This window comes from Anser cygnoides, chromosome 1 (genome assembly GCF_040182565.1).
Source record: "Anser cygnoides isolate HZ-2024a breed goose chromosome 1, Taihu_goose_T2T_genome, whole genome shotgun sequence".
Taxonomy (NCBI): Eukaryota; Metazoa; Chordata; class Aves; order Anseriformes; family Anatidae; genus Anser; species Anser cygnoides.
This window is the reverse complement of record NC_089873.1, coordinates 38,568,170-38,633,300: the sequence shown is the minus strand read 5'-3', so window position 1 is coordinate 38,633,300 and position 65,131 is coordinate 38,568,170. Positions and strand designations below refer to the sequence as shown.

Below are 65,131 nucleotides of genomic sequence, written 5' to 3'. Positions count from 1 at the left end.
GCATTGCTAAGCTGCAAACATGACATCTGCGTAAACAAAACTGTAGTCTTAATTTAGAACCATCAATACAATAGTATGAGAAAGTTCTTGTATGAAGTATGACAGCAGCATAACTGCATTAGCTAAGATTTCAGTGCAAAGAAAACCATGGAACCTACACCATACCTTTCCTCTTTTTATGAGAGGGAAGGTAGTCATAGAATTGTTGAGTGGTTTGGGTTGGAAGGGCCCTTAAAGCCCACCCAGCTCCAACCCCCTGCCATGGGCAGGGACACCTCCCACCATACCAGGTTGCCCAAAGCCCCATCCAGCCTGGCCTTGAGCACCTCCAGGGATGGGGCACCCACAGCTGCTGTGGGCAGCCTGTGCCAGGGCCTCACCACCTTCTGAGTAAAGATTTTCTTCCTTATATCTAATCTAAATCTCCCTTCTTCTACTTTAAAGACAAAAGAGTGTCATGCTTTGGTTCAGTTTTCTTCTTAGTCAGAATGCATCCTTGGAAGTGTATAATTTTTAATCTTTTTAAAATTTGAGTGTAAGCAGTCTTTTTTCTTTAAATTAATCTCAAGAATGACGAAGTATTCATGCGTTTGCTTAGTATTAAAATACATATGATGAGACAAGTTTTTTTTGGGGTGTGCGGTCTCACCTCAAACTGATGTTGATTCCTGGGCCTACTCTTATAAGGAAGGTGAACTAAACTTTTTTATTAAAAAGGAAATGTTAGCAATTTCATAACTGTCATTTTGTGTGTGAAAATCATGACAATAGTGCCGAAGGCCTGTGCTGTATTGGCCCTGTTACATGCAGCAAGCCCAGTTTACGAAAGCTGGGATTTCACATTTAGATTTGTGTCCTGCGTGACAGTGAAGTTACTGAATCCTCCCTGGTAAATTTAGAAGGTAAAGATGCCACATAGGTGGCACGAAAAGGTAACGTATACTGACCAAAGAAATAACTATAACTTCTACTATAATTTCAATCTAATTCCAAGATTGCTGAAGCATTTCCCCCCGCCACCCTCCAAGATACAGTAGCCAAAAAAATTGTATGAATTAATTCAAAATTACACTTTTTCAAATGGAAGTGTTCATACCAAACACAGTCTCGAAGAAAACAAATCCTGGTGGCCACAAATTTTCTTAAAACAATGAAACTTGGGTTTGTTACACAGAACTAAGTATTTCTTGAGGCTGAAGTGAGTGCACTGAAACGATGAAGACATTCTTTTCTCTCCCTAAAGAATATCTCATTGAAAACAGGAAGCCACCCTCTGCCTGATGATTCAAAATTCTGAAAATAAATGGTTCTGGAGGGTATTGAAAGAGACAAAAACTCTGCACTTATCTGATGTTTGAAGCTCAAATACTATAACGCTGAGAACAGAAGACAACAGCTTTGCTTATACTTCAAAACAGAATGTAAGGTTTGCTACAAGCATCATTCCAGACTTTTGCTTTATAGAACAGAGAAATTAAATTAGATTTTAAGAATCTTCAAGTTGTTCATAAACCTTTCAAAGTGGAAGGTGCCTGAGACTCAGAAATGAGAACCTAAGAGCTCTGCTTTTCTAATGCTACCTTTGAGAACTACGTACAACTGCATTTTGTTACATGTTTGAGCAACTTCTTTGCTTTCATTATCCTCCCCATACGCAGACAAGAAACAATGGCTATAAATTGAAGTATAGGTTAATGCTGCTGGGATAGCAGTTTAACTTTGGATTAAAAGCTCTCTTTCTACACTGATGTTTCGCTATATCTTCAAATTACATTTCAAAAAGAGCTTCAGAGAGCTCTATACAGACTACTGTCTTTGACAATTCAAGTCTAAAACTAAATTTCTGTTGTTATTAAGTCTACGCTGAAGCCTATCTAGAACTAGTTCATTATTGTGGGAGAGTTTCCCCCCCTCAAGCTATCCCCCAAATTGGCAAAGACTAGAAAATTTTGGAAGAAAAGCTTGATTCATCAATACTTTTTTTTTTTCCTTAAAGAGAAGAAAATCCTCGTCTTCTGTGTTTAACCATGAGGAAACAGCAATTCTAATTACAACAGTACAGGAGAAAAACACACAGCTTTAATCAAAATTCCATCAATATTCTCCTCCCACCTTCCCGTTCTAGCACTGCAGTATCGGTACATGCTATGAAATGAACTTAACATCTAACTCTACAACACTTTTCCAGAAGTTAAGTTTCCTTACGCAGAAGAACAGCAGTAGTTTGAGTTTACAGTGCATTCATTTGGGCATCTGAAAACATCTTGCAGTCTCAAAATATTCCCTTAAGTTAGGCAAGTAGACATTCATTTCACAGAATACTTTGAGAATGAAGAAGGGCATTAGTAACAAGTTATAAGAAATAAATTTATACTGGAAAGTTCTAATAGGAAGAGTGCAATTCCATTAAATACTTTTATATTTCAGAAGATAAACACTGCTTTTTCCACAGAAAGCTCAGACATTTAAATACTGACATAAACCAATTTCAGATTAGGTTGGAAAAAAAAGCAGTCAACCTCTCTGTGCACTGTAAGCATTACCTAACTTTATAGGCCATAATGCACATGTATTAACACTGAATTTGGAAAATTACTGCATTAGTTTTCTGAAAATATGAATTATGCAGGTTTTCATCCAAAGCTTTATGAGAAATGTTCTGTTTCTATACAAGTAGTTCAAGCGTGAACTTCTTAAGCATTGGTAGACAAAACGGTTATCCTGAAGACGTGCAGAAGTTTTCAAAAAAAATTTCAGCAGTCAGGATTCTTTCTTAGAATTAACTGCTTACATAGTTTCAATTCCTGTGAGGAATGTTCCTTCCTCAGTGGGAAGTTTCTTATGCTGCAGTCACTTAGATAAGATTATTTCATGCTTTTTTCCTTACACTTCATGTCCGTCACTTCTCAGCATCATTTTATTAGGCATCTTCCCTTTAACAACTGGGAGTCCCTTCCCTTGAAGCCTGATTAAGTTTTCAAGGAGAAAAATACTGTTCTTTATTTGTTACCTGAGTTATGATTTAATGATTTTGCAAGTCCGGCCTGAGCTCTAAATATTGGAGAATAAGTGTATATGGTCTTTTTTTTTTTTTTTTTTTTTAAAAAAAAAGCAGAATCTTTAGATGATTAAGCCTCGAGTTTCTGAAAAATGTTACTTCCTGGAGCTTGAGGTATTTCTCCAAACTACCTACCTCTAATGCTGAGGAATTGTATATTTACTACTCCACAGAGCAACCAAGAATGCTTCCGTACAGAGCTTTCAGTACAAAGCCTGATGTTCCCTATGATCAGTAGTCTTTGGCTGGACAGTGAGACCAAACCAGGGCCCAGGGCCCCCTCTGATGTTATTAAAGATTTTTCTCTGCCTCCCACCCACTGCCATCTGTACAGCTGCCTGGAACAGAAACATGTTCTAAAACACAGATAAACTGACAACTGGGACATAAAAGTGTAAAAAGACCTGAATAAGCAAATGCTGAAAGTGAAGGGAGGAAAACCCGATTAGCTCATCAAGGAGGTTCATGGAGGAAAAAAAAGAAAAACTATAGCATCCAATGCTCCAGCCTAGTCTACTCTGGGGATCAATCAGGATGCAAAGTGTACCAAATGAATTTTATGGGGGATCATCAACAACATGTTCTGTTTTCCAGTGAGAAATGGAAAGCAATTTCAGTCTTAAGTGTGATTCTGCACAGTGAAAGACTATTATCTCCATGAAGTAATGGTGGTGACTGAAAATTATGAGTAGAAAGGATCACCTGGGCTCCTCAATTCACTCTGGGTAACAAAGTATCTCAAAACTTACTGGTTGATTTTGCAGGAATGGATTAGAACAAGCTTTGATAATTCTGTGTCAGAGAAAGAAGAGGTACCAAGTATTTGGGCATTACAATTTTCAAAAGCACAGCCAAGATCAGGAGATCATCCACAGTCCACGCATTCCACTTCACGGTCCAACAGTGTTAAGAGATATAAGTCTGCACAACTACACTTAATACTCCAAGAAGGCTCTTCTGCAGATTTCCTTGAAACCAAATAAATTTAGTTTAATCATCCAGAAAGATCATGTTTTCTCCCAAGACACATTTTTCTGTTTAAATCTACACTTAGTCATTTTTAACAACTAATTCTTCCTGGAAAGAAGGAAAATAGCGGGCAGCATATCCTCAGGTTCCCAAAACAGCCACTGATGGACTAACTTTTAAAGACATACTTTTCTTAAGACATACCTAAGACTTTCTCCCCTACATTAGAACTACAATATTCCATGTCTAAAACAGTAAATGGAGTTTAATTCGGTCAGAAATTCATCCACCCTAGCACATGATGCTATTGAAAGTATCTATGGGATGTATTTGTCAGAAGACAAAGTTGTAACAGTTCCTTTTGGTCCTATGATGTATGAGTCTGCACTGTGCAAGAGATTTAAATCAATATTTACTGGCACTACTAAAACACAAAACATTCAAGTAGTATATAACTGTAATGCAAGCCCTTGCATGGCAATCCAAATTTATTGAACTACTGATGCTAAGTCATACAAAATTGCACCACTTTAATTAAGGCTTTTAGTTTACATTTGGCCACCTCAAAGCAGTTGTAACATTAGGTTGGTCAATTTAAATACTGTGGCTCCCTGTTGGATATACACACAATCTTTACACCCAAACGTTAATGCATACAAAGCAACAAGGCATTGTTAAATAAATCAGCAAAAGTTAATTACTGCAACTTAGGCCCTGTGACCAATTACACATGATTAAAATTACTTCCCACATTCACATCCACAGTACTCTTCCACCATTTAACATCTCAACCAAAACGTTACACATGTAAAACAATCACTAACAGGCAAAAGTACTAAACCTGTATATTTGGTATTGCAAATACACTTATGCATGAGCAAGCAAGGGAATTCACAGTGAGAATCTACAGCTGCAGAAGCCCGAAAATGATTTACAAAAAATTGTTAAATCATTAAAAAATCGTTTTAAAATATACACTTCTTGTTGTAGACCCCCACTGTACACACAACTATAAACATTGTTCCCTATGTAAACAAGGAAAAGGAAACATACAATAAAAGGTTGAAAAGTCTGGACATTTCCTTCCCAACAGATATTAAAGGCCATGTCTTTAGTCAGACGTTATACTGAAAGGACTCTTAAAGACTAGGTCACTGTCTCCACAGGTTTTTCCTAAAATTAAAAAACTATATAGCTGTTGTGTTAATCAAAGCGCTTTTGTACAATACAATGATGATGATCCTGTATTTCTTTAAAAAAGTTACAATAAGCTACAAATACCTATGAAGCAAAGTTATCTGGAGTAGTCTATATAGGAGCTCTTTGGACTTTCTTTTATTATGCTAAAATAGTGGTGCTTTTAGGATTTACATTATTGTACTCTCCAATAGAAAGTGGGGATTGTTGAAGTATACAGTACACAGTTTTCATACATGTACAACATTGGTGGATGAACAATGTCTCTTATCAGTAATACTGGATGTAGGCTCTGGTTTTACCAGTTGCATACACTTAGAATATTTATAAGTAAAAATCTCTCGTGACACTGGAAAGTGATTAGAATGTGCAAACTGATGTAGTAGCTTTCATCCATTTCTCAAAGGGTACCACCACAGGAAAGTCCATTTAAGATGTTGGTAGGTTTAATAAAGTTGGAATGCTGGCACTGTTGAATTGGGCAACAGTTCTTCAGACCTGTAACAACGCAACAACAAGTTAGTAATAACAACAACTATTCGTCATTGTTCTTTAGTTAATACAAGTAAAGCTGACACTAACAAAGTTCTTAGTAAACAGACTTAGAAAATAACCTAATCGCTTCTCCTCTAGTACTGTTATCTCTAGCGAACAAATACAGTAACAGATTATCTCAGTAAGTAAAACTGAGCTGGGATGCATATGGTAATCCAAGCTGAACTGTGGAAGCAATATTTGATGAGCAGTACTAGTTTTGTTTACAGTAAGACAGTTCCAGTGGCTTTAAGAAACACATTTGGAGGATCAAAGCTCTTATTTTGAAAGCCCTGTTAAGGAAAGGCAGCAATCATTTCTGCCACCCTCAGCTAATGCTTTTGGAACCCTCTCAGCTCTACTTTGAATTGATCCCAGCTGTTCAATTTTTTTTTTTTTTTTTTAAATCAATACCAAGGAGTTAAACATAGTACTACCTGATTTTTAATACAAGCCTGCAAGAACACAAGCAGTGAAATTTCCTACCAGGATTCTCCAGTGCAGGAAATACATCTGTTGGATGATAAAATAATGGATTGTTGCACTGAAGCAACTGAAAAATTCTAAAACTGAAGGGAATTGAGATGAGCAGGTAACTTACATAATGTCAGTCAAGAAAGACATCTGCCTGTACTAAGGCTTGGAGGGGGAAAGGGGGAAACAACCTGTCCAAGAACAAGTTGCAGAAAATAGATTCATGCCTGGTGGCTTAACTTCTGAAAAAACTTGCTGAAGAGGCAGGCCGGAGCTTGCTTGAGCCTTCAGCTGAATTCTTAAAGCATGGTTTTAGTCAGGCAGATCATTAGCCAACTGCTACAGGGCAAGAAATTAATCTAATAACCAACAGCTCCAGGTCAAATATTTGGAGTGTTACAACGATCACTTCATCATTCTCTTCCAAATGTACTAATCATAATACAGTCTATAAAATATCCATATGGTCCAAAGAAAGCAAGATAAATTCCTATGACATCATGCAAATATGAGGATGAGTTTGAAGCAGGAAGTGACGTTTTAGTATGCGAACCACAGTATTTTAGTGTGTACTCCTGCAATTAAGATCTTGCAGTATTTCTATCAGCCTTCAAAAAATTAAAACCCCATGCTTCCAAAAGCTAAGTTTCAGAAGCATCAGGACAAACATGATTAATGAGCTTTACTGACACCTTAAAGCTTCTGCACTAGAGAAGCTACCTTTTTTTTTTTTTTTATAAAACCAAAACACACGTTTAAAAGGTTTACCTGGCTCAGAGCTACAGTACAGCTATGCATTAAAGTAGCTGACATGACGACTTTTTGCGTGCTTTTCCAGGCACTGGAGTTTTTCTGTTAATTTGTCGCACAAGGTCATAAAAGATCTGTGAATATAAAAGTCGATTACTTATTGGAATTCACAAGCTTCTCTCATAACCTTAACCCTTCAGTCTTCACACTGTTTTCAGATACTCAAGAACCTTTTTTCACTCAGAGGGCGGTGAGGCCCTGGCACAGGCTGCCCAGAGCAGCTGTGGATGCCCCATCCCTGGAGGTGTTCAAGGCCAGGCTGGATGGGGCTTTGGGCAACCTGGTCTGGTGGGAGGTGTCCCTGCCCATGGCAGGGGGTTGGAGCTCGGTGGGCTTTAAGGGCCCTTCCAACCTGAGCCATTCTATGACTCTATGAACCTCTACAAATATTTAGTTAACACAAAGATGGAAAGTGAAACTGTATACTTAACACCTGTTTATTTTCTATTTCTTAAGATAATTGTCTGCCAAGGGTTTTCCAGTTTCAATAAAGCAAACTGGAATGACAGCTGTAATCTGAACACATTTAAACTCTGGGCCAAATTTATCTGAAAACGCATGATATATGGCCACCATGATCAACTAGTATATGCTATTTGGATTTTCACACCGAGGTCAAGGAACAGGACGTAACTTTCCTTTAACTCAAATCACTCACTGTAAGGACACTCTTTTGAAGAAAGTTCTGGTAAGTTTTAACTACTACACATTTGCATTGTAACTGAAGTAAAGAGTATATTCAGTAATACTCTCTAGTCTTTGAGTAAGATCGTGCTTTTCCGGATACTTTAGAAAGTACTAAAGTCAGTCAGTAGCCTCTATAGGACTACAGCACGACACAAGCAAAATGTTTCCTAGAAAAATAAAGCATAAAACTCACACTTTGAGTCTCCTAGAATTTTAATTAGACTATAGTTTTGCGGAAAGGCTAATTTAAGACACTTATAAGCAGTACAATTAAACAGCGTCTGTTTTGTTCATAATTGAAATTGTTCCAATTATTTCTGCGTCTCTTAAATTAAGTCCTCATACTAAAGCCATCCGAGCAGATTCCTAGAGCACTGGTTGCAAAGCAGCACGCTTTCCAACAGAGGCTTTTAGTGTTTGATGGAAATAAGCTCCAGTTTATTAACCATATGACTTCTATACAGTTAAGCAAATTGATTTTTAAGAAAAACTGTGTAGTTTCCAGAAAAATCCCAACTAATTAAACAAACATTACCCATTTTTAAAATGAGCTGTGCTTAAAAACACCACACTCATTTGATTACAAGCAAGTCTTGCACAGAGGTCCTTTCAACTTGAATGATACCGCCAACAATGTTTTCCAGAAGATGCAATGAACTGCGGGGTTTATCATAAAATTCAAGCCGTTTCAGGAACGTAAATATTAACACAGCCTCTTTTTTTAAGCATTTTTTGCATCTGTTTCTTTATGCTTGCACTCCCGCTGGATAAGAAGACATGAACTATGGCAAGTCCTAAAAGTGCATGCGTTTTACTGCGACACCTAGATCCTGCTGAATAAGTAAGCAGCTAGACACTAGAGAGGCTTTGCCTTCCTTTTTTCTTGCAGAGCACCTATTTAGGTCTTTTCTCCAACCAGCTGCTAATTTTGACAAAGCCCATGAGTTTTTGTCCCTACCATCTCAAGTAGTTCAATAACAAATAGCTTAAGTCCGATAGTTTTAGGATCTTACAGATCTTTCTGAGAAATGGATAGTCAAGTCAATGGATAGGGCTTGTATCAACTAGGGAAGGTAGCATGAAAAGCCTGAACCAAACAGAAATATTTAAACCAAATTCATATAATTTAAAGACTAGTTATACTAAAATTAAACATAATTTGAAAAAGTCTCAAGACAAAGATAGATACATCCCTAATATAAATATTTCACAGATTCTCATATTAATAGTGTACAGTTGTCCATTATAAAAACAGAATTATGAATAACATTTTTTCTTGACAAATGGTAATGTTTATCAAAACACTGTGTCCTGTTCTCATTTCCTTGCCACCCTCCTGTCCCATAGGTGTTGTGCCTTACCTCATTAACATTTATCTTTGATTTTGCAGAAGACTCTAAGAATGCACAATTATTCCATTGCCTTGCTAAGTTCTGACCTTGTTCCTTTCCCACAACTCTTTCATCTTCCAAGTCACACTTATTGCCAACCAGAATCATAGGCACCTAAAAGCGATTTAATACCGGAAAAAAAAACAACATTAAAATTTTGGAAAGGTGCAACATAAAACACCTGCAACCCAATCTGACTCCTTAGAAGATCCTGACTCCCAGAATAATCAAGTTCTCGTATAACTGAAACTTAAGTTTAGACCTCTGAGAGGCTTCAAATGAAGTGTCTGCATTTTTTTTGACTGCCATTTTGCAGGATACGGGGGGGGGGGGGAGGGAATGGTTGGAGGATTCAGTATACTGCCAATTGATCAGGTTTCTCATGTTCTGAATGACCTGAGATCTGATCTGAGATTTCTGATTCTGAAATCAGAATCTGATTCTGAGATTTCATTTTTACATGCATGGCCACCACCTGTGAGTTTAAGACATGAAGTAGTCTACTCACAAATCTACTACAGGATTCCTACATGTTCAGAAATCCTAGGAAAAGTGCACTGTACTGAACAGCATGATGAAGGAGGTGATGCTAAAGCTCCTTCTACTATTCCTCTACTTCTAGCATATCTGTACTCCTTCCAAGAGCAGTTTGCTCACGTAGTATTTATTACTAAGCTGATGCACACAGAGGAAAGAAACATGGTAGTTTACCAAAATCACCAACTACAGAAAACGTTAAATCGACTTTACAGCAAGAAATTTTTTTTTTTTTTAAATTATAAGGACACATGCAAGTTTTTCCCAAATTCAAGCGTTGCAACAAGGATTACAGTATTTTGATCTTTATTTTTCCCCCACTATGACAGCAAAATTTATGTAAATTTTGGTGAAGAGAACTGAAGTGGCACCTTGAAGCTCTCTATTTTTCTCTTGATACTATTCTCTTGATACTACTGAGGCTTTCAAGACTGAGGGGTGCTTGTTACAAAAAAATACAATTCCAACAGACACAACTAAAGAAAGCTTATGCTAATCAGAATAAAAGAAGCACGTAAATTACGGCTTCAAATATGCTCACAATTATCTTGATTTTAGTTCAAGTCTGTACAACATTAATTTGATACTAAAAAAAGACTAACTTAGTAGCTTCTGGATGGGAAAGGTACATGCAACTTAAATACTATCCTTTCAAGATGCATTTGTGATAACGGGTCATAAATCACTTCTAGAAGAAATACTCTGAATATAGACAAGACCTGCAGACACATATGCTTAATACAGTGCAAGGTGCTTTATAAGAGTCATAGTGAACTTCACTGAAAGATTTAATACACTTTGTGTCTGCTAAGAGCTAAAGCACATAAAGATACTTGAAGTGAGGAAGGGATCAAAGTTTCCATGAGCACATTTATGAATGAGATATGTTATGAGCACAGTTATGGATCACAATATGATGAGCATACTTAAAGTGTTCATTGCTTACTCCCCCACCCCAAGGAAGTTTTTCTGTCTGGTGGCTACAACTTGCAAAGTGTCAGTTAAAAACAGTTTTACTGACGTTTCACATCTGAAATACTTTTTATAATTAATAAAAGTAAGAAAGGTATTCACTTCCGACAACCATTTAAAAAAAAAAATCAGTTATAAACAAGAATGTTTTAGCCTCACTTTATAACCTTAATAATGTTAAGGGTTAAATATTGAAATTGTGTGGAAACAGTATGATCAAACTTACTTCCAAGAACACACAAAATATAAAGACTGCAGAACATGCAAGTTTAAAGATTACAGTACAATCTTCCGTAAGGACTTTGTGCTTTCAAAATACCACAAACAGTAAGCATATTATAACGAAAAATTGACTGTAAGTTTGAGACTTAATTGTATAGTGATGAAGGTAGAAATAGAGTTGCTTTAGAAATATTTTCTGCAGTACTACAGAATAAGGTTATATACAGTTTCAGGCAGAACATTTTAAAGGAAGAAATTAAATACACAGTTCTCTTTATATACCATATGTCAAGTTACAATTTTCCTCCTTTGCCTTAAGAGTTGCATTTCTGTACTATGTATCTGCTGGTTGATTTGTCTCTTAATTTAAGGCTTGGAACCTATCTGATCAAAGTGTATACGTTACAACATCCGCAAGAAGAACTCTAAATACACGTCTTCTGCATTTATAGCAATGCTTACATCATCAGTGTCTTTGACTCGAAGAATCTGTTCTCTTAGATCCTGCAAATCATTAAATGTGGACTGTGCTGTGATGGAATATACTAATGCAAAACCTTGTCCATTTTTCATGTATAGGTCTCTCATTGCTGTAAACTGTTCCTGTAATTAAAAAAGACACAGATCTTGCATTCAATTTGCACTTTCCTTACACAAACTGATGTATACTTCAGGTCACAAATGGATTACAAGTATGATGCATTTGTACTCCCCCCCCCCCCCCCTTTTTTAAACTGACCAATATTTTAACGTTTTATGGTAAGCATTAATGTAAATTAAGATACATTAAAATCAGTCTCAAGCTTAGAATATTTTCTAGGGTAGCTAAATGAACATCTAGATATTGCCAAGGCCTACAACCCTGGAAAGTCATCACAGAAACTGAAGTAATTTCAAAAGAAAGATCAAGAACAGAGCGCAGAAGGTACAGGATAGTCTGTAGATCACAGATGTTACATTCCTCCTGAATCCCTCCTTATATACCAACTCCTTCCTGTCTCCTGTTTATTCTTTAAAACACACTGCAAAGTAATCGCATCCGTTTCAGTCTCCATTTTGTAGTCTAGGCACTTCCTATGTCAAATTCTACTTTCATTTTCAAGGAGATTGAATAGAGGATAGAGATCCTCAACAGACCTGTCGCATTCCCTAGACTTTGGTGACAACTACGATATTGCGTATGAAGATTCACTGGTGCACCACACAGCAGCAGCATTAGGACTTGTTGCTGTTTGCAGGCTCTCACTAGTATGACTGTGCTAGCTTTTTGTCTTTCTGGCATTGGTGGCTTTGCAATCTTGTGACTGATCACTCACTCACCTGGTCTCTCGTCTTACTTTATCATATTCCAGGAACTAGTTCATCAACTAGAAGTGCATGATCTCAAACTAAAATTTCATTCCTCTTTAACTGTTCCAGGTCATGTAGCCCTTTCTAGTGGAGTGAAACTCAAGTATAATACAGGATTTATGAGACTAACAGAATTGTTTAAAAGTTCTATCTGCTTGTATATATGGCCTCAGCTGTAAAACCCAGTTACTTTCTTCTTTTTCTTTGTTTTGTATGTTAATTTTAAACACAATTCCCCTAAAACTTATGGTTTCTTTTGTGAGGCCATCTCCTCTGTGGTTGCATGCATTGAGCATGTTAATTTGACCTCATTATACCTCAGCTTTTGTGATTAGAGGCAAACTAATACAATGCAGTGCGAACATTTTCAGAATGACACCAGACACTTCAGTTCTGCAGCTGCAGTGGAGATTTTAGTTCAAGATTTATACTATATACTAAATATCCACACACAGATTTTGCATCTTTGTACCCAAAAGGTCTCTATTTTCATATATGTTTTCTTCTACAGCTGTACAGCTGTACCAAATACTGTATGTCAGATGAAAAGAAGAATATACTCCAAGAGAGCAGCTACTCGATCTTTCTGTAGTTTAATACAACCTTACTCTAATATGGAGTTTAAATAAATGATTATGGGACCAGACTGCTATTATAGTTCAGAAAACACATGCTATACTCCAAGAGTCTTGATTCACTGGAATCAATGAGTGAAATGACTGGTTTCAGTATATTTTGGAACTAAACAGGAAAAAAAACCTGACCAGTAAAGCATATGGTTTATGCTGACCCTTTGCATGAGTCCACATAAGCTGACTAAAGTGATACTATTTTTATCCCCGTGTTAAGAGTCCATCTCACAGACAATAGAAAAAGGAGAGGAGAAGAAAGCACTTTTTCTTCAGCAACAGAAATCAAAACTGAGTAACCATTGGGTCTAAATTTGCCTCTGGGCAATGTAAACTTAAAACAGCAGCAGAATCACTTTTAAAATGCTCTTAGTCTGATGTTTCCTCTGTTACAGAACATCGGATCACAGGAAACTTGCAATTCATTTTCTGTTGCAATACTCAACTTTTGTTGGAAAACAACTTTTATTCAATGCACTGACCACAGTTACTCTTTAGCAAGTGAGGAAGGAAACTTGCCATCATTCACATCCCTACAGTTTTTGATGGCTTTACCACAGTACATCAGTATTTGGGAAAATTGGTTTTACATACCGTTCCTGCAGTATCTAAGATTTCAAGCATACACTGTTGTGCATCTACTTCAACTTGCTGTTAAGAGAAAGAGACGGAGTTAGACTGTTTCCTCTTGTAACTGCCCTCCAAAAACACCACCAGTTGTGTGATTTTTATAAGCAAATTCATAATGCATAAAGCAACATAATGGCTTAAGAAGTTTATATGGAGATACACTTTGAAAACAGCAGGAGAAAGGTTTTCAAAGAGCCCCTGTGACATTTTCAAAAGCAGCCTCAGCAGCCAAGTACCACTTTGCAAAGTGATTAGGAATTTTTGATTATGAAAAATGAAGGTTGCTAAATTTGTAGTAACAGTTACCAGCAACTAACACAAGTCATTTCTACTTGTTCCAGGGATCATTCACAGAAAAGTCCAGGTGAAACCTACAAAATTGAATTGGCACACTAATGCTCATTTAATAGCCATTTAAATCAATAAGTGGTACACAACATACAATACACCAAGCAAGCCACTGAGACTGATTTCCCAAAATTAAGCCTTTAGTGACACTAATTAGGATACTGATTCAGCTTAAAAATAGAAAGTTTAGGAAACCAGATCAATGTCTGCATCTATTTCAGAGTTCCCCTGTCTAGTTTCTACACCTCCCTGTATCCCCTAAATAAGAAAATGTCTTCCAGGGTAACAAAGGACATGGAAGTGCCCTCAAGCTGTTTCAAGCAAGCTGACCAGATTTTTTTTTTTTTTCCTTTCAACCTATCAGTACACTTCCTTTAGTTGTACTTCATGTAAAATTCCTAGTTGGCAGATGAACACTCAAAAAGAACTGTGTGTCCCCCATTCCTGATACACCCCTTATCACTAGCTTAACTTCAAGTTTTTCTTCTGTAACTAGATTAGAGCTTTGGGGGAAAAAGTTACTTCCACTCCTCTCATACCTCCCTCATGCCCCCCAGGAATGGAAATTCCTTTAATAGTCACGATTTTAACATGTATTGCTGACAAAAGTATTCAAGCTAATTAAGCAGCACCCATTCCCTTGGGTTTGATGAGTAAATCAAGGCTAAGTTTCAAGATGCTCAATTATTTTACTCTGTTTTAAAATTTAGTTGCAAAGTTTTTCAAACCACATTCTCTCAACTTCACATAATGTTAAATCTAATTTTAAAGAACACAGAATTGCAACTGCCAAACAAATAAAAAAGCCACTTGAGTCAAGAAGCAAGTTAGAATATTACCTAGAGTGAAGAAAACAACAGCATAAAGTGTCATGCAGACTTAAGCAAAAAACTGGCTGATTTGAAAATAAGCGTACAAAGAGATATTCCTAGTTGTTTCATGACCAAAACCAAAAGAAACACTGTAAGATCTCTGGTAAAAAAATCACTAGCAAAAGGCAAATTTCTTGAGATGGCTTCACTTTCTCAGACTCCACAGAACCATTCACTGGAAAAAATCATCCAACAAACATCAGAAATCTAATGTGACCTGAAGAATGCAAATATATAACAAGGGAAACATTTTACTTCAGAACAGGTTTTGAGTATTTTTGGAGTCATTTATTGCAGGGCCTTTGCTGTGTCAGACCCACTGAATATCACAGTTTCAAAATCCCTACTCCTCTAATATGACAACAACAAAAAAATAAGTTGCTACATATTTTTTTTTTACTGCCATTATGTCTTTAATAAGAGTTCTGGTCCTGTTTGAAAGCCCACACGCTCAAGTAAGACTTGAGTTTTTTTTCCAGCATACAGATTTCTATGAAGTCAAAGAAAACAAATGTGAAATTGTTTTGCTTTAATTCCTCTTCTGTTCAGAAGAGCTCCCGATAACTATAGCTGCAATGGCTGTTAATGTGCCTCTTTATTCTGACAAAAATACAGCCCCACTGCCGAAAGAGGACGTCCTGCAGTCTCGGCCCCATCCCTAGCTAGGGTTTGTGCACCTTTCCTCCTCTATATAGAAAGTAGTATTTCTATGGTCCCGTGGTGAGTTCCATCAGAGGATCAGTACAACTGGGAAGTAATTCAAGTAACAAAATGAAAGAGTTTAAGAAACGGACACTGATCTGCTTCACCAAACAGTTAACTCTTTTGGTAGCAGTCCAGATGCAAGCCGTCTTAGCCTGGAATATTAATCATGGTCTCAGCTGAAACTGAAAAGTGAGCAATATGGAGATTTCAAGATAATGCAAGTAGAGTCAGGCCTTGCAGCCTGTCATGCTGAAGATGAGAAGAGAGGAACTAACAGGCGAGAGTGTTTGTTCATTTATGATAGGTTTGTGTCAACATATTAATAAAACAGCAGTCCGTCTAATGGAAGTGTATCAAGCTATCAGTGAAATTGTTAGAAGTACAGTATGTTTCCTCTTGTATTCTGAAGGTAAGCCTGAATTTGGTTTTAGTACATTTTCATAGTAGCAAAGACGTTTAGAGCCTTTGGAACACAGGTCCAAATCTGCCTGCAGACACTCAATATACAGCTGTATGTACCTATGTGCATTTGTATACAAAACCATAAATACATTACTATATTTATATGTAAGTATAAAATAATATATATGTATATATATTTATATAATAAAAATATTTGTGTTCATTTCTGACAAGTGATTGTTTTTTTAAACTGACAAGCCAGTAAAGTACTATGCCTAACTATTAAAAAGCTAATCTTGCATTACTCCTTTTAGACAGACTTCTCAAGAACAACTTCACATTTCAAACTTAAGTTACTAGATATTACATGACATTACCAGGCATACCCTTTTTGAAGCAAAAACCTCAAATATTTGACAACATCTACTACAGCTTGAAGCAAGTATTTAAGTTCCTGTAACACAAGAACATCTTTGCACTTACCTTTCTGTAGGAATCTTCTATCGTAGGATCGTATTTTTCAACAAATATTCCTTGAACAAACTGTACAGTCTGCAACACAGAAGTTCATGTAAGATCCTTCTTGTATACTGTACAAAATGTCACAAATTACTGTTCTAGGTGTATATTCACTTATCCATCACAGTTTTGAAGGCAAACTAAGTGACTGATGACTATAAATGAAGTGAAATTACAAGAAGTTAGAGGCATATGCCTATTTGACTACGTATTGTTAGATAAAGTAACACTACACTTTCTTTTAGGCACTCATTTGGAGCATAGGAACTAAAGCATGCATTGATTTAAGGTTTGTCTAACTTTTGGAATCATTATTAGTTTTTAGTTGAACAGGATACCGTACAGCTGCATGGCTTTTACATTTGTATTTAGAACTACTGCATCTTTTACTACTTATCTGCCAGCACAGGAATTAGTCAAAAAATAACTGCCAGCATTTACTACTCCTAACTAAAGTCAATGAGATATTCCTGTATACCTAGCACGTAGGAGGTTTTTAGCCCAAGTGGAACTTTAAGACTCAATGGCCAAGTCAGAGCATGGACAGGTTTAAATCCAGACATGCTGCAGTAAGGTAAGCACGGAGAGGTGAAGGAAAAAGTTCTTTTATAACCTAAGATAATTTGTCACGTGTCTTCCTTTAGGAATTGCTTTGTAAAAGAATAGCTTCTACCTGATAAAATGGGCCTCTAGATCTTACTTTATGATAAGGTGCGCAATTAAACTGAAAGATGTAAAGTTCTCAGTTGAGCTGAAAACTTCATATTCTGTGAACGTTTTTAGTGCTAGCCTATGTCAGTCTGACTGCAACTTTTCTGTACCCATTTAGCTGAAACTCACAAGCTCTTTGGTGTACGGTCATCTACCTGCTACAGTTACTCACCCACTTGCAAGCACAGATATAGAAAACATGACAAACTTCCCATAAATATGCAGATGGATAGAAGTTATTTGCATTTAAAAAAATGAGTGTTTTGGACACTAACTAACATTAGGCAACCAGTACACCAGAGAACTTTCTAGAGACAGAAGTTACCAAGGCCAGGCACATGCCTGGCACAGTTCATCACGTTGGTTTCCCAAAGCAGCTTGATTTCCCACAAACCTATGCATGCCTGGGTTATCCAGTGAAGCCAGAGACCTTCATAATGCTTTGGTTATGCATTTTACTGTGTGGGATGGGCAACGATCTGAGCAAGCACCAGCAACCAACCACATCCAAAAATACCAGCATGCGAGAGTGCACCACTGGATGCGGATACACCCAGAAAGTGCTGACAGACACACAGCAAAGGGTGTAGCCATTCTAGCCAGGAACCCTCGGCAGTCATTACTTATTTTTTTAACGTGAGTTTGCAAAAATAATGGGTTAGTAGAGAGTACTGGAGAAAAAGCAAGACACCAGAAATCTAAGAAAAACTTCAGCTGCTTCATAGTACTTACCAGAGCAGACTTTCCAACACCTCCAGAACCAAGAACCACTAGCTTGTATTCACGCATGATGCAAGAGATAAATCGCCCTCAATACCTAAAACACAATAAATTATTCACCGTTTTTTTTCAACAGGATTGCTATTTTAGCATTACTACAGACACTGTTCGCTTGCATGTATAACAAGATATGAACAGTTAAATATTCATATAAAATTATAAAGGCAGGAGAGACACCATTATAAGCAGGCGTAACCTAAGCAGGATGTCACTTCAATTATTACGCAGTATGGACACTATGGCCACTTATTCAAGACAATAATGGTGATCGATAATACTTTTTCGCCTAGTGCAAGTGAAGTACTGCCAAGTGCTTCTTCTGAACAGGATTTTAAGACTTCAGGAAGAAGTTCTGTTATTCACGTGTTACTGTGTACAGTTTCAGACTCAAAACAGTACAGACTCGGAAATGTTTTTCAAATGGAGATTTTTATATCCTAAGAAACAGTACTTTGGAGAAAAGGCAAGAACAGATTAAGACTCTTTGTAATGAAGAGCTCAATATTGTGATCTTGCCAAAATATCCCAGGTGTTTTGAAGGAAGTGCCCAAGTACCTGGCAGAGCTGCTCATACCTGCATGCACACAGCACTCCCTCAGAGGCCTCTGGATGTATACATATCCTTCATTTATAGCACGGAGGAATTAGGCACAGAAATTAAATTTACTCCTATTCACAGGGAAATTACTTGTATCACAGCACACCACTCATTGATCTGTGTTCATCACAAGAACTTATACAAGCTTTTCTAGACAGGAAAGCAAGTCTTTAGCACCTCGGTGTGACTATTGCAGGGAGCATTAAGGTGATTCACAGGTTTCTCAAGAACTTTTTCCACTCACAAGAAGTTCCTTGCACTATGTATCTTGCAACAGGAGACCAAAGTCATTATCCCCAAGAGTCACTCAGACGCCTGAAGAGCTTGCGGTTTTACAGCTGCATTCCCAGTACTGAGTATGTTTATCAGGTAAACAGCTGCTAATGCTCATTACCTATGGTACTGATGTAGCAATTCTAAAAAGTTTCACAGCTACTACATCCTCTTCTCAGCCATCCCCCAGACTTGTTTCATATCGTATAAGTCTTTGTAATTTCATATACATACACATGTGCAAGTGGTTTTGCTCATACAAACTGACTTGAACGAAACGTCTCCAGTTTCCTCTGAAAAACTGCACCACACCACTAAGAACATCAGTACTGACTAGAAAAACAGATAGGAAGCTTCTTTAGTGAACAGCATCTCTTCATTTGTGGCATCATTTACGTGGAATATCAGCCAGAGCTTGTATCTACTGGCTCCAAGTTTGATCAACATCCAGAAAGCACAACCTTGACGCCACAACCCAATTCACTAAGCAGAGTTTGATAAAAAGGCTTAAGGATTTTATTTTTTTAAATACATAGTGGCCATTTTTCAAACCACCAACTCTTAATGAAGCTACAACAGAAAGCTGCAAACCATCAGATAAATAGTATTTTCTCTCTCACATTACTGTTCTGCCATAAAAGAAATATTGAATAAACCCTACTGTAGTAAAGCTAACAGTTACTATTAATAAGAAACAATTATCCAAGAGGAGATGGCATATATTTTCTCATCCTGAAACACTTAAATGCCAAACGAAGAATCATTCACAGAGATACTCGTGTAAGAAAATTAAACCTACCTCTTCCCACCAAGCAAACGTTTTTCAAAAAGAACAGCAGGATCCCAGAAGTTAGTATTAAAAAAATAATAAAAAAACCCTGCTTAAATCTGAGGACTGATTAATGTTCTGCTAGATACCTAAATGCAGTTATAACGACTGTGGTTTTACGACTAACTTGAAGCAACCAAAATACTATTTTGAGACCCTTCTTCTCCAAGAAGCTGGGAGTTGTGTGCTAGCCGGTGTGCCTACCTACAGCTGCCTGCTGGATCTGCCTGCTCATCTTCACTGGAAGGTGACCTGGCAAAAACAGAAACAGGGCCACAGATGCTGGGGCAGGTCTTTGGGTTATGTGCACAAGAAAATGTACCCCTTACTGTCCTGCAGGCAACCAAGCACTGCTGCAGCTGTCACGCTGCAGGAGGAAGGTCTCAGTTCCTTTCCTGCACTGACTCCAGCATATACCAAACTGAGTTACCTGCTTTTGTATACTTTCCCTGCCTTTAGAAAGACAAAATCCTCCTCACCCAGAACTTTCCTGTAAAGAAAGGAAGCAGAAGCAAGGTAGGACAGTAGGACATAGCCCTCTCATCAGCAGTAACCTCACAGCATCTCTGGGAGTCATGCCATCTGTTTAGCACACACCACAAAGACGATTTACATAGAAATTAGCGCACCTCCATGTTAATGCCCATCTACGCCATCAATGATTAACCCCACATTATCTGAAGACTGAGAAATCAAGAAGCCAGGCTCTTGCAAACACGTCATGAGCAATTTTATTTACCTGAACTATTTCTTGCACCTTAAGCAAGCAATGGGTGTGCAAGGAGAAAGCAGCGAGGAACTAATACCAACCTGGTGCCCAGCTATGTAGGTCTCTCCACAGGCTTCTGTTTACCAACAAACATCGGGACTATCCAATTTCACACCTAATAGAACAACTTTTCATTCCTCCCTTTAAGTAGTTTTCTTCGACCAGAGCCAAGCGTACTGTTTTGTCTGTTTTGCACCATCATAAATGTTCAGTTAGATCCCCAAAACCCTAAGTCGTCCAACCTTTCTACAAAGAAGAAAAAGGATCGTCTAACTGTACTGAAATACACCTTTCAAACTCATGACAAGTTAAGCCTGTAATTACTTCACCTGTCATTTCTTTAAAACAAACACTCAGTTATGTCTTTATTTTTGGAAAGGTGTCACTAGAATGACAAACTTAGTCGGAAGAGGGGAAATCCCAGTGCAGTAATCTGGGTGAACTGCAGCAATTTCAGTGTCTTGTAAAGGATGGTTTCAGCAGAATTGTTCAGTATTCGGTCTGAAGTTAGCAACTAAATATGCAGATGTCAGTAACGAAGGCTGACAGTAATTTAGAAGTAATAGGACTTAGAATAGATATTCAATAGGTGCTGCTCACCTAGTGGTTTGAGTCATTTGTGACTTTCAGGAGAGTTCAACACAAGCCAAAGCTGCTTTTGGCATCCAGGTTTGGAAGAAAAGCCCTAAATATCCAATGCTCTGGAGCTGGTTTCACTGCTTTTGGTCACGGTACGTAATTGAAGCACATATACACTACTACAGCTTGGTCAGCCAGTCTTCTTAACCTGTGAAATGCCTAAGCAAAAAGCTTTGGAATGAAACACAAAACAACCTGTTTTCCAAAACACTTTCTTCAAGCTAACTCTGGAATAACACCTGCAGAAGTACCAGCTGTCATCTGCTCCCAACCCACAGGCTCCGGATAGCAGCCCTGAAGTCACTTCACCTTCCTTTTACTGCTTTCTAATAGGAAAGAAGCTCACTTCATGGCTGAGAGAACTTTCCTACAGAAAGAAAAATTTCCTGGTTAGAGGTCTCTGTCTCTTTCTCAACTATGAAACCACCAGTCTACAAAGCTAGGAGCATGGCAGACCAGCAGCTACTTGGAGTTTAAAAAAAAAAAAAAAAAAAGCTAGCACTTTTTCCACTGACCAGTATGCCCGTTGGCTGTAAGCGTGCCCAGCCTGGGTTAGGACTCTGATCCTGCCTGAACTTGACTTTCCAGCGATTCCTGACTAGCCCGACCCGGCCCTGCTCTAGCTCAAACGCATCCTGCATCGTGTGGCGTATGGACTGCTTGCATCCTAAGCCTTGATCTTACTCTAACTTTGCTTTTTGGGTTGACATAATGCTTGATTCTGGAATTAATATTGTATTCAGCTCCATCCAGTGCTGACACTTTCTTGTTGACTCATTTATGACAAACGGTGGAAGCAGAGGAGAAAGATGGAAGACAAAGGATAGAAGGGGAGGTTTAAGCCATAAAGCACACAGTATTTCAGTTACCTAATGGAGTTTTAAACAACAGAAGCCATTAAGCTTCAAAGCAGGACACTGATGTAAAAATTCAGCTGTTGAAAGCTACGCATGCTGTAAAACCTAAGATGGATGCACAAGTTTCTGGTGGATGGCCTTCTCTGCCTGAAAAACAAACAAACAAAAAACAACAACAACAAAAAAACACTTCTCTAGCTATTCTAGAACAGATACTGACTGTGTGCAATCTCTCTTTATAAAATCTACCCCTTGCATTTCACATGTTCTCCTGCCCTTCTCTCTCCCACAACCACAACAGGAGAAAAAAAGTGACTGAAGAACTTTGGAAGAGTACGTGGTTATAAAGCCACTTGTACTATCCAGTCAAGAGCTCAAAGTGGCACCTTCAGAAGTGGTACGTTCAGAATAGCTTCCAGCAGTTGGCACAAGCCAGACGTTTCAATGATACCCTTTCATTTCAAAGCTATCAGAAAGCAACTGTATTACTTAACTGGAAAAAATAGAGAAAGGATCATTAGATCCTTTGATCTAATGACAAGATCTCACTCCTTCAAATCAGGAGACAGTTAGGCTTGCGTGTTTCCTACCTAAAAGTTAGCATGCTAACGCCACAGCCATATCACAGCATGGTCAGAGCACCCAGAACAAGACACGGTCAAGTCCAACAACGTTTGTCTGTACTCCCCAGATCACCCAGTCTCAGGGGGAACAAGAAATGGATATACTTAGAAGGGTGTAATCTAAAGGAAAATAGCACAGTATCTGACTAATAGATAAGCAAAAAGATTTATTGGACAGTAGTTTATACGAAGCATCCACAGAATTGCCCAGCAATTAGACACAAATAATTTCAAACTTATTCTGACCAAATAAACTGAGCAATTTGTTTGAATCCCTACCTTCCCTCTTCTTTTAGTAGAGTACTTTAACAGAGATTTACACTGCTTTGAAGGGTGGCTATCTTTAAGGTGACAGGCCTTTGAGGAATGAGAGCAATAATTCCTTGGCTTTTTCATTTTTCTGCTCCTCTAATGTTAGACAGAAAAACTTTGTCCACTGTGGTCTCTATGCAGGCACTAAAGAGGAAGACAGGAAGCATGCAAAAACGATGGCCTTCCCCCCCTTCACTGGAGCAGGGAATGTCTTTCACAACTGAGACGAGTGTTTATACACACGGATATCGGCATAACCGAATTCTGGAGACATCCAATGCAAGATTTAGCTAGAAAATAAGGGAACTTACTCTTCTCCAAGAAACACCATTTTCACACAAACTGGACTCCAGCGCTGTCTGAAATACGCAATCTCTCAGAAGTCGTGAGCTCACTTTGGCACTCACAGTTGATGGAGTTGACGTGACTTCAGTAACTGCCTCGTGTGCTTCCTGAGGTGTAACAGTCCATAAAGCCACCAAGACTGTGCAGCTCTTATTCGTCTATATTATTTTTACTAATTAATGCATATATTAATGCATTAGTGTTACTACACTGCATTAATATACAGCGCGTTAATGTAACTAATGTACTACATTAATACACATATTAATACATTAAAAAGAACAATATTAATTTTTCTTACCCTGACATCTCTTTCACTGTCAGGGGAAGGGGATTACTCCTAGTCTCATCCTGATTTTATCACCTCTTGAATATAGAGCAGAGATGACAGACATTCTTGTTTTTTGGTCATCCCAGTTTTGAACAGAGTACTAGAAGGTGATAACTAACTCAAAGATGATAACTAAAGAAGTATACAGTTGAGAGTAAACAAGGAACTTAGAGGAGAATTCTTCCTGAAGCAGGACGACTGCTTACTTAATTCTACTTCTGACTGGCACACTTCTTCAAAATCAAAGTACTTGATAAAGCTCTTGCTCCTCCAGTTTACGCAAATGACCGGACGCTTCATCCAATAAATCACTGCGCATTCTTCAAAGGGCATCTCTGAATGAACACCATTTGAACAGAAAAAGGAAAGCTTAAGCAAGACGATCCACTGGAAAGGAAGTGCTTTAAAAGGTTCACATCTTTCAAGGCCCCTCTACACAGAACTTGCTTTCAGCTTCTGCCCTGATCACATAAAGTGGGAAAAAGCGCCTCTTGGACATTTTCTGGAGAGTTTTCTTGAAGCATGTCTCCAGACAAAGGTGAACCAAAGTGACGGTTCACTTAAGGAAGTCAAGGAATAAAAAATGCTCTTTTAGTGATGACTGAAGATGCTGCACACTTACTGCCTGTAAAGCCTTCCTAAAAAGCAAGCACACAATGAAGAACTCAGAATTCAGGCAAGTTCAAATACCATTTGAGGCATCTGAAAGGATTTGGACTCAATACGACAGTTATGAAGACAATTTTTTGGGGGGTTAGAATTTAGTTTGCTAATTTTTGTTCAACTCCTTCAGCCTCACATTTCGGTTTCTGATTCAACTTTGTTACCTGTCTGAAGAATGGGAAAGCCAATCAATCAATCTTTCCAAGTGATATTAAACCAAATGAAGCTGGAACTGGAACTCACCTCCAGGCCAAAACAGGAACTAAACACATTCAGTCCTTGAAGATATCCCTGAGACTTGCTTATGTGAACGAGTTGTTCAGGTATGGAATTAAGCAAATAGTCCTTCCCAGAAGCATTATCATTTTCAGAACTTTACAGACACCGCTCTCATGTTCAGGTCTTGATGTACTGGTTCTATTGTTCAGTGCATTCACTGAAATTTTCATAACTTTTCTGCCTCTGCATATTTACCTCTTCAGAAGAGGCATTTTGTTAGAACCGCCTTGGGAACAGTGCTCTTAATCTCCTCTCAACTCTTTCCATAAGTAATAAGTTCTGAACATCTGAATGACAGATCAAGCAAATCAACTGACTAGTTTACCTGCTTACCAGTTGAGAAACTCACCATGGAAAAGAAATCCTACTTCTCGGAGAGGGGATATTAGCCCTGAGGTGGAATGACAAGACAGCGGTCAGACATTTCGAAAAACAGCTCTAGCTCATTCACAGGACTTGGTCAGTCTGACCATGGCCAGCAGATTGCATCTTACAAGGAAAGATGCTTCCCACCTCTGGTACTGGCCAAACCTAAATCTTTGTAATTACCTGGGCTATCCAGATTCCACCAAGGTTTGAGTCCCTTGGTTTAGAGCCCCTTCTTCGCTGGAACAGGTGGTTAGGGAGAACATGGGCTGTTCTTACCATTCCTCAAATATATACATGAGGAGAAGTCCTAAATTCTTAGCTCTAAACTCCAAGCCAAGGAGGGTTTTCTCAGTCCATTCACTTCCAAAAGCTTTTAGATGTTTTAGGAATTAAAGCAACTCATAGAATCCTTGCTCAATAGGGTGATCTCTTACAAGAGTTGAGTTAAAATACTCCAGAGTTGACTTTATCACACTTATCTACAGAAAACATTATTCTGAAATCAATTCGAGACAAGATACAATGAAAAGATGATAGGGTCTAATTGAAGACATTTATACTCAAGCCTCTGGGAAGAATAGCTAATCCATTACCAATGCAGACTTTCTGGAAGCAAATCAGTTGTTCAGTAAACAAAGCTAGAACTTTTTGTTTCTAGTTTTTACCTGATTTTGACACCTTTTTGTCAAGACAAGCAACTATTTCAGAAAGAAAAGGATTTGTCAATTAGCTAGCTAGTTCTTCTGGGCCCTAATGCAGCAGTTTTTCTTGGACAAAAATATTTCTTCAATTATCTTCAAATATTTTAACTGATGCCAAACTATCTTTGAAAACTTGCCTGGACAGTTAAACTTGCCCAGTGACAGGAAGTCATACTCACCACCTGAGAAAGCGGCAGAGACACAAAACCAAGTTACTGCAGCACAAGCAGGGCACGGAGGTTTAACTTACTACTTGAATATCCCATGGGGATGCTCATCCTACAGAGATAACCAAGTTTTCTTCCCATCATTGAAGGGAACTACCTTGATTAGTATGACATACATGGAGAAGTTCTGCAAAGGATCTAGCACACTAAATGTCACATTCAAGCTTACCTCTGGGTAGTTCCGGGGTCTATAATTAGTGTAACTGAGTAGTTTCCCCCCTTCCCAAAGTCAAAGTTATCTCCCAGCTAGATCTTAAATCTAAACGCACACCTGATGCATGTTGTAAGGCTGAAAACCAGCATACTTGAAGCCACAGGTATCTCAGGATGAGAGGTTCCAAGCGTGAGACCAACTTAAAGCAGTTTCATATCAAGCATAAAAAGCCAACTTGTTTCAAAACAAGTGATGCAATGAACACTCTTAAGCTACTAAAAAATAATGCAATGCTCCAATACTGAGCTGAAGTTTCAGTTTTATGCAAAAACTCAACTATGCCAATTCAGGTTTTATAAGAGACTCAAAATTAAGTTATATTAAGCCTACTTACGCCTCAGTTGGACTTTGTAACTTTTATCAGATTATTTTTGGTAACTGTTTGCCGTGACACCTTTTCTTCCAATCTCAGTAAAACACCACCATCCCCCAGAGAAGTCGTTTGTGCGTGCTCTACCAGTCTGACTTCCAGCTAAAACGATGATCTCAGAATTTCTAAAGAAACTGAACTGCAAATGTTTTTGATGCTTGCAAAGAAAACTCTAGGCAGACAGTAAGTAGAAAGAGCACTCAGATTTTTTAAAAAAACTACAAATACATTAAATTCAGAGAAAGCATAATTATCACATTATAATATCTTGCCAGCCATAAACTAAGTATTCAACTATGCAGCAAATTTTGAGAACTGAGCAATTTACAGCTGTAAGCTCGTCTCTACTGTCATTAGAGAAGGACCAGTATTTAGCTCTAAAACTTATTAATTAATAGACTGCCTGAACTTATTAATTAAGGGACATGGTGAACCTGCCATGTCTGACCCGATACACCTCCCACTGTCTCCTCCTGATTAACAGCAGATCAGATCATTTGCTTATCGTCGTAACCATTCTAGTAAATTTTATCTTTCAAGTTACAAATAGAGACAAAAATAGCAGGACTACAGGTGAGGCGTGCAAGTTTTCAGAGTCAAGATACTTCCCTTGTAAAAATGCACTTCTGCAGTTTGAAAGTTAAATCAAAAAATAAGCTTGTAGGTTGGTTTAAGATACTCCTCTTAGGAAAAAAGGCAGCTTTACTCCTGTCATAGAAACAAGACCTACCCTCAAATTCCATGCGCTATCTGCATAACATCTGCCAACCTTAGCTCTCCTCTGCTTGTGCTGCTGGCTGCTGAAGCCATCCAGCCTCGTGTCAGGTTTCCACCTTCAAACGTACGGCGACGCTGAGTACAGCTGCAATTCCAGGACGTCCTGAATCTTTGTCCCTCCTGCCAGTTTGTCTCTATAACCCACACATCGTGTACAGGCCTGGCAATACCAGAGCTTGCATTCTTCCATGCCTGCTTGCACCGTCTTCAATATTAAAAGTTGGATTTCAGTCCTGATTTGTTGACATTACTTACACATCATCAAGGCACAGACATTTCCCTCATCATTAGATTACCTTTTGTTACTGGCCACTGAAGACTGGCTTGTGTAGCACCTTTGCATACAGTTCTTCAACCACCACCTGAAAAGTTCCTATTTCCAGTTAGAAGCTAACTTCATGATATACTGAAAAAAAAGTCATCTTCCAAAGTGCAACTTATGCCAAAGTATCCTTCCGTAGTATGATTTACAGTCCCTCTATTACAACTCAGGATAGTAGCCTGAGATCAGTCTTACCAATTCTCATGTGCCATTCTAATTAAGATTAGAAGTTTTATCTGCTGAAAGGACACTGATCCTATGCAAATTGAGAGTAGTAGGTACTAGCAATCATTACAGCAACAAAATTAGCTCTTCTATGATAAATGAACCATAGCAGAAAAGTCAAGTTTTTATAACTCGTGCCTGTTTTGAGCTCTCAATCAATGCTTCCTCAATAAAAGCACGGTTATTTGAATGTGAGCAAACATTACTCGAGTTATACATAACTTCATAAACAGTTCCTTTTTTAAAGCTTAAGATTTCCATCGTGAGGTTAAGTTAGGCAAAAAAAAAAGCACGCACAAACCACCAGCAATAGCTACCATCTTCTGCCACACGATTATTCTACTTCTGCAATAACGGAGGTGTGACTTAATTGCTTCTTTTCACAGTTTATTAGCTGAATCCACCGATGAAGGTGAGTTTGTGCGAGATATGAAACACTTCATGGAAGTGGCTGAAACTTGGGCAGAAGGCACGTGCTACGAGGGCAGGCTGAGGCCCTTGGGCTGCCTGGGCTGGAGACAAGGAGGCTGAGAGGCGACCTCCTGGCTCTCGGCAGCTTCCCGAGGAGGGCGAGCGGGGAGGGAGGTGCCGGCCTCTGCTCCCCGGGACACCTGGGGACGGCCCAGAGCTGCGCCAGGGGGGCTGCAGGCTGAGCACGAGGAAAATCTCTTTGTGAGGGTGGCCAAACCCTAGAACAGGCTTCCTAGCAAGGTGGTTGATGCCCCGTGCCTGCCGGTGTACAAGGGGCATTTGGACAGTGCCCTCAGTAACGTGCCTTAACTCCAAAGCCCTGCACAGATGCAGATCCGCAGACAACTTGTTTGTTGTTGAGGCAACTGAAGTTGCTGCAGCTTCATACTAGTGTTTAAAAAACACTAAAATAAATGCCAGCTTACCTTCACATGCCAAGCTGTGATCTGCAGTAATTCTGCCTCTGCTTTGTGAGCAGCTGATGCATTTCAGACAGCCCCCCAAAAAATCTTATTAAATGGGTCAGAAATTTCCGAGAAGGAAAAATCTGACAGCTACGAGCAGGAGCCCAAAGAGAAGCAATTCACGTTTGTAAGCCTAAGCTCACACACACAATGACACCTACACACAAAGCTAAAGAATTTTAACCAAATGAATTTGAATCACACTCAGCCCCACACCGCTATTACATGGACTAGATCTTTAGTGAGTTACCAAATTAGTATGGGTTAAACTTGATTAAACAAGTCTCCACAAGAGTCTATTTCAATCTTCTTAAGATCAGCCTAGTTCTTGTTCAGACCACAGTTTTTGGTTCCTCTACATCTTCAAAGCTTGTCATTTACTGGAGAAACCTGTACTTCCTTAAGATTTGCTTTGCTGTTAAGTTAAATCAAACGCATACTTTCACAGGGCAGCAGATGATGTCCAAAGCATACCGAAATTTAAAGTCAGCTCCAGCGGTTTGGGCAGGAAGACCTTCCTATATACAGAGCAGCATGCCGGGTCATCTAAGAGTCATCTATTATTCAGACTATGACAATCACCACACTATTTGAGCAGGTATTACCACCGTACCCTAAACGTTTTCCTGAACAAGTTTTACCTCCAGGAAATCAAATATATGCATCTCCAAACAATCTGTATTTTGGGCAAAGCCTGAGTGGAAGAACAACTTTTCAGTCCACCCCGTGTTCCAGTGAAGCAAGTTTATCCTTCACAAAACCACTCTTGTATTTCCACATCGCTCAGGGAGTTCCCAGTACAGCCAGTGCATCCTCTTTTTGGGTTTTCGACATGTGGCGTCAGCCTTCTGTAGATAAGGCTGCGAATGGTTCCTTACCTTCACGTCTACTGTCACAGCACATTCAGCATTCAACTTCCAAAAGAGGTTTTGGCTTTCCTTTATGAAACGTACAGCACAGAATTTCATTTCTAAAAAGCACTCTGCATGCAGTTAACTAAGGAAGAATTATATGATTTGAGACTACAAATATTTTCAACTCGAGAAATCTGAAAAAAAATACATATTTGCAAACTGCATCTTAAGATCTTGCCTCTAGTTAGGAGCAGGATGTACTTCCAGTGAGCAAGGCTATACTTATTGGCTGCTGTAGTTAAGTAAGTCCAAACTAACGTGCATGTAATGTTGCTTCTTCATCAACATGCTGGCTAGGCAGGACCCAGATTCCTAGCAGAAAAGGAAAAGGCAGCTTCAGGACTTCTTGTACCTTTGTTTGTCAAGAAACAGACTGTACAACCTACTCGCTCTTTTCATTGATGGCTTCACACGTAGTACTCCATTTCCTCACTCTAATTCCTGCTCACATAGACACAGCATTTCTCTTCTGAGATTCTTTCAGGAATTTGATGAAAAGCAACACAGATCAAAAAGATGCCAAACACTCGCACATACAGCGGCCTAAAGCACTTTATTGTAGAACTGCGCTTTCAGCTACTCCGTTTTTGCAGAACTTCAGCCACCACACTTTGGTTTTCTATGCAAGATCTCTGGCTGAATCTCAATATAGCTCAGGGCGTTTCCTGAAATAAAAGGTTTAGGGAGATCAGAAAAGGAAAGAGCATCATAAAAGAAAAAAAAAAAGAAAGCATGGGCATTCTCAAACATAAAGCAAGGTGAAAAGGTAACAAACTGAAAGAGCATGCAATGAACAAATGAGTGATTCAGAAATGCTTGTTTCTCTCCAGTATAAAAAGCAAGCAGAAAATTCTGCACCAAAAGTAAGAGCATGTGAAAATCAAGCATCTAGTCAGAACGAAAGTTACGAGTGCCTGGATTTATTGTGGGATCACAAGCTTCCCCCTGCTGGTCTCCAAACTTATTCAAAGCCCAGAATGATGTATAATCAAGTAACAGGATGCCTCTCGCCTCTTCGGCGAGATATCTCCTAATCTGCTGCATAAATCAGATGAGATTTATGAGAAAGACGGAAGAGCGATTCTCTAGCATGACAGTCAGCTATTTTTGCCTCTTCCAGTGTTCCTGCTCGATGCCACAGGACTACTACACAGTCTCTTATGTTCCACCAAGTGCTAAGATGACAATTTGGCACCAATTTCTAGAAGCACGGCATATTTTCAAATAACTAGTGTCAGCAAGAAGTTGGGTTTGCAGCAAAGCATTTCACAGCATGTTAAGAACACAAGTCCAAGGCAACTCGACTTGGGTGCTTCTATTCAGTGAGTACTGATGATGTTAAATGACTTCAGAAATTCGTCTGTGGACTGGTAATAACACGGGCAAGAACTCTGAGGGTGAATTCGTACTCACAAAGAACTCACGTTTCTGACGCTGCTCATGGTGGAATCCATGAAAACACACATCACTTCCCATATACTTGCACAACTTAACAATATGCATAAATAACAGCACAACGTGGTTAAGAACACCATGTTCACCATCAATTCTCCATTTAAAACAAGTCACAAGGGTGACAGAAAGCCAGTCTGATATACCCTTATACATACACACTAACTATATAACTGCAGGAGCACAAGAATCGAGATTTTGCTGTATTAATTTACATACTTTTCCAACCCTGAGAAAATCCTTTAACAATGTTGTCTGCAATAACCAACGAGAAACTAGGCAGGGTATGCTTTATGGGTCATCTTTTTTAAGGACATCAAGCTTTTGGAACATTATCTTGTAAGCAGTTTCATAATGAAAGATGAGAGGAGGGTTACCGACTGCGTCTTACAATGTCTTAACAATTCACCTTACCTACTTAAGGCTTGCAAGATTAATAAGCAAGAGGTTCCTGCCCAGTATGCCCCTGGACTGCCCTTGCACTTGACCACACAAGCTGGACACACAAGCACACAGCTCAGTCTCAAGTGTAAATATCACCTTATAAACAAATAAATCCAGTCCTAAATACTATGTCGTGGAGAAGGGTTCTTAAATAACTTCCATTTAACAGATTACCTCTATACGACAGTCCAGTTTGCTCTCCTCCACATTTAGAAAAAAAACAAGATGTGCTTCAGCTTTCCACTCCTCTCCCAGTGAATCACTTTTGGGGAAGTATCAGACCAGGTGTTACAGAAGTTTAACTGCAAACAAGAATTGTGCAACTTGGCTATCAGTTTTGTCCAGGCTCTGGGGCAGTCCAAATGGTTTTCAGCTTATTAACTTCATCTTAAATAAAAATTTGACTGCATTTGAAGCTAAGCCTTTAAAAAGGAAGTAGCTGCTCTGGCCCTACCTCTCTTGAACACACTTTGATTTCAGTAATGCTGAATGAAGTCCCACACCTAGCATCATTCAGGTCCTCCTCCTGCCTCCTCTTCCTCCCCTCTCAAGCTCCACACAGGTAACTCACAGGTGTCTGCAGCTCATCTTTAAGACACGTGGTGGTTCCCTTTTTGCTTCTTCTCGATACATGAAGAATACCTTAAAGAGTTTCCCTTCACTGAAGGCATGAAAAAAAAAAATCAAGACACAACTGACTAGGTTGCAGAAGCAGACTGTGTGGGGAAAAAAAAAAAAAAAAGAGAAGACTCCAAAAGCTAAGATAATTAATTCAGAGCAACAAAAAGGAACACTAGCAGGGACTATTTGTATTTGGGAGTTATTTTAGATTAACTGAAGAGGAGGCTGGCCAACATGCATGATTTGGGCAACAGATAGCAAATTCATTTCAGCTTTGACCAACTCATTTCATGAAGTTCTGAAGTAGGCCATGCTAAACAAAATAACCTTGCAGAATTGCATCTTTTCCTTTTACTTAACAAAACCAAGATTAATAAAACTTTATAGTTAAAGCAAGTAAGGTTAACAGTTAACATCCGCATCAACATCAATACATTTTGATGCAAAGAGCACATTTTCTTCAGAGTTTCTATGAGGAAAGCCAGGAATTAGTTGCAGATGCTTGCTTTAAGGTTTGTCTTCAGTTAACAAAAATAAACTGTTCTCCTGTTCCAGTTCTTCAACACTGTCCAGAAATTTAATGATACAAAATTTCTCATGGCCCTAAGATTAGGGTTACATTGAAAATTATTTCATGAATTAGGAACACCGCCACCCGGTATCCTTTCTGCAGAAGGACTGGTCAAATGATTAGGATTTCGAACACCTTCCTGTGTTGTAACAGCTGCAGGAACGATAGGTTGATCTGAGCAGCCAGGGGTTCCCTGAAGAGGATCTCAGGCTGGAGGGAAACACGAGATGCTGTTTCTGTGCCGCAGGACGCAAGCATTCGTCCATGAGAAGGGCCAGGCAGGCTCTCCCACTTCTGCACTCTGGTCTGGCCTTCCTCCCTTGGCCGAGGCTGAGCTAACCACGTTTACTGTAATTGGCAGTCTCTTTTCAGAGTCGCAGAGCAGGGATTTACTTCAAACAACATCAGCTCCTTAGATTAATAACTAGAAAGCTGAGTGGGACAATGCGCTCGACGCTGCCAAACGCCTCCTCTCCTGCCTGCTTCAGCTCTGAGCAGCTTTGCTTCCCTGCGGGGTCGTACAGAGCCTTCACCCCACTGCTCCACTGATGGACGGTGCTGGGAAAAACCCTGCCTTTGAGCAGAGAGCATCCTGAAGAGCTGGAGGGCCCACAACTCATTGTGTATTTCGAAAGTCGCTCAAGAGGCAGATTGCCAACACGGTGCGTACAGCCTTCCTCCCTTTCCTTGTCGCTAAAAGACCATGGAGATTGGTGGGAGTTCACAGCAGAGATGTGCAGACAGTTAAAAAAAAAAAAAAAAGAGGAAAAAAGGAGGCCTTTTTAGTTGTCCAGTGTTTCTTTAGGCATCCTAAAGCATGGGAGACAAAGGCTGCAAGCCAGAACTCACCGCCACTTCCGAAGGTAGCCTCGCTCAGTTGTGCTATCAAGAAACAATCTGTACCACCAGACGAGGTCTCCGACTGTCTCCAAACACCGCTTGCCTACTACAAGCAGTGTCACAGCCTCGTAAGAAACTCACTTTTACTCTGCCTGTCCCACTCAGTTTTCTCGTGTTTGACAGGCCCCGGGAAGGAAGCGACACATGAGATGCTCCGAGTGAGATGCTCAGACTCTCCTGCAGTCGACTGCAGAACAACTTTGAGAAGTGTCAAGTAATAAGCAGGTCCCCTATTAAATGCCTTCAGATAACAAAAAAGCACCTTCCTCTTCCCTGCTTTATCCGAGAAGAATACAATCAGACTATCTCAACCATCTGTGAGCAGGAAAACAAAGTCTGCCTTCAGATAGGAAGGTGTAGCTGCTGCAGTCACTCCCTCCATCTCTCCAAAGAAGGAGGCTGTCTAAAATATCCCTCTACCTGACCTAGATGCGACAGAACTCAGCAGAAGCCTGCCCCAGCTCAGCGGGGACTCAATACGCTGACATTACACAGAGTACTTCAGCCTGCTCCTGTATTTGTTCTGAGACAGAAGAGTGGCACTGCTTGCAACCACAAGCTAAATACAAGCTTCTGTTGCACAGCATATACTTAGCCATCTATTTACTAAGAGTAATTCTGATTAAAACTCACAATAGCTTGAGAGAAATTGCAGAGCATGCCCTGGAGAATTACAGGGCACTCTCAGAAGTCAGTTAGGTATCTGAAAGTCATCGCAGCATTACCGGCCAAGGACCCAGCTATTGTCTCACCATCCACCCAAGGATAACCACGCGCCTGTTTTTAATCCGTACGCTATCCCTGCCCTTCGGAGCACCTCTCTAGCTCGGAGCAGGCAGCAGAGCGCTATGGATGCCAGGACTGGCACTACAGCAGCGCGCACACCGAGTACTCAAGTACTTCTGTGACTCCTGCACTTCTCATATTCCAGACGATAGGTGGACACCTATTTATTTCAGTTCCCGTGCTTACTAAGTGCTAGATCACAAGCTAAGTCATCTTCAGCACGCTTCCTTTCTCAGCCATACAAGTAATTTCTTTCTGCCTTTGTAGGCTCTCACCTAGATTCCCATCTGTTTGCTTCTGCTCCAGAAAGGCTCTCAAATTAAAGACAGTCAGCTTCACTCTGTAAAACTGGCACAGCACAAAGAAAACTGTCATGGCTCACTTCAGATTTATTTTTGATGACCCGTCCTGCAGCAGAGGTCGAGAACAGCATAGCAAAATTTTAATTGCACTCAGAAAACTTATCTGGTGCATGCACACAGCAATCGAAGCAGGACCTCCAGTTACAAAGAGTACAAAAGACTATTTGTCTTTTTTTCATATGACTTCTGTTATAATGCTTATAGTCTCTCAGCTCTGTTTTGCACTTTAATTCACCCCCAGGCAGACAGGTGCCACGTATGATCAGCTTTGCTAAAAAAAATTAAAAAAATAAAAGGATGCATGACATTTATAGCATATGGAGCAACTCAAACCTCAGCTATTTAGCTACATAAAGCCTTACCCTGCAGTAAAGGCCATAAAGCCTTACCCTCCAGTTGCAAGCTAAACTTGAAGAAGTTCATACGAGTGCATGACACGAGCCTGAAAACACGCAGGCACCAAGGATCGGAACACCGCACATCGTTATTTAGGAAGTTTATCTGCAAAGCCTTTGGTGCAAACGACCAAGGCAACCTTCGCTATTCCCTCAGCTCATTTTTAGCTAGAATGAAGTCTACAGGATAGACTTGGAACAAGAGTTTTAAAAAAAAAGGAATGGATAAAGAAAGTGAAAACGCTTGTTTGTACTAGAAATTAAGTTTTGTTTTCCCAAAGCTTGAGATTTTAGCATTGATGTAAGTCATCTAAAAGCAGATCGTTGGGTTCATTTTTCAAGTTTTCTGTGGGGGAGAAAAGAACCTCCTTCCAAAGGGAAATGCGTTTATTTTTGAGTGGTTACTATACAAGACAACGTGATTGCTTCTTTATCTCTTAATTATAATCTGTGGGAAAAAGAAGATTGTTTTCTGGCTTCTTTTTTCTCGTAACGGTGATTTCAACGCAGTTTACCATGAAAGAGTACCTAAAAAAAGTCTTTGTCATTCACTGTCTACGTACTCCAATTTGGGATACAACACAGCTGTTAGATGGTGGAAGTAGCAAGTTATACTACTCAGAACACCTAAACGCAGGAAGACACACACAAACCACGCGATTTTCAAGCGGGGCACCTCTGAAACATCCCCTTTATCGGCCCTTTACCCCCTCGGGGCCGTGCCCACGGCACGGGGAGGACTTTTCCTGCCCCCCCTCGAGGCGGGGAGCCTCGGGCCGGAGCCCTGGCGCCCCACCATCCTCTTTTTGTCATCCGAGGCCAGCCCAAAGGCTCGCGTTTCGCTCTGCCCCTTCGCAAACTTCGCTCTGCCTTCCCCCTCCGCGCCCAGACGGGAGGGGCCGGCATTGTGCGGGTTTTGGGGGGTTTATTCGGGGAGGGGGGGGGGGGAGAAACGAAGGGGTTGCGGCGGCAGGGCGCAGGACCAGCTCTTCCATTTGCTGCCACAGCGCAGCCGGGCCGGGCCGCGTCCCTTCCGGCCTCGTCCTCGCCGCCACCCCCGGGGGCTGAGCAGCGGGGCCCGGCCCCGGTCCCCTCCTCCCCCCCCCCCTCCCCCGGAGCCCCGGGCGGGCGGAAGCGGCGGCGTGCGGCCGGACGAGGTGGGGCCCGGCTCGGACTTCCCGCTGCCGGCACCGCCGCCACCACCGGGGCTGGGGCTGGGGCCGGGGCCCGGCCCTCCCCGGGCGCCTCCCCTCGCCCCGCCGCCGGGGCCGCAACTTTCCGCCCCCGCTCCAACTTCGGCCGCGGGCACCGGCGGCGGGGCGAGGGCCGGGCACGGCGCCTCCAGCCTCCCCCGATCACCCCCCCCCAACACACACACCCCGTCCCTCAGCGCCCCGCTCCCGGGCGGCCCCCAGCGCCTCGAGGCGGCGGCGGCTCCGCCATGTTCAGCCTGCTGCCCCTTCTCCCCTCCCAGCCGCCACCTTACCCTTACCGGACAGCGCCTCCGCTCCCCGCCCGCCGGCCGAGCCCGCTGCCCTGCGCCGCGCCGCGCTGCGCTGCCCTGCGCTGCGCTCCGCTCCGCTCCGCCCGCCGCCTCTGGCTGCCTGTGCCGGGGCGCGGCTTGGGGCCGTCGCCGTGACGCCGCACGGCCAGCCTCGCTCTGGCGGCGGGGCGGGGACGGGAAGGGAAGGGAAGGGACGGGAAGGGAAGGAGGGAGGGAGGGGAAGGAGGGAGGGGAAGGGCTGACCCCGCCGCCGCGCTGCCACCGCGCAGGCGCCCGGCCCCCTTCCCTTCGCCCCCCGGCCCCCTTCCCTTCGCCCCCTTCCACTCAGCACTGCCCCCCCTGAGGGAACGCAGCCCCCCGGGGTTGTCCCCCCGGGGTTTGTCCCGGCTGCAGGGGGTCGTGGGCTCGCCCCCAGCTCTCCGGGCGGCCCCCAGGGTCCCCGCACCCCCCGGTGTGACAGAGCTGTGGGTTAGGGGCGGCCCAAACGTGGGGCCGAGCGCTGCGCTGGGCATGTAATGGTCGCCCTGGGTCAGTTCTGAGGAGAAATGGCAGGGATGCGGCTCTTCCACCTCCGAAAGGCTTTTGGGGATCCATGGATGAAGAGTGTATCAAAACCATGACGTGCCACTACGTGTACACAGCTCGCTACGCCTCTGGATGCGAACTGGCTGCCGTTAGCCCTGCGATACAAAGCAGGATGCCCATGACCTGCAAATAAATTCCTCAGCACTTCTCTCTCATTTCCCCATTAAACATCGTTGCCTTCCCCCCCCACGCTTCTCTCTCATTTCCACATTAGCATCATTACATCCCCTCCCCCCCAACCCCCACCCATCACTAATATTTTCCAGTTAGAAATAGTTCCGCTGATAAACGTTAAAAATAATCATTTATGTTTCTGGGAGGAAAAAAAAAAAAAAAAAAAGCAAGCAAATAGTTAACATGGTGTGCTGAGATAAAACTTTTGCTCAGAGGAAGTCCACGGCATGGTGTGTGAAACTGACAGGAAGTTGCAAGGAGGCTTCTGGCAAGGAGAGTGGGTGTGGAGGAAGCGCAGGCTCTCTGTTTGTAGCACAGAGATAGAAAAAGGAAAAAAAAAAAAAGATTAAGTTTCTCCCCGTTGCACGATGGAGAGAGCTCCTCGCTATGAATGTTTGGGGGCTGTACAGCTTGGAGTGGGTGCGTGGGAGATGCTGGAGGTCAGAGCAAACGTGGTCAAAGAGCGACCGGTGAATTATCTGCCCTTGGTTGGAGGAGCTTCATCGAGGCTCACGGCATCGAGAAAGTGACACATTTAGAAAACATTTTTGAGTGTTGCTTCCAAATCCCAGACGTCATAAAATCTCCAAAGTCCAGGCAAATCTCTCGGTGTTTTACAGCTTAAACCCTCGTGTAGTACTTCGATAATGAATCCCTGTAAATGACGGATAATGCCGGAGAGCTCGGGCGGTGAGAAACTGAGTACACAGAAACCAGTCCTTTCTCATTGGGGCATCCTATGTGGGGCAGAAGTCATAAATCAGATGTCAAAACCGATAGCGTCTCCGGAGTAAAAAGCATAAGAGCATCTCTTGCAACAATTAGCTTAATAGTATATTTACTCACCAAACAGAAAAAAAGGTTTATTTAGACTTTTTTTTGGTAAGTAGATATTATTATCAGCTCCCAGAGACAATCATTATACAGATTAAAAGAACAAACAGAAAGATGCATCCTCTGCCATCACAACTTTCAACGATGACCTAGATTAAACCCAAATAACAAGCAGCGTTCAGAGAACAGATGTGTGTCGTTGCCATAATAATGTTTTACAGTGTGCCTTTAATTACCCTGTGTTTTGTAGACGGTGGGGCAAGTGTTGCTCTTTGCTACACAACAAGAAAACAGGAAGGGGCCTTTGGGAGTTTGAACGAGTCTCTGGCGAGCAGATCTTGGTGTTTGAGTTTCACACGGGGGAATCTGAAACCCGATATTTTAAAAGAAGTGTACACACACATATATACACATATGGTTTACTTAATATAGACAGGCTTGAAAATCGATCACAATAACTAGGAGAAATAGGCGATTAGGATCCATTCTGAGCAAGAGACTGAACATTCCCTTTTCCCAACTCTCTGGACTACATATTTTGAATGCAAATCGGGCCCCTAAGTTTGGATTTGCCTATGAATCATTTGGTTAATCCTCAGCACAATTCTTAAACCAGCTTTACTCATATCAGTGTGACTGGTGAGTGGAAATTGGGTACACTTAACAGGCTGGTACTCTGCACGGCTCGTTCTGCTCAGCTCGTTGTGTGCCTAAGATGTGCCTGAGCTGCTCACTGCTGGTTACTCCAGCAGCTGTGCCAGTGCGGAGGTGCCTGCATGGCGTAGCAACTCCCCAAAGAGCCAGAAACGTAGAAGAAATGAGGGAGATGGTGCTAAAGTGCTGTTGTATTGAATAGCGACAGCACAGCCACATTGGCTTTCCTTCTCAGCGCTCTAACTTATGTTCCCTGATTCTCCAGATGCCCGCCTGTACTTCAAAAACCTCTTGTGTCCATGACCTGCACGTAGCTGAAGCTCATGGGACGTTCAGCCTGCTCATCACTAACACAGCGAACTGCCTGGTAATATGTGGCTGTTGGGAGGAACAGCTAAAAGAGAACACAGAAGATCCTTTCTTCTGGAAGAAGAGGATGAAAATATTGACAGATCTTGTTAGAAACGCTGAGGAATTACTGGGGGATGGACAGACGGACGGGGGACAGTTGATAGATTATTTGGGAAAAACGAAGGACTTATAAAAATGATGCTTTAATCCAAGTTTGACAGGATGGCCTTTGGTCACTTGCACGTCGTTTTTCTAACTTTGCCTGCATTGTTTTCACTGGGGCTGCCTGGGTGTTGGAGGGAGGAATGTGGCGTTGTGTGCGCTGCAGTTTCATTACAGCTGAAATGCAGCCATCCCTGGGACAGAACGCAGAGCGTGCGCTGCCAGCAAACTCTGGAGTTTAATGGGCACGCGGTGCCAGAGAATGTTATCCGGGCCCTGTGCCAATTAGTCGTGAACTTTTCTAGAAATTTGTCCTAGAGGGACAGAAATGTCATCTGGTTAATCAAGGAGGATGCTTTGCTTTCTGAGGGGAAGCAAAGTTCTTGTCTTTTGTGGTGAATGGACCAAAAGGGCTTGATTCTTAGCTCGAAGGCTGTGTTGTTCCAGCAAGAGGGTGTTTAACAGGTCAGAATGCACTTTGGATTGCGAGAGTAATAAGGAGACATTTCCTACACCAAAGAAAACTGTCTGTTATCTTTGAGACATAGCTGTGTGAGATATCTTTATCATTCTTTATCCTTCGACATGATTTTCGTTTAGTGTTTCTCCACACTCAGAAGATGTAGTAACGTACGTGGGGAATCCCTGCCTGCCTGAATAGCTCCTCCAGACATTTCAGAGACATGTCTTCCCCTGTAAACTCTGAGCAATTTCTCTGTGTCTTCTCATCTGTTCAGACAACTCAGACTGAGAATTTTACACTGATGATTATCATTTCTACCAGTTCATCATCTTAACTTCTGACATAGCTTCCATTTATGCAGCTTTCCATCCAAACCTCTCTCAGTTGCATCTTCTTGATGTATTGCCAATTATTAATCAAAGTTGTTTAAATTAGGGCTTCATCACAAACTTGACTGAAACTTAACTCCAGTTTTTTATTCCTGAGTCATTTTCACTTTCCACATTTTCTTCATTGTTGAAGAAAACTCTAAATCACTCTAAACCTCTTCTTCCTCCAACTGGTGTTGAATGGATGTTTCCTATCTTGTAGGGATGTTTGACTCTCTTCACATTTGTCTGCCAGTATCTCTTACTCGTCTGACTCTCTTCCATGCTGTTGGCCCAAGTCCTTCCGTTCCTTCTATTTGTTTATAAAATGTAGCCCTCCCTTTATCTTTGTCCTTTTTTTTTTTTTTTTTTCCCTTGTGATAACTCTTTTGAGGGCCAAACTGCCTTTGTTTTTCTAAGCTACAGACACTACTGCAATCTAAAGCAATGGACACTACTGCAATCTAAATTGTAAGTGTCAACATTTGCTTACTGGGGTGTCATTTTTTAAAATCTGTTTTCTCCTGCCTTTGTAAGACCACTTTTTATATCACTGTAGTTACTTCAGATAAAGCATGGAATAGCTGTTTCACAACATGGCTGTTGTGAAAGCACAGTACTCTGAATTGCAGGGAGATTGTAGAAAATGCCCTGAGCTCTGGAATTTAAACTCTTAAAAGTAAGGATTAATTTGGTAAAAGGAAAAGCCTACTTTGTTTTATCCTGTGTTGAAAAGATCTTTCAAACTGCATCGCACAACCAGCTGATTGGATGGGGAACAAGACTGTCACAGCAACAGAAGTGTTTTAAAAGAGGAAATGAAGAATAACGTGGAAATAGAGCGGGAATGTAATTACCCGGAGCAGAAAGTGTCCAGGGTATGGATTAGCACTTCCCTTAAAAAAAAAAAAAAAAAAAAGTTACACGTATTTTAACAATTTCAAAGCTTCAGATGCCTTACTTCCCTTCTTTTCCGAGAGGATACTTTGAGCAGCACATGATGCAGACAGAAGGTTACCGCCTTCTGAATCACCACCTCCTGTGATACCAGGAGAGTTCTTCAAAGTCTTCCATAAAAGGCCTGGGTGCAACGACAATTATCTGATGATGACTGATTGAATCACACCTTAGATAACATGGCAGCATGAAGTTCTGAGCTCACGCTTAGTTTCCTCCATTTATAAGTCTGCATTCTTGCTGAGAATGACCTTCTTCACCCTGTTACCAGAGTTTTTTAAATAATGCACCGAGCAGAAATTCTGAATAGTCTGAGCAAGAAAAGCACTGGGACCATAGTGGTAGTCCCAGTCAGATATATGGGAAGTGGGCCCTTTTGATCCTGTTTTACCAGAAAATTAAAGTACAGAATTTTAACTTCAGAAAGCAGTGTTTATAAGTGTAAAGGAATGTCAGTACCAACATTTTAACTATAGTTACCTTTCTTTGAATTTTCTTTCTCACCATTACTCTTTTTTTTTTTTTTTTTTTTCCCAGAATACTCCTTTATGTCCAGATTCAGATTCTACTGAAAACAGGGGAAAAGTTACTGTTGATTTTAACGAGCTTTATACCAGGACTCAAATTCAGCCCTTGAGGGATGTGCAACATTTAGCAATACTTGCATTTAAAACATAATCACTTCTGGTTTACCTCAATATCAAGACAGGAGCAAGTATATTTAATGATGACAGGTCTAAAAATACTCAGTATTTTTTGTCCTGCTTCCCCCAGCAGCAGAATTATGTCCCAATTAACACGACAATTTACACTGAAATATAGATAGGATTTTTCTTTGCTTCCTTTCCTTTCTGTCCACTTCAGAATCAAGCCTTAATTAACACAGTGGGCCAGAAGCATTCACAGGAATCTCTTGCGATCATTAGTTACGTTAGCAATTCATTAGTTTTGGTACTCAGGTTGGTTAGAAGAACAAAATGTACGGCGCAGAAAGCAGAATGTATTTCATAACTCCATTACATCATTTTCTCCTCAGCTTGCTCTGTAGATGCGGCCTCGTTCTGCCATATCTTTCCTCTGGCCATGGAAGCTGTTGCTGAAACTACAAACCAGGAGGGACGACTGAATAAGGATTGTTAGAGCTGGCACCAAGGAATACACATATTCCTTATGTTTTAGCACTAGCCAAAAAGCAGGGTAATTTCATTTTTTTTTTTTTATGAATCTTTTTGCAGAAAGAATGCATTATTGTTTCTTTAGCTGATAAAAATTTCATTTTTTTTAACCTCTTTCTTAGCAAGTCCGTAAGTGGCTAATCCCTCAAGCAGCTGTTTCATTAATGTGTTTGCCAGTAATCCTGGTGCTTATTTTGGTTGGAAGGTAAATTGTAGTGAGCCAATATGCCCCAAATAACCAATGGAAAACCAAGAAAATGTTGACAAGCTTGCTGTTTTTGGCCGAGTGCGTTATGGATGAATGATTTTGGGTGTGTTACACACAGCATAGCCAGCAGGTCAGAAGAGGTGACTCTCTGGCCGTGTTTAGTGTTGGTGTGGCCTCACTTTGAATGCTGTGCGCTGTCTGAGCTCCACAATACAAAAAGCGTGTTGAGGTGATGAGGATGACAGGGCTGGTAGCAGGGCTGGCAGGCGTGTCCCATGAGGGCAGGCTGAGGCCCTTGGGCTGCCTGGGCTGGAGACAAGGAGGCTGAGAGGCGACCTCCTGGCTCTCGGCAGCTTCCCGAGGAGGGCGAGCGGGGAGGGAGGTGCCGGCCTCTGCTCCCCGGGACACCTGGGGACGGCCCAGAGCTGCGCCGGGGGGCTGCAGGCTGGGCACGAGGAAAAATCTCTTTGTGAGGGTGGCCAAACCCTGGAACAGGCTTCCTAGCAAGGTGGTTGATGCCCCGTGCCTGCCGGTGTTCAAGGGGCATTTGGACAGTGCCCTCGGTAACGTGCCTTAACTTATGGCTAGCCCTGAAGCGGTCAGGTAGTTGGGCTGGATGATCTCTGGTGGTCCCTTCCAACTCAACTATCCTATCCTATCCTATCCTATCCTATCCTATCCTATCCTATCCTATCCTATCCTATCCTATCCTATCCTATCCTATCCTATCCTATCCTATCCTATCCTATCCTATCCTGAAATGAAACCATCTCCAAAAAAGTTGCTACATTTGCCACAGGCCATGGCTCACAGCCTGGCCAGGAAAAGTTTTGACATTTTTTCATGTCGTGTGGGAGCTGCTCAGGGACATGCTGGTGCCCCTCTCTGTCTCCTCCTGCTCCGTCTCTCCTTGCTCTTTGCCACTTTCTTGGTTCATTTCCACCTGTTTTTCAGTGCGGTTTATCAGCTTATAGGCCTACAACCTATTTGACGCTTTCTGATGCTCAGAAGGACACAAGGTCAAATTCCTTTTTGCTCCTTACCCTGCCTGAGGTTCTGAATAGGCAGTTTGTGTAATAGGTTTATTTTATGGGTCCTTTCATTTTACTACTGCTATACTATGCAGTTCCGTTGAACTTCGGTTTGTTAATATCCCATTCCCATGAGATGTCTATTTTGTTTTATTCCTTCAACTTTTATCAATAGAAATACTCATTTGAAATGTAAATGCTGTCTTCTCCAAACCTCTCTAACAGATTCAGAATTGCTTCAAGGTCCCAAGCCTTTTAACTGCCTCTGCGCTACACAGAATCTTCTATTACAACCTCGAGCAGCATAAAATTCATTCTGATTTGAGCTCTAGACAGTGTCTTAGTATTCAGGGATGGCTGGGTGGCGAGGAGCCCTGTGAATCGCATCTGGAGATGGGGACGGAGTCGAGGCTGCTGCCTTGTGTGAAGGTGACGCTGCTGTTGCTCTGGTGCTGGGTTTCATATGTGAAGGCGAAACTCCATGGACCGTGCTAGCTCTGCAGCTGGTTTGTATGCACAATGTGGCATTTCAGATTCAGTTCAAGTGAAAGAAGACACAGGGCCATGATTTCAATGACATAAAATAAATTCAAATTTTTATTTTTAAAATGGTATTGCCACCTGAGTTGTTATTTTTGCTCCCCATTTTTCCTAACTCGTTTTCTTCTGCGTTCTTCCTTTTCCTTCTCTTCTTCCTTTTCCTTAAAATATGAGCAAATTATGGGAGCTTCAGACTCCAGTGAGGACACAATGAATTGCAGTGATGGATTTCATGCCGTCTTTCTCCAACTCATATAATCTAGTTTAAGCTTTATTATATATCATTCCATTACTTTATGGAACAGCAACATTCCCCCTCCCCCCTTTCTTCTCTATCTTTTATCTTGCATCCCCTTTTACTTTAACGTAGCAGTTTAAATATTTCACATTAGTTTTGGGGTGGGGTTGTGTGATATAATCAAGATAGCCTTTACATTTCCTTTCTGCCACTACAATGCTGAAACTTATGCTCAGAGATCAGCATTTACTCTATTTCTCTATGCTCCTCCAATGACATAAAAGGAGAGGAATATATATATATATTTTTTTTTCCTAAAAAGACTCTTCGATTAGCACCATGTTATTTAACAATTTTGGTACATAACAGTGGATTCAGAGAAAGAGTAGTGCCTTGGAGATAAGAGTTGTTTTATAGCCAGCTCTTGGGAACAGCTTTTTAATGTTTAGCTGGATTTTTTGTCTGTCTATGGGCATCCAGTAATGGAGGAAAAGCCCTCAGGATGGAATCCTGCCTTTTATAGAATAAGTTCTGAGGCGCTTCAGGCTCTCCCAGGTTGGCCCACATCCTGGTCGCGCTGTGTCTGCCCTATTCCAGGCACAAACCCATCTTCCAGCTCCTGGGAACATGCTGTCCGTGGCTTCGGCTGCTCACGGAGGCTGTGTGTGTGTGGACGGCAGTAATACGGGCACATGTGCTCTAGAAAGTGAGCAGAGCTGCCTCTGTAATGTTCTGTAATATTGGACATAGCCTATTCACAACAGTCACGAACCGTCCTGTCCTATCGATGCCCATCAGCTTGCTACAGCTGATTTTGGATTTGTTACTGGATTTCCTAGTACAAGGGAGCTTGGCCCATAATTAGGAACCCTGAACACCTCTAATAAATCCCAATCCCGTTTTATTTCAGTGAATGTTGGTGGCAAAAATCTGTCATTCCTCCAAAGCAAAGTTGAAAACGTGTTCTGCACCCAGTGTCCTGTGATTTGGGACCATTATCACATAAAAGAGATTCAATGTAGGTACATGGAAATATTTACCATTCCTTTTTAAGGTGGACAGATCAACAACAATTCCTCCTCCCAGTATATGCAATCACATAATACAGAAATGAATTACAAAACTCATCAAAGGATATCTATAAATACATGTCAAAAATGAAATTGAACTAATTGGCTATCTGCTTACCCACACACTTCATGAACAAATACATGAAGGCAAATAAACAAATAAGCAATTTTTGAGACATCAATTACCTAATGATTTCTCTACGTTTCTGGTAGGTTTGAGTGACAACCGTCATAATATTTGGGAAAATCCACTGTACCTGTATACATGTAATATATATATGTATACAGCTAGAATTGCTCTGGGAATCCTATTTTTGAATTTCCACACTTCTTTGCGATGAAATGTTTGACCTTCATGATGTATTAACATACATTTTTTTTTTTTAATTTAAAATACCGATGAAATTGGGGCACAGAACACAGATGACTGCCTCTCAGCCCTCAGGCTCCTGATTATCTCAGGATAACTGTGCCTTCCTGGAGTTGCTCAACTGCTGCATTAACAGTCTTTACTGCGAAGAAAGCAGCATTAGATAAACATCATTCAGGAGGATATCTCTAATTGTTTGAGCCTACAGAAATAATTTGCCTCAAGCATCAGCAGCGGATAGGTGCGGTTTTCAGATCATCCAGAAATATCTTTGGCTAGCATAAACTCAGTGCTGTGTCATCCTCTTGTTTCAATTGACACTGAGTGTAGCGCTTACTCATCCTAACGTATTTACAAATCTTGATTAAGTCACAATAGTTAAATGCCGATATATTCTTTGAGTTTTAATAGGCTGGGGGGTTACCTACCTTTTTGTGCTTGAAAGCCTCATCTGGGGACAACAAAGGACATTTTCTGACACCTAGGCATTGGCCAGCGCCAGCAACGGTTGCCAGCAGCTGGGGGTGGCACTTGGAAGATGCAGTGCTCAGCAGAGGCATCCTGGCAGGTATCTTCGCTCCCTGATCAAGCAGCCTTTCAAAACACGCCACCACCCTCCTGCTTACAGCCCTGACGGAGACCACAGCCAGGGAGCAAGGAGCTTCCAGGCCTTTATTTATTTTTTTAATTTCTCTATTTTGTATTCATATGTGACTCAAAATATAGTATCCTATGTCCAATTACCCATTTTTCCTTTGCACATATATGTATAAAAACACATGCATGTATGTATAATATATAACATTTATTTATAAAATATACATCATTTTAATAGCATAACACATATACATGCCAATAGTATGTATAGTCATTATATAGGGTTATGTAAGAATAATAATTGCTATTATATACATAAATGCAACATGCATGTTGAGAAAGATTTTAACAGTATCCTAGCAAAGGCTAGCTGTAACTAGTAGTATTTATTTGCAGAGAGAAAAATTAACCAAAATAACTGTTGTGGATTATGTGCACCTGTAAAAGTAGTTGTTCTAGAACTCATGTTCTAATAAATAAATAAATAAATAAATAAATAAATAAATAAATATTTTGATCCAGAGAAACTTTACTAGGTACAGAAACTAGGCGTAGATTCTCCACAAGTTCAGAGGGGCATGTTATGAACATTTATTTGTAGTCAGAATTTACTGTACTTTTACAAGGGCAATGTGTGACCACAGAAAGGCGTCAACAACTCTGCTTTAACATTGTGGTTCGTGAGCATCGACAGCTTCTGAAGTCTTTCCCCTTTCCAGAGCAAATACCATCAATCTGCTACAGGAGGAGGTGAGCAGCTGGACTTCAGTCCCAGCCTGCTCCCATTTGCCTGAGCAGCCCATTGAGAAGCTTGGCTGACATTTTATCCTGAGGCTTTTATCACTGAAAGGAAGTGGGGACATGATGGCCCTGCTCCCACTGCCAGCTCCCCAGGTTGTAAACAGGTCCTGCAGCCACAACTGGCTGAGCTGTGTTTCGGAAGCAAACAAGAAACAGGCCATGCTTACAACAAGCAGAGAAAGAGGAAAAATAATGACCTCTGCTGCTTTCAGGCTGAGATCCATGAAGTGCCACTGGCATTTCGGTTGTGAGATGATGGTATATGAACTTGTTTAAATGATACGAAGCAATCCATTATAATTATACTAATTAAAATGAGAAGGATGGCAGACCAAGCACTTTTGCATCATAGACACTGGCTGCGAGGTTTTGAAGTCTGAAAATCAGTTCAGTCTTTAAAGGAAAATGCTTATATCAGTACCAAGTTTATCAGTTTAAGGACACCTGCATTCAGTGCAGCACATTTTCCTACATACAGACAAATGGAAGGTCTGATCTCGGACTTATGACCAAGCTAAAACTTTCAGAGTTCTGAGTGCACAAGGAATGCATAATCAGATTTTAAGAGATTCAGATCTTCAGTTCATGGCTACCTTGAATAACCCTTAACAACATCTTTTCCTAAGGCTTCCTTTCAGCTCTGAGGGAGAGGAAAAGATATTAATTAAGGGTGTTACACCAGTTCATTCCAGCCAGAGATCCAACCTAATAGTTATAGTCCACAATAGAAAGAGGAATCTTGATGGAGATCTCCAAGAGACATATGTTAATTATCACAAAGATAATTACTGGGTGCAATGATAGGAGCTGATGAGTACTCCTTACACTGGATCCTGTGGGCCAAGCGTAAAATGGTGCTGCTGCTTTCATACTAGCAGATAAAGTATTAACATGAGAATCAAAGATACTCAGCAATTCTAGGGAAACAGCCCTATATGAAAACTGCATATATATTAACCAGCAACTCTTTTGAGCAGATCAGGAATTTTCAGATTTATATTGCCACAAGGGATGCAAAAACTGGCTGTTGTATTTCAAGTAATGAAAACTATTTATTGTTTTATTTTGTCCTGTCACAGTAATCTGATATTTCTTCTGGGTTCCTCCAGCCCACATCTCTTCTCTTGTGCCCACAGGATTTCCCTACAATCTGTCTGAGATGTTGACCTGTTGAAAAAGGCAGAAGACAATTTGACAATGTGGCCCATTGGGGCCATCCTGGAAGTCTTTGTCCTTAGTGTGAAAGAAGCTATCACAAATGCCCTCAGAACATTTAGAACCAAGGACACTACAACAGAGAGAGGTGGGTGGTGAACTATCTTCTAATACAGCATTTCTGAAAGGATTTGAGAGCATGAGCATTTAAAAAATGCTTCCATACAGAGTCAGACCGACAGCCCTTCATGTGGCCCATTCCTTGCACACACTCCCAGCATCCAGAGCTGTTGTACTGGGGTTGTTGGAGGGTACCCGGTTCTTTGATGTTCATTTACGGACCTGTTGACTGTGGGTATACTGGAAGTTGCTCAGCTGTTGTTCTGCTCACTATGTGTCTGAGAATACCTGAGAGCTCAGAGTAAGAACAGCCACTGATGCTATGTACTAAATAGTTGCAGTTTTATCACCATGAAGGCAAATCAATTTCTCTCCCCTGCTTCTTGGACTATAGCTTTCCTGTTTACATTCCTTGGTTCTACCTCTTATTTGTAGCATTTTGTCATCTCACTTTTGCTGTTTAGTTCCTGCAAGACTTCCAGTCTACCTCTTTGTATACATTTCCTGCTTTCCAGTTCCTGAACGTTTTCTGCATATTGCATTTTCAGTACTTCCTTTATGTTCTTTTCTAGTTCTTGTATTCGTGTTTCCTTTCACAACACACATCCATCATGTAGAGCTGACAGCTTAATGTCATCTGCCTCATCACATTATACTGCATTTTTTCACAAAGGTTATTCAAAGCAGTTCTCAGAAGAAAACTCTGTGACCCCTGATGTTTAAGCTGGATGTCGCATGTGGCTTCTCATGTGGTTTTCTCAACTGAAAGGGGCAGGAAAGAGTTCATGAGCACTGGCTTCTAACACGTGGGAGAGTTGAGATAGGTGTGTACCTGCCTACATTTCTGTTACAGTTGCCAGTAGAAACATCACACAAAATATAGAGATATGGGGAATAACTTGGCCAAAAGTCAGAGGCAATCTATTGATTCCCGTCTGGCACCGTAATCTCTTTTTTAGCTTTAAACATTATTAGGACTCAGTGGCCAAGTCAAGAGACACCAGACCAGGACCAAGACTGACCTGGTGCTTGAAGCAGTCCCAAGGCTTAGTGCCACACGTCCACCCCTCGCTTTTGGGCAAATAGTGCTTACTGTGAGAACAGGCTGGTCAGAGCCTTGCTCCTGCTGTCCTGCCAGAAGTCCTATCAGGACCTCTCCAGGGAGGACCAAGGCAATGCACCGTGCTAGGTGCAGACACTTGTGGGAGCCACGAGGCCACACAGGTCCATCTGTCCTGGTTGCCTTCCTCAGTGCCCAGGAAAGTGGAAGGCTCTCCAGACGGTCTCCCAGGGCAGAGGTGCAAGGGCATGAGCCAGTGGGGGCAGCTGAGCTGGAGCAGAGCCACCAGCAATGCTGTGTGCTGTTCAACAGCATTTCCTTCTGCCTGGCCTCACGCTCTGCTGCTGAGACATCGTATGCGAATTTAAAACTGCTTCAAAGCTGGCTCTTAGCGATCCTGAGGAGGGAGATGCTTTGGTCCCCTTCAGGTTTTCCATTAAATAGAGAGTGACCATATCTAGAGGTTATCAGTCCTTTCTAGTGAATGACTACATAATCAGAACCTTAATTTATTAACTGAGTTGCAGACAACACAACTCCTTTTCTACCATGAACATTTGAAGAGTTCTGCCAGTAAATTAAAAATGATTTCCAAAATACTTTTCATTCTCCCAGGATCACAGAGTACCTCCAAAGTCTGTCTTAATATCATTCTCCCAACCTGTTTTGCTCTGCTGTTGAACAGAGCTCCCACCTAGCTGCAGTGCTTCCAGAATGCTACTAGAAATCCTTCTAGGCCTGGTGCCTATCACTCTGTTTGTATTGAATTTAATTCCCCAGGGACCTAAACAGATTTGTCATTGAGAAGTAGATGGTCTATAAGGTGGTATCAGTACAGCTGCAGGAAAACTGAAAACTGAATACATCTGCACAGTAAGAGAAATGAAGCTCTGAATTTTTCAGAATTCATCACCTGCTTGGGACAATGTAACTTAGCAGTTGATAAAGAGAGTCATTTTATTTTCATTTTTTCCCCCAACTTTGTACAGTTGTATCAACCTTCCTGATATGCCTTTCAAGCACGGTCCCTAAGCAGCTCTGCCCTGCAGATACAGTTTTAGAAAAAGCCACGATTCTTTTGTAGATATTATTGAAAGGTAAGGTTATATTTTGGTTGCTATTCTACCCTAGTTTGCTATGATGGGGAGATACGCTGACTGTCTCAGAATTTCAGGATCTCCTCCAATGCAGAGGCAAGTTAGACCTGAGTCCTTGTTTCCTTCACAGTGAGGGAGCAGACCTGGCGCTTCATGCAGTAAAAAGAAATGTGTCTCTACTCCCCGCACAAGACCTCCCTTTAATTTTTTTACCCGTGTATCGCTGGAAGGTCAGATGAAATCTGGCCTGAGAGCATTTTATCTGGCTCATTTTTTGTACAGCTTCTTTCATGTAAACAGAACAGTAAAGCACTTTACAGAACAAAGGAGTATTTGAGAAGCCTGCTAAAGATGTTGGGTTCATTAGATTCACATAAGGCCAAATTCTGTCCTTCAGGACACACCTTTCATTAGGAGTTAGATGATGCATCTGGGGAATGGAAATTATCCTTTAATGCCGTTGTATCAAAGAGATTCTACTTGAGAGTTTTCTCATTTTTTTCCAAAATTAAAAATGCTAGCAAAAGCCCCAGAACAATAGTTAGTTTCTCCTTTGATTTATTCCATGTCTCGGGCTTGTTGCTTAAATTTTTTAAAGCTCCGTATGACCGTAGGAAGCTTCATTTCTCTTGGTAACTTACAAATGGCCAAATACTTCTGCCTTTGCTCTCACACAGAAACCAGCTCTTCAGTTTCAAACTATTTCTTGGCCTTGGCAGAATGAGGAGGAAGATAAAGTTTCAGGAAAGGACCTGGAACTTTCCTGGAAGACAGAGTATGAGATGAGGTGGATTATTAGTCTGATTTAGTAGGACACTGCTGCTGCTCTTAATTAGGACCTGATATTTGAAATTACTATTGTTTTTCAGCAGAATTTTCATAGCTCATGGATTGTAACAGCAATCATGAATCAAATTAAATAAGCCAAAGTCATGTTTGGCCTAGTTTTTGTTGCCACAGGACGCTTTTCTATCTCATGCATATGCTTCCTTACTGTCTACATGAAGCAGGTCAAGCAACTATTGCTGTCTCAGTCTGTATTTCTAAGAGGGTATGTCTAAAAGCCTGAAGGGAGTGAGGAAGGGAGAGTGAGAGAGCTGGAAATGGATAACGGACCAGATATAGGCTCATTCTTTTTAAATCCAAGATTTACGTTCTAATTAGAAAAACAAAACAAAAACAAACAAACAAACAAACAAACCCCCAAAACTCTAGTTTTTATTCCAAGTAGAAGGACGATCAAGTCTGATATGGCAAATTTTGTCAGACTCATATTCTGTTATCAATCTGATTTACCTCACTTAATCCCTCTGGAAATTGTATCTGACCTAGTTTTTTTTCAGCAGTGACTCTTACGGCACGAGCAAATAATAGGGGTGACCCTGTGCATTTCTGCCATATCTCTTTCTCTGCAATATGGATTATTCTAATTTCAGTCCACTTTTGCTTGTGAAGAGACAAAGTCAAAGTTCAGTTCAAAACAGCCAACACACCCTTGCAAATTCACATTTGGCAGTACTGTAAGTGGGTAAATATTGCCAACATATATCGATTGCTTTCTCTGCTTCAGACTACAGACTTAAAATTATCTGCCAGATATTTGTTGTTTGTCAATGGCACCTCATGTTGTCTGATGTTGTGTGAGCTGTACTAATTCACCACAAACCTCAGCATTACTGGCTTCATAGGGGATTCTGCTCGGTTTAACAACAGATTTTATGATTTCCCCCCTTAATCCAAATTTAGCAGAGAAACAGACTTCTAATACCAAGACTTCCAGTTATGGTCATTTGCCATGTTTTAGGGAGTTGCCTGTCTCTCAACTTGCTGTGGCACGAAGAGGTGGAAACCTTATAAACTGCTTTTCTCTCTCTCTGGCCACTACTATTTCAGTGGGTGCCTGTGTGTGTACTTGCATGTGAGGGTCTGTGTAACCTGATAAGATGCCTTACGGTCTATTCTGTTAATAAGCCTTCTGTGTTGCTGCTTCTGCAGACAGCAGCTGAGCTGTCTGCGCCGCGCGTGGTGGGTGATGGAGAATGTTCAGAATTCAACAAGTGTCCGCTGGCTCAGCTCCTTTTTCTCCCTCACAAAGGCAGGCTGCAGTGCGGAGGAAAGTGCTCTCTCCTCCCAGCAGCCATGCCCTGGGTTTCTGGGGGTCCGGAGGGAGACGTGGTTCTGGATTCAAGGACGGACAGAAGAAAACTTTTTCCCATAAGAAGTTGCCAGAAACAGGCCTGCTTTATGAAAAGAGCTGTGGAGCTGTTGCGTTGTCTAAATATAGAAGCTGAGAAAAGGAAATCTTTTATTAAACAATATTGTTCTTAGAAGGATTACACAGTAATTATCCCTCCTACTATGACAAGGTCTAATAGGTCCAATATCAACATCTGAGGCAGTACAGAAACGTGGCAAAGAGACATACCCCGTGTTAAGATACAGGATATTTCAAGAAGATGTGGAAGACAATTACTGCTGCTTTTGTCATGACATTGGTGGTTACAGTGTATGAATACCCAAAATCAATAACACGACAGGAATGCCTCTCTGTAACAGCAACCGCTACATGTAGTAGTTTGCTTCAGAATCCTTTCCCAGTCTGGAAGGTATACAGAGGCTTATAAATGCATTCACTATTTATTCTTCCTCTGCCGTGGTCATTAATCAACTCATACTTTCCTTTAGCTTACTGTTACAAAGAAAATCATGTCTTTTGTATTGCACGGCTGCCGTATGATGGGAAAACTTCAGACCCTGCCTCTTCTTACCTAACTCTTCCTCAGTGCAACTCCGTAGTGGCAGGCAGCATAGGAAATGTGCTTAATTGCTTTTGGCCTTGCTAGCACTGCCTACATTAGCTGTTGGTACTGAGGACTGCCCATTTAGGAGAGCAGCTGGAGGAGGCTTGAACAACAGCCTGTCACCACACCTCACTATATTTCTGTTCCCCAGTCCCCAAAAAAGGGCTTGAACTAGGAGTGATTTAACTCCATAATGAGATTCCTATTCTTTGGATCAGTCCCTCAAATAGACGAGGTAACATCTTTAGTTTCAAGGTATCTGTGATACTAAAAGCCTCTTTAAAAAAGCTTTCCTACTCTTCCTCCCTTCTCTTCCTTCCTTTCTTTTCTTCCTTTTTTTCATGAAGCAAACAGGAGGCAGAAAGGAGCAGTAGGATGAGAGGCAGAACTTCAGGGCTTCAGCAGAGTGTTCTTCCCTCCCTTTTATGCAAAGGGATACGCAGGTCCTCATGTGGGGTCCTTGTGATAGGACGGATGGTGCAAGCTCCTGATGAACTGTTTTGAACAAGCTTACAGTTCTGCAGTTGGAGGGCTAATGGGCAAAGAATGGTTATTACCTGCTCTTGGATCTCAATTATGCAATCTTTGTCTCTGGTCTTCTACGAAGCAAGAAAATTGAAGCAGAAATGAAATTTATTAGCAGGACCAGTTGCATTATGAATGTGGTAAATGCTGATGTCTTATTGCAAATGAGGTATTTGCTAAATAGAAATGCTTTTAAAACAGTATAATCCTTCACTGTCCCTCCAGGACAAACAACTGGAGAGCAGTGATTGCAGAAATCATTTAGGTCATGCAAATCAAACTCCAACAGCAGTGTTTCATGCAGTCAGGAGGGAAGGCTAGACTGTCCTATTAAGAAGCCTCGCAATGATAAAACATGATTAAAATGACTTAGAAGAAATTACCAGTTGGGGGTCAAGAAGGGTTAAGAAGGGCAGGCTGATCACGGAACTGTGCTTTTAAATGGACTAATTCCAAGGGAGTATGTTTATCATAGTCACACATAAATGGCTGAACAATAATCACACCAAAATTACATGACGATTATAGCCCTTACAGGGGTCGAGGGTAGTTTAGCAGATTTTTATGCACAGAGCTGATTTATATCAAGAGACACAGGTCTAAAATTCTCACATAATGTTTTTGCAAAAAGAAAAAAAAATAGATGATCAGCTTTCTTCTTGGCTTAAATTTGAATGTCACTCAGAGAAATATCAAGTTACACAATATTGTACAGAGTAAGCAGAATGCAACGAAGGTACTGCGGCTAATGCTGCTGCAGTGAGCTTTCGTGCACTGAGAGGCCAGCTCTGCCATTTGCAGATCCTGGAGATGGATTTCCTGTACAGTGACACTGGCCCGCCAGTCCAGCTGAATGGAGACGGCGTAATTGCTTTCTTTAATGGAGCTAAAGAGTCTGGGATGTTTTTTATGCATGGCAATACCTGGAGGAAAAATACCAGCCGTGTGGTCTGATTACAACAGGCTGCGTTCAGGCCCTCCACGACATGCAGGGCAGTGACTCCTCGGTGTCATTGCACAGCAGAGCTGAGAAGTACCTCTTTATAAGCTAATGGTTATAAACCAGATTGAACAGCAAGCTGTCTCTTGGCAAACACCGAGGAGCGTGTCTGTTCCTCCTCCCCCCCCCCCCCCTTTCCCAGCCACCTCTTGCTTTAGTTCTCAGAATTATTTCTATTTCCATCCTTCAGAGGTTTTGGTGCTGCGGGGCCGAGGGTCGTGCAGTTCCCCGAAGTCACTAACACCAGCCTGAAATCCTGTGTTCACAGAACTGCTGAAGCTTGGCTTCGGACCTGCTGGCTCCAAATTGGGCCTGAGGAACACAGGTTTCTGATGAGCCACCCAAGTGGGGAGCTGGCTGGTTCTGGGGCTATATCAGCTGCTTCCCATCCTTCCTCGCAAAAGGCAAATGGTTGACCAGGGCGAGGAAGGGTTCAGGAGGACAGTGATGATGGCTGTCACGAAGCAGAAAGGACAAAAAAGGCTGCAATTGTCCTGCCCTGGGGAAAACCAGAGGCCAATTAGATCTCTACCTGACAGTAAGCTGAGGAAGACACGAGCTAATTATGTACGAGGTGTTACTGTGACAACTCGAGAGGCAGTGGCACGCTGAAAACAAAATACGGAAATGTAAAGCTGAAACCAGAGGAGGAGAAAAGAGAAGATAAAAAACATGAAAGGAAGAGGAAAAGAAGCGCAACAGAAACAAGAGCAAAGGAAAAGGTCAAAATACAATTTGAAAGGTCAGGAAGAAAAAAAGAGTAGGTAGTGAGGGGGCATCAAGACAGCTTCATGATCAGAAACAGCGTTTGACAGCCTGAAAAATGGTTAGCAAACAAGATATCAGGATGTGGTGCTTTCACACAACATACCCAGAGATGTCTTGGGTGGGGTCTTTTATTCTGACTTTATCTGAAAAATTAGTGTTCAGTCTAAGGAGGTCTTCAAGGCTCTGTGGTTAGCAGAGAGAGACATGTACCACCAGAGACTGTTCTGCAGTCAGCGGGGAAGGTGGTGGCTCCACAGATGTTTCCTCTGCTGCCAGTGGCTTATTTAATTAAATTCCACCTCTTTTTGCCTCCTTGCCTTGTTGTTCCTCTGCACTGTCCTCAGAATGGTGCGGGTGAAGTTGCTGAGGTGGTGGAGTGTGTGGTACCAGGAAATCCAGGAGAGCTCCTGTTAGGCCACATCGATCACTTGACTGGGATCACAGGGTAGCCATGCGGGGTTTTGCTGACCTGCTTGAAGAAGTCTCGTGGGACCAAAAATGAATGGCTAAAAGAATGGCAAGACCTGGTTAAGCTGTGTCTGAGAGGGGAAAAACTGCTGTGCACAGGAGAGTGACTTGTCCATGGGAGGTTCTCACCACAGCAGAGAGCTTCCACGGCTAGCCTCTTGTCTTCATGGCAAAGATTAGGTGAGATGAGCCTCCCTCTTTCTATCTAGCATTTCATGTGACCTACTCATCACAACCTATGGATTATGCAGGCTGCTAAATGCGAGGCAGCAGAGTTAATTTTGTGACACAGCAGCCCAGCAGAGCACGAGGCCTCTGCTCAGGAGGAGCGCTGCTTGCAGCTCGTGCGGCCGCGTGGGGTGTTGCATGCCGCACGATCACCGAACGGCTCCGAGACGTTTCGCTGCGTGAAATGACATCCCATATGGCAGGAACTCACTTCTGTAATGTTTCCCATACTGTCCCTGCTATACTCATTTTCCCGCTGGGCTAATCGCTTTGGCAGTGTAAACAGCACCAGTGTCAGTTACCTCCTGCATTTAAAAACTGTTCATATATTAAAAAAATTGCAACGAGTAATTACAGAAAGGAAAGTCTGACACAGCAGCTGTCAGAGGGCAGTGAAAATTAATAGAAGCCAGTTTAATGAAAAGTCTTCATTTGAAATAGCTAAAATGCATGGTTGATTTAAATGTCTGGCCGGCTTGGATTAAGAAGTAATCTACGCTGGGCACAGACCTCCAACAGTAACTGCACCACTAATGAGTGAACAATTCTCTTATTATAAAATCATTATCAGCCAATAAAATGAGCTCAAATCACAAAATGGGAGCAAAGTTCGGGGATCTGAGAATTTATAGTTTAGATCCGTCACTTAAAATGTCAGGAAATTAAAAGAAGCTCTATATAAGTCACCACACAGTGGAACCCAACACACAAAAACAATCCCCAAGTGCCATGGCAACATTCTTGGGCTCTTTTGAAACAAAATGCTGTTTCTAAGGTGAAAGAATGGGACCTTAGTATTTGCTCCCTGCTCTCCATGCCCACCTTCATCCCATAAGTATAGTTCACACAGCTTCTAATTATCGAGGAAAATGCAGGCAGGGGAGACAGGGGTGAATGCTCGGCTTAAAGAAAAAAAATGAGTAATACAAAACGTATCTAAATTAGACTATAAAGGCATACAAAGAGGAAAAAACAGTGAGCTAGCATTATGCCTGCCCAGGCAGGCACAGTTCTGCAGAAGGGCCCATAGTGCTGATAGACCTGACCTGGCCTTGTGCAGATCTGTCTTGGGAGCTACCAGAGCAGGGTGGGCAATCAGAGGTGGCTAGTGACCAGCTGGCACGCTGAACTTGACAATGAAACTAACTGGTTTTTTTTCCTCAACAAAGCTTATATCGGCGGGGGAGTTTAAAACGTTCCACCTCTCATTTGGCCAGGCTCTGCTCCGCAGGTCTTGGCTCTGCTGATGTTTGTTCAGCACCTTCTTTCTCCTCCATTTGTTCAGAGGAAAGCTCTCAGCCGGCTCTGGCAGCTCTGCTCTGGGACTCCTCGGGTCCCCGCTTCCCAGCTTTGGGCTGCTAGGTTCTGCCTCCTGCCTTCACAGCTTTCTGCCTGACGAGCTGCGGGCTGGGTCTGTAACACCCTGCTACGCTTTGTAATGGGCGAAGGGGGGTCGCTTAATCTAATCCAATTAATTTGCTCCTAGAGGGCTGAGTAAAGGCAGATTCAGAGAGGTCATGGTAGTGCCAAAAAAAGAGGAAACAAAAGTGTTGGGGAGAAGAGATTATAGCAAGGTCAAATGTTTTACATCCTTGCAAGTTTCAGAGCATGAAATCAGAAAATATTAAAAAAATAAAAATAAAAAAATTATTGAAAGGTATATCTATAAATTACTATGGAAAAGATAGCAAATCAATGACTCAGAACACAGGCTTATCAATTTAATATTATAGTGGCACTATTATACAATTCTTTAATTTGTAGATCTTAAAATTCTATATGGAAATGAAGGAAATATCCCTTTGCTTTCCATATTACAGATACAATGTAGATTGAATCATGAAGAAGCCTAATGACTAATCCATGCAGAAACACTGGGTCATTGTCAGTCTGGGTCTCGCTTGGACCTTTTTGTATGCCAAAGATGATTTTAATCTGTAGGTTTTGCCAGAAACTGATACATATCAGTCTTCTGCAAGAAACCTTTGGGTCTCTGGTACATTGCCAAGGCTGTACTTTCAGGCCTAACACATTTAGGATAACTCACAAATGGGCTAACCTTGTAGTGTGTGCTCACAAACTGTGTAACTAGGCAACTAAAAAAAGAAAAAAACCTCCATGGCGGTTATCAGATTTGTCTTAGGAAACCCTTGTCCTGCTGTGCAACTTAAGCCAAGAGATGGTGTCGCAAGAGATTAATATTCTCTCTTAAATTCTGTTGTCTCATTTTGTAGTATAAAAAGGAGTTTTTTATAATTCATGCAACCACATTATCCTAGTTTTATTCTGAATCACCAGTCTGCAACATATCTTCCACATCAGAGAGGCAAAATGTTAATTTTTATGGGATTTTGCCTGTTTTTATTAAATAATTCTGTTAACTAAACTATAAAGCATTCTTGCCTAAGTACACATATTTTATTTCACTGCATCTGGCTTCTTTATTGTGAATCAACAAAAAATAAAGGAGGAAGCATATCTCTGGGCTTTTCCTGTTCCTTTTTATCTATTCCAGTTTGTAGATACTTGGGACTTGGGGTGTTGAATACCCATGGAAATACATAGATCACTTGTAGTGACCGTGATGTTTGTCAGAAGGATCCTGCAGATGAACCTTCATTTACCTCCACCAGCCAGCTAGCCCCTAGTAGCTACTTGTTATACCGTGTCCCGGTGACCTTCGAGGAGATGACATGAAGCAGATGTTGTAGTGCAATGCACTGGCAGAGCTTTCTCAGAAGAGTAAAGAAATCCGAAGCCAGCTTTCTCACAGGACTTTGTAAATATGCCACAGTAAGACACAAAGTAGTAACACATCCTAATTAACACTATGTATCCCAATGTTAAGAAATAATAACTTCTTCAAGGGGGTGACCGTCTGTTGCTGTTGGGGTGATGACTTAGAAGACTGCACAGGAAAGTGAGTTATGCCTGAAGTGTAATTTAATACAGTGAACTGAGCTGAAGGTGATAAAGACTATAAATACCATGATTATCTGACATAATAGATTATCTGTTTTGATGATAACTGTAAAACCTCTCTTTAAAAATAAGCCAAAACTGGGCGAAAACACCCTTCCCAAATATTATCAGGAAACGCGTCAGCTTTTACATTGACTCATCTGTTTCTGTAGAGGATTTAAATGCCTCCTTGGGGAGCAGTGGTTCCTAGGCAAGAGTGCCAGTGTGAAATGTTCTGTGTGACTGGAGCTGGGAAGAAAAATCAGGCCTTTCTCTCTGGATGTAGCTGAAGTCATCTGTGAATGGTTCAGGAATCTATATGTCTTTCCAGAAAAAGATTAATGATTGCCCACTTTCCAATCATCAGCTTGCAGCAGCCAGGCTGTGTGGAGATCCTCTTGCGCACCACATCCTGAAAGGTTTGCTATTTGCAAAACATTTTACCATTTTCCACTTTAGAAGCTTCTAAATTTAGTAATGGTACATAGCTCTGCCTCCCCAGGGGCCTCTGGTTCAAAAGTCTAGCTCTGTTTTGAATGCAAGTTTACAGCAAACAGCACCACGCAACACTGCAGTGGCTGAACAACAACCTACGGCTGTTCTTTAGGGCCAAATATTTAGCCAGGCAACCTGAAGGTGCAGGAGCCCAGGTGGAATGCTTGAGGGTGCAGCAGTTAAAGGCATTTTCTCCCCCCCCCTTGCAGCGTGGCATTCACAGGAACAGGGACTCGGGAGGTTCTGGTTGTCCCTCCAGGCGGCTGTGGCCCCGTGGCTGCTTGCAGGTCCTGCCTCGTGATGCCTTGCTGAAATGCAGTCAGTCCTGGTTAGTCCCGCGCTGGGTCATGTCATACTGAATGTCTCCTACTGTACTAATTTCTCTTTCTGCCCCCCACAACTCCTCTTCCAGCAGGTCTGTTGAAGCTCTTCCTTTCCCTCTTCCAGGTTTTTGTACAGGTCCTATAGGCAGTTCTCCCTGTTGTCCTCTTCTCCCTGCTCACCCTGGTCCCAACCTCATCTCATCCACATCCACAGAATCAGGTGATGTTCCCACGTGGCCTACCTCGTCTTCCCCCTCTACACCAGAGCTTTCTGTCCAAATCTCAGCACCTCCCTCCGTGGCAATTCCCACCTGATGTCAGGTCAAACCAGCAGTGTGCAGCAGCTACTGCTGGCCAGGCTGACCAGAGTAATCTCCCTGCTTTAGTATTTCCTCTCTTTCTGTCTGTATTAATACAACTAGGAATCCTAAATGCTTTGCTAATGCTTTTTTTTTTGTTTTTCTTTCTCTTCTCTCAGTAGCACTAGTAACAACAATAAAACAATTTCCATAGGAACAAATTCTTAGGTTATGAACTCTAGATTAAAACAAGGAGCATTTATACTGCTTGGGAAATAGAAGGCCTTTGTTTGAACACAACAACCAGGCATGAAGAAAATACAGAAGTGTACTTGGCCAATTTTTTTTCAGTTTCAGTTTCTGTCAATAAGCTGGTGGTAACAGAATAGAGCATGTCTTGCTGAGTTTAATGCTCAAAAGTATTATTTTAGATATGCTCCATTACCTTATGGCACAAAGGATCTGTTTTTTTTCTCAGTATACAATAGACTTCACACTTCTGTTGTAAATTCCTTTGGATGCTACTAGGAGTTGCTACAGGGAACTCTCTCCTGCACATGTTAAGTAAAAAGGAATGGTGGGAAACAGAAGACGCTGATTATGAAACTACACAGCATTGAGTCTGTCTAGCCACACTGCAGCATAAATTCAGCTCAATGCTTATAAAAACAAACAAGCAAACAAACAAAGAAACCATCCTAACATATGCACTGTTCCACTATGCAGCCAACTTTAGATTACTTCTTGAGAACTTTTCTAATAAATTCAGCTGTGCATGGTGACAGGCTTGCAGCTGAAACCAAACTCAAATACTTTCACCGTGTAAAGACATATATTACTGTTGTGCTCTGGTTCTCTTTATTTTTTTTCACCCTTTTTCCCATTTAAAGCTTGAGGTACATTTATCTGATGTTCTGAAGGAGAATCACATCTCTGTTCATCTCAAGGTCAAAGATCAACCCTAGTTCATCAGCTCTTGAAATATCTCTTGAAACATCTCCTTGAAATACCAATAACAAGAATCTTAATCAATAACACAGAAGACAGAATACTGAAGGTATGAACCCCTCACCACAAAATGCTGTAGATGATTAAAATTAGCATGGATTCCGAAGTGACTAGACAACTTAATGAAAGATGAATCCATTGGGGGCTATTAAATGCAAAATCACCATGTCTGGTTCAGGAATTCTCCGAACCACAAATTGTTGTGTACTAGATAGATATTCTGGGAATAACATCGTGCACTTGCTCTCCTCCTAAATTCTTCTCCAGGCATTTACTGCTGCCCACTGTTAGAGACAGGGTACAGGGCTGTCTGCCTTGGTGTCTCTGTTTCTATGTTTTTAAAGTTTTCTGCAGGATATTTCACATTTCATCATGGGAATAGTTGGAGGAAAGGAGGAATCAAATGACAGCTTGTAGAAGAAGACGAATAGAGGTCACTGAGAGGAAAATCAGAGGAAAGTTCTAAATATTGTCATTTCTCTATGTATTTGCTGACTCTCCTTCCATAATATATTTATGATCTGAGGAGAGGCTAAGTCACTTTTTGGATGCATTGTGTGTAACCTGATGAATCTTCAAAGACTGAAGAGCTTGTTGCAAGTTCTGATCCACTTCCAGTCCAAACAGTTTGCCTCAGAGTCAAAAGAAAACAATGCGGTCAGTCCCCCCTGCTCTCTTCACATCCCTAGTGCTGCCAAATGTGTAATTTAAAAAGTCACATGCAATTCCAGTCAACCATACCTTAGCTAATCCACTTGGGTATAGAGTACCTGTCTCCTGCTTTCCAACTTCCAAGTAGTTTTTTTCGTGACCATTTTTGTGGTATCCCTCTGTGGTCATGAAAGCTGGACCTTTCAGTCCCCCTTAACTCAGTCCTGTTATTTCCATTCTCCATCTGCTGATCGATGGGTTTTGTAGCCACCATTTTACAAGTTAGGAATTCCTCACCCTGCCATTCCCTGTGGTTAGGGAAGGTAAGGACATGGACCCCAGCCCTGTTCGTGCAAAGTAATCTGAGCTAAGACTTAAAGTTTGGGAAGTGGTTTGGACAGCAAGCAGCTGCAGACTTCTTACTGACATGAGACTTGAGTGAATGTTTTATTGTGTGTCTCAAATGGTCTGCCCTTAAAGCCATCCATTTTCAGCGTTGTGTGTTTTCAGGCTTAACTGTATTATGGAAACAGACTCAGTTTGGATCTGGCCAGGCTTGGTAATTTCGACGGTGTTGCATAGACAGCTATGCCATATCTAGAGTAAGTTTGTCTTCAAGACTCTTAGGCCACTTCTGTATGCCAAAGACTGAACTATCTAATCACGCAAGACTGAAGCTGGCTCTGCTCAGAGGGACCATGGGTGTCCAGATACCCTGTGGTTCAAGGTGGCTTTGAATGAAGCCAGCCTCAGTTTAGCAGGTCTGGCACTAAGCTTGAGGTATTAAGTCCAGCTGGACTTCAGCTAACTTCTGCAGAGCCCTTTCTGCATCTGCACTGTGCTCCTCAGCCAGCTCTGAGTATCCCTGCAACGTGCAACGTGGACGAAAGGCCGCGCTTGTGTGGTCCTGAAGGAATCAGTGTGCTCCAGAAGGGCTTATTAGCACTAATGTGGCACCAGCCATTCTGGCTGACTTCACAGCAAACCATTCAGATGCCTTGGCACTGGGTTGCTCAGTGCCATATTGCCTGCAATTTTCCATTAGCTGGGTTATTTCAGGCCTTTATTCCTCTCCTCCTCTCCCATAGCTCTGGATAATGGCAAGTTGGCTGCACCATGAAAGCAATGATTTTTGCCATAGCTGCGTGTATTATCAGACCCTGTAACTTTTATGGTTATTTAATGCAGTGTCTCATTTTTTTTATTTTATTTATTTATTTTTTTTTGTCCACCCTTTTTTGGCTAGGCAGCCTGCACTTCAGGATCCTCGCCACGGAGCACAATGAAATTACCGGTTAACTTGTCCCTGTAATTAGCTGCACTTAGGAGTCGTGTCTGTGGGATATGCGGAAGGGATGGGCCAGAGAGCTGGAAATAGGACATCATTGCATCCAAAGAACCACAATAACGAGTACAATGTCACTGCTTAGACAGTTAAAATCAGTAGCATGCACACAAAAGAAAAAACAGAAGTCACCAGTCTTGATAGAACTGGTTTCTACCAAAATATGCAGTCAATTATCTGTGTTTTTTTTTCTTTTTTTTTTTCCCCAAAAGTGAATACCAAGGCGAAGCATGAAAGTGTTTTCAGATAACAGATATAATTGTAAAGTATTACATTAAAAGTAAAATCAGTGAAATAAGCAAAGAAGACTGAAAATTTGTCTTCCTCTGTCTATTCTCAATCAGATTTGAAAAGTTTCCAGCACTGTGTTCTTCCTTTTAGATGGTGCAGTACCTTGGCAGCTTTTCCTGAAGGCTTTTCATGACCTACCATAATTGCTTTGAAATCTACAGTGATATCTGTAGAATATTCTTAAAAGAATATCACAAAAGTTAGTAATGCAACTATTTTCCCACAGACATGAAAACAAGGACCATATTTTCTGGTGTTTCTGACTGTCAGAGATCTGCCTTTTAGATCTATCATTTTCCTCTTCTCTTTGCATTTTTTTCTAAAAAAAAAAATTCTTGCTTAAAAATATAATAGGTCCACCAACTTGCACAACTATATCAATATTTTAAAAGCTACCAAATCTTACACATGTGGAAAAAAAGCAAATTTAACAATCTTTGCTAATCTCTACTGCAAGATGTATCCATTATTTATGAAGGCAGCAGACAAAGACAGAACTGGTTCTGAATGGAATCCTAAATACTACACAGGAGGAGCCCTGGGCAGTTACGCTGCATGGGTTTCTTGTTATTAAAACTACAGATCAGTCTTACAGGAGATTAACTCCAAAAGTTACTCTCCAGCAAACTTTATACTTATTGAGTATGAACTGGATTGAGTTTTGAAAGAGGAGAGAATGAAGATATGATCCTGCTATGCAAGCATCATCTTGTACTAGCACTGATCGAGTTACAACAGGTCAGCACTTTCTCCCTCTCATCTCAGTTTTTCTACCTCTCTTTTCTTCATGTGTGTGGAAGGCAAATGACCTTTAGAAGCGGGATGGGATGCTGTGGTGGAGGTCTCTACATGGCAGCTAGGGAAACTCCAGGTCTGCATCCAACAGCACCTCTAACTTTCCTTCCCTCTGGGTGTGTATCCACTTACTCTGCTGCATGTGGCTGTAGCCTTAATGCCTATTAATGCTTTCAAATGACACAATGAGGCCAAACTGCAATTTCCTGAAAGCTGAGTGTAATGGATCTTTAAATACTATTTGTTTCTGCGATATCTGATGAAGCTTTTCCACACAGATATTACATATATCAGCAGAAGCAGGGTCTGGGAAAGGTGGGCTCTTTTTCTCATCCACACAGAATCCATTTTTGGATAGCCCACTTCAGAAGAGGGGGAGAGTAATGGCAAAATTTCATGAGGAAAGCAACGAGAATGATCAAAGCTGAAAAAATAATCACGAGAACACAGACTCTGAGGAAAGGCAGGAGGAACTGAGCTTATTTTGTGTGCAGAAATAGAGAGAGAGGAGTGACAAGATGCCAGCCTTCAAACATGTTTTTTTCAGAGACATCAAGGCCTGGCAGAGACAGGACAGGAAACAGTCTGACCTCCATGTTCATGTTGGATAAGACCAGTAAAAATGTGTTAAGGGGGATAATGCAAATACAACACACATTTTAGGTATCAGCGAAGACGTTTAATAGTAAGGGTAGTGAAGCACTAGAGTAGTCCTAGGAAGCAGATCTCTAAATTCTTGAGATGTTTAAGAGGAAACCG

General features: G+C 41.4%; 1 protein-coding gene across 2 annotated transcripts; it reads right to left on the bottom strand.

The window, feature by feature from the left end:
* Positions 1-4,479: 4,479 nt before the first annotated feature.
* On the bottom strand, positions 4,480-36,562 carry RAP1B (RAP1B, member of RAS oncogene family). Of its 2 annotated transcripts, none has more exons than XM_066992827.1 (8): positions 36,387-36,562; positions 17,750-17,834; positions 16,271-16,339; positions 13,425-13,481; positions 11,314-11,454; positions 9,091-9,234; positions 7,001-7,116; positions 4,480-5,722 (listed from the first exon to the last, which is right to left on the bottom strand). In XM_066992827.1, exons 2-7 carry the CDS (start codon positions 17,804-17,806, stop codon positions 7,030-7,032), a joined length of 555 nt encoding a protein of 184 aa, XP_066848928.1. In that variant the 5' UTR covers positions 17,807-17,834; positions 36,387-36,562; the 3' UTR covers positions 4,480-5,722; positions 7,001-7,029. The 2 variants fall into 2 exon arrangements, with proteins under 2 accessions (XP_066848928.1, XP_066848925.1); XM_066992824.1 differs by having other exon boundaries at positions 36,393-36,561.
* Positions 36,563-65,131: the final 28,569 nt, after the last annotated feature.

What these genes read in the sequence shown, in the direction of transcription:
- RAP1B (XM_066992827.1), bottom strand. Translation starts at nt 17,806, where the DNA reads ATGCGTGAATACAAGCTAGTGGTTCTTGGTTCTGGAGGTGTTGGAAAG. An exon ending in TAGAAGATTCCTACAGAAAG is followed by an intron (nt 13,482 to 16,270) that starts GTAAGTGCAAAG and finishes TTCTCTTAACAG; the next exon opens with CAAGTTGAAGTAGATGCACA. An exon ending in GAGTCAAAGACACTGATGAT is followed by an intron (nt 9,235 to 11,313) that starts GTAAGCATTGCT and finishes AATCGCTTTTAG; the next exon opens with GTGCCTATGATTCTGGTTGG.